The sequence below is a fragment of the Liolophura sinensis genome, chromosome 4 (genome assembly GCF_032854445.1).
Source record: "Liolophura sinensis isolate JHLJ2023 chromosome 4, CUHK_Ljap_v2, whole genome shotgun sequence".
In the NCBI taxonomy this organism is placed as follows: Eukaryota; Metazoa; Mollusca; class Polyplacophora; order Chitonida; family Chitonidae; genus Liolophura; species Liolophura sinensis.
Window position 1 is genome coordinate 13,467,816 of NC_088298.1, and position 72,089 is coordinate 13,539,904.

Genomic DNA, 72,089 nt, shown 5'->3' on the forward strand with positions numbered 1-72,089 from the left:
AAGTCAAAATTTCAAATCATTTTAACATTGTTATTTCTTACCTAACAGGGTCAAACTATTGTCTGACGACGTAAATTCTGGGTAAGTTATTGTAAAACAAATTTCAGCTAAAATAACGCAAAGGATGATACCAAGTTTAATGACTGAAATTTCGAATTAAGTCTAAGATCGCGTCGTAATCCCAGGGCCAGATGCTGGAACTCCACTTGTGACTTGATTTCATCTCTGAATCAGTATGGTTATTTTGTCATTAGTGACATTTTGACTTTCCTACTGTGTAACTAACTGATACTTAGAGTTATACTATGAACTAAAAGCAGGGTTGTCGTGTGAAACTTGATCTATGTTTTTTGGGGGGGTTTTTTGGTGAACTTTTAACGATATAAAAACTAGTGTAAAACACACACGCACCAGAAGTGATCGAAAGGCCCTTGGCCACAGCTTTACTTACTATGATGGAGATGATAGAAACCTGTCTTGTAATGCACAGTCTCCCAACAAAGTAATATTCAATACGGCATGGAATAAATATAGCGTGGATTATATGTACCCAAAAACTTCGAAAAATAGATCATAAAACTGTTTATATCATACCATATAAGCGAGAGTTTATATAAGATTTATTTATACCATTGCTCACCTGTCCGCACCTTACATGAATGAATGAATGCTTGGGGTTTAACGTCGTACTTAACTATTTTTCCAAACCTTACAAACATGTATGATATTTTCCTACCATCGCTTATAATGTGTACTGAGGGCCAAGCGCAGTCTAGTGGTTAAAAGTGCTTGGCTTTCTATTGTTAGGGCAAACCACGTGTAGATTCGAACCAGCCCATGGACAGAAAACTATGCGCAGTTCGTTGTAGGCCATGTGTGGTTCACCAGTATGATATGCATATTTGTAAGTGGGAAAGTTCGTCAGTAACTTGCCAAAGGCCGATGGGTTATAACGCGCGCACTCGGTTTCCTCCCGCCAGAAGATGATTGCTATTGTAATACTGAAAATGTGTTGGGTATTACATATGGGAATTGTGTCCTGAGTTTTGTGTCCTGTTTTAAACAAAAATTAAATAAATAAATAATTTTCCGATTTTAAATTTCATCCAATCAACAATCTTGCCCCTCGAGTCATCTCGTAAATTCATACATAGAAAGACACAAGATTTGTGTTTGGTTGTTTTTTTTTAAGGTATCAATTTCAGCAGTCAGCAATTTTTGAGCAAAATAATTGCGAAAGGGGCGTGTGACACGACTTTTCCACATAGCTTTGAGAATAGCTTTGAGAAGCTGTTTCAGAAGGGAGACCACCCAGTTCGATTGTAGTAAACAAGTGAAAATACGTCAAGTTGTCGTCAGTTTTTACAGATTTGGTTTTCAACTTTACCGCTGTTCTCATTCACCTTTGCTTGGCAACTTTCACACACTATCTTACGGGAATATATGCCTCGAGTATCTAGAACACTTTAAATCCGCTTTTATCCATACGCCGCACCTATCGCAATGAGCCGAATGAAACTACATCATGAATGCGATTTTCAAATAGCTGACAACACATAGCAGTAATGACTCAGAGCATTGTCTGCTGAGATTTTCCCAGTACTAGACAATCCGTTATTTTTTTTTAATACGACGCTTTCCGCAACAATGTATAGCTACCTTACAGATACATTCTAGTGGGAATAGGAGATGTTTTGAAGTTAATAAGTTTTGTAATATTTTAGTACAACAATTGCCGGTGTAGAAGCTTTCCTTGGTTTATAACAAACTATACGTTTTGTCAGATATAGGCTTTTAATCATTCTGATTTGTTTTTCATGTTTAAGTGAGGGGAGTGAGGAAAATGGATAATCATAGTGCGAATAAAAATGGTCAAATTTCACCTCTTAGCGGGTCTTTAGTATCCTTACACTCCTCTAAACAACAGAGCGATGTCTGGATTGCACGGCACAGTTAGAAAGACCAATCTTAATCCAATCCCAGGTAGACGTCTATCTGAATCCAATCCCGGATAGGCGTCTATGTTAATCCAATCCCGGATAGGCGTCTATCTTAATCAAATCCCAGACAGACGTCTATCTGAATCCAATCCCGGATACGCGTCCATCTTAATCCAATCCCGGATAAGCGTCTATCTTAAACCAATCCCAGACAGTCGTCTATCTTAAACCAATCCCAGACAGACGTCTATCTTAATCCAATCCCAGATAGACGTCTATCTTATTCCAATCCCAGATAGACGTCTATCTGAATCCAATCCCAGACAGACGTCTATCTGAATCCAATCCCGGATAGACGTCTATCTTGAACCAATCCCAGACAGTCGTCTATCTTAAACCAATCCCAGACAGACGTCTATCTTAATCCAATCCCAGATAGACGTCTATCTTATTCCAATCCCAGACAGACGTCTATCTGAATCCAATCCCAGATAGATGTCCATCTTAATCCCAGGTCGCATATACAGGAGGGATAATAAGTTTGAAGGCGATAAAGGAAATTTCAGATATTTGGAAATAAACACGGGTTTATCAAATTAATCAGACATGGTCTTATTTGTCGAGTGCGGCCAGTAGAATATACAAAGCCACCCAAAAAGCTGTACTGTTTACAGACTGTTAATAGACAAATTACAAAAAAAATCAAACTGATTTTTTATCGCTGACCCCCTTGTTGGTTAACCCTGTTTTATCACTCCTGCAATGTATCATTAACGTCAGTGGTTGATATTGTAATCTGACGTTTACCGTAGAACTTTAATCAGTGTAGCCTCACAGTATTGCATGGTACCCTCGCAGCACAATCTGGTTGCAATCGTACAGTATCGTGCGTCCCGCAGCATAGTGTGGTCCCCAACGCACAGTATCGCGCGTCTGGCAACCACAAAGCATGTATTTGTCACCAACAGCCCAGCGGACAACTAAACGTGCCGCACTGAAATGATATTCCCCAACGGGCAAATCAATTGACACACAGTACTGTATTTGTTTTAACCTTTCTGATCACCCTTGCTCTGTTGAAACTGCCCAGTCCCGTGATACACGCATTTGTGTGATAGTGTGGATTTAACATACGGCGCTAAACAGAGTACCCTTTCTTACTGGAAGACTGTACACTTTTTACATCCTAAATTTTGCGGGTGACCACGTGATCTAAGTGGTCACACTGCAGTTTATGTGGTCAGATTTGGAATTTGTCAACAGAAACCTCAAATATTCCCGTAGTTGTTGACAAGAGAGGAACGGAAGTCAGCGGCATTTGGCAATTTGAGGGAGTTATACATATAAACATAAACAAATATACACACACACATGAACACACACACACCATATATATATATATATATATATATCCCTATAAGTCGACCTCCTAACAGACCATTGTACCTCTCAGCAGCTGTGGGGCGGACGTTCTAACAGACATCCATGTACCTCTCAGCGGCTGTGAGGTGGGCGTCCTAACAGACATCCGTGTACCTCTCAGCAGCTTTGAGGTGAACGCCCTAACAGACATTTGTGTAACTCTCAGCCGCTGCGAGGTGGATTTTCTAGACTCCGTATAGCATTTCTCTATATATGTCATCATCCTATCTTGACATCGCACAGCCTTTCCTATGTGTCATTACCCTATCTAGACATCGCACAGCACATGTCTATGTGTCACCATCCTATCTAGACATCGCACAGCATATTTCTGTGTCATCATCCTATCTAGACATCTTACAGCATTTCTCTATATGTCATCATCCTATCTAGCTCTGTATGTGTCATCATCCTATCTAGACAGCGTAGAGCACTTCTCTTTATGTCATCAGCCTATCTAGACATCGAACAGCATTTCTCTATATGTCATCAGCCTATCTATACACCGTACAGCATCTATCTATATATCATCATCTTATCTAGACATCGTACTGCATTTCTCTGTGTCATCATCCTATCTAAACATCATAGAGCATTTCTCTATATGTCACCAGCCTATCTAGACATCGTACAGCATCTATCTATATCATCATCATCTTATCTAGACATCGTACCTCATTTCTCTGTGTCATCATCCTATCTAAACATCATAGAGCATTTCTCTGTATGTCATCAGCCTATCTAGACATGGTACAAGGCTTCTCTATGTGTCATCAGCCTATCTAGATATGGTACAACATTTCTCTATATGTCATCAGCCTGTCTAGACATCGCACAGGATTTCTCTATATGTTATGCACCAATCTAGGTATCGTGAGGCATTTTAATAGATGTCATGAACCAATAGCAGATATCCACATTGGCATTTCCGTATACGCCATCATCATTCATTCGTGGCTACTTAAGAAAAATCAAGATAGCTTATTTTCTCGCTTACGCATCCTAAAAGTTGCAATAATTAAAAACTAGACTATCCGTCGCACAAAGCGATCTCTGGACGAGTTTGGCTTTTAGGAATCACAAAATGTTCACAAACAATACACACATTTCCCAAAAGGCTACTAAGCATCACTTTCAACCGAACATTTAGCGATGTTTATCTGCCTTTCACACGCGCCCACTCTGATCAATTTGTGGGCGGAGGAATATGTTTTGTGAGCAAGACATTTATCTACTCCCACAACATGAATTATATTTTAGTGAATCTAATTGTAACACTAGTACACAACGGGAATCCGGTTTTATCCTTGCCTACACACATATTTATGTATTTACTTGATTGGTGTTGAACCCCGTACTCCAGAATCTTCAACTATTACAACACCGGAGAGGTTTATGGGTGGTGGAAACCGGAGTGCCCGGAGTGAAACACCGCCCTTTGCCAGGTACCTAACCTAAAGTAGCAGTCGAAGTAATTTTTAGTACAAAACTAAAGTCTTTATGAAGAAAAATACACAAACTTTGTGCGATGTTGCTATTGTATGCCCTTTTGTGCATCCAGCGATAAGTTTTAAACCTATAACATGTATACATATACATCTTCCTATATTTACCTATAAAGATAGCGTTGAGATATCAGAAAATCATTCAGTACACAAAGTTTCTGCCGATATTCCCTGAGCATGGGAAGGTATTAATAATTCTGCTGACGACGGCCTGAGGGGGGAGGAGTTGGGGGAGTCACCGGTAACGTCATACCGTCAACCGCAGCTTACTTGAAAGCCAAGACATCTGCTACATAATGTGCTGTTTCTAACTTTTATGCTCATTCATCCCAGTTGAATTATGAACCAAACCTTCCGTCAGCCAAAATATTGGCAAATATTTCCACCGCAACATCACATGAATTACCGTTCCTTCCAACGTTTCCAGGAGACATTCTGAGAACGGATCTGTTACCCATATCCTGGGTATTTCAACACTGTTTATTGTCAAATTACCCACAGCTGAGTTAATAGTGCACACATCCGTGCTTTACTGTCTTAGCTCGCCTATCCCCTGGGGCTAGAGCTATCTCTGACACATCACCCCGTGGGGTGCGGCTGCCACGTGGTCCGCTAATGCTCAGGTTTTGTCCCTCGGGCTATAGTGGCTGTTGTTTAAGGAATAACATAGACTATCTCTTCTCTCCGAAGGAAAACACAAAATCGCTTTTTCAAAAACAAAAAAAAGGAGAGAAAAGATGAATGACAAGTGTATATATAGCTGACACGTGATTTGATTGATTTATACATTGGTTCTAATGTTATAATCTTGTTCCCATCGTTAACTGATTTAGATGTTTATTAAATGTCTAGCTTAGCAGGCAGGAGAAAAACATATTTTTTCCCGTTTCTTTATGGAATTACATATCAAAAAACGAATGACAGATATAACTAAATGTAGTATTAAATGTGGATTCGTTTATTTATTCGGGAATACTTAGGGCACGGGCTTTTTGTCTTTGTTAGTTGGTTTAGTTATTTAGAATAGTAGACCAGTGAATAAACTGTATTGTTTTGTTGTTGTTGTTTTGGGAGTATTATTTCTTCTATTATTGGTTGACCTAACCCTTTTGGAAAAACTCTGCTCTTCTTTTAACTTCTCAGAACTAATTTCACCAGACATTCTTTTTCAGTGAGTCTCGATATACGTGATATTGTGTTCTGTTAACAACTCATTTTTATTGCAATCTTTACGTTGCTAATATTTATTTATTTGATTGGTGTTTTACGCCGTACTCAAGAATATGTCACTTATACGACGGCGGCCAGCATCATGGTGGGAGGAAACCGGGCAGGCCCCATCGGAAACCCACGACCATCCGCAGGTTGCTGCAGGTTGCCTTCCCACGTACGGCCGGTTATGTCGCTAATAATCCTTGATAATCTCACATTATTTCATCCCAGTGGAATGAATACTGGGATGAGTGACTTGCCTAATGCTACTTAGTCTCTATAGTTCTTCTCCTATAATAATCACATGTATGACATAAGAAAGTTGCAGAAAGATATGTTTAGAAGTTAGGCGATTGCCGCTGATATCTTTCTGGACATGCGTACACACTGACTCATCGAGGACAGTCAATTTGGACGTAGGTCGGCCAGAGTGCAGACTTTGTAAACTGCAGTCAAGTTTTAAAAAAACATACAAAGCCATCAGGCAGTCGTTAATCCCTATGATAGCCAAGGCCATTAAAACGTCACCGTGAATTATTTATCGTGCGGATAATCAACAATCAAAATCCGCTTTTTCAGGAGAATTACAGGAGGCAGATTAATAACTCGTCGCCTAAGTGCCCTTTTTAATTGAAATAAACCGAGAAAAACATGGTGTCGCTTAAATCAATCAGGAAAAGTTTCATATCAATTTATTTTTGCTTGTTTCGAAGGTTGTTGCATTTAAAGCCTTGTCACCCTAACATAAGCTACGAGCCAACATCAAAGAGAGAAGACAATACATTCAAGAACAGTGTTGCAAAAACAAGTCCTGAAATTATCTAAACTTTCACACATTTGTTTTTTTACACACATAAATTAGTTCAGTTACAATGCGGACTTTATTTATTTATCGTATATTACTATATACAGTGTTCACAGTAGAATCAAAATATTTTCAGTGCTTTTAATTATGTAAATATATATCTTATGAATAATCTGCCTGATGCAACATGTGATATTTGCAAAATTCTACCAGCTTAAAATCAGGTTGTTATGGATAGGTGGGTCTGGTTTACAAGGCAGTAGCCTATCCACAGCTTAAAGCCAGACTGATGTAGAAAGGTAGTTCTTCAGCTGGAGTCTGGGTAGCTGTAGGCAGGCAGTAGCCTATCCACAGCTTAAAGCCAGACTGATGTAGAAAGGTAGTTCTTCAGCTGGAGTCTGGGTAGCTGCAGGCAGGCAGTAGCCTATCCACAGCTTAAAGCCAGACTGATGTAGAAAGGTAGTTCTTCAGCTGGAGTTTGGGTAGCTGTAGGCAGGCAGTAGCCTATTCACAGCCCAAAAGCCAGACTGATGTAGGGAGGAGGCAGATGTTTAGCTGGGGCCTGGGTATAGCTATAGGTAGGCAGGGGCCTATTCACAGCCCAAAGGCCAGACTGATGTAGACAGGTAGTTGTTTACTGGTAGGCATTTGTCTATTCACGTCCTAAAACTAGGCTGAAGTAGACAGACATTTGTTTTAGTCCAGGATTACCACAGGTAGACAGTAACCTATATTCAGAAGTAAATCAGATAAGCCCAATGCCAATATTATCTACACCAGTTGAATAATGTTTGAATTCCAGTTGCGAAATTTAGACACCTGTTTGGCGTTAGACCGTAAACCATATGTTTAAGTATTTCAGAATATATATTTAGCATGAGTTACAGTAAAACATAATATAGTGTTGGGATCTACATTGTATGTTACGGTAACTTGGTCTATGTTCATTGAACTTTCAGAATTTAGCAGTTTATAAGCTAACAATGGGTTTGTTATACGATAACTCAGGAAAACGCAGTAACACACGATATAACTGTAGAATTTACATCACCTATTGCGGTATCTCACAGCACGTATATATCTATATTGCATTAACACAGTGTACTAATACACATGCAGGTTACGCAGACCTTTTGGGGAATATTACCCGAGTCAGTAAAGCCAAATATACACCTAATTTCTAATGTTTATAGACTTTGTTTGTAATAACTCTCTCTTTTTTTCTGTATAATGACAGCGATTAGTCCAGACTGGTGAATACAGTGGGAACAGCATCCCAGAACAGTTTCCCGTGAGTTGTGATCGACGTGCCCCCTCCCCCACATGATAGGCCGGGGCCTACACAACGACTCGCCAGCCGAACCGTGGGTTTGATACATCCTGGAGTTTTTATATCGCTGTGTATACCAGTGGGACGTTTTTGTTGCTTTTACGGACTATTTTTATTTTTTTTTTTTCATCCTTGTTCGAGTCTCTGGTGTAAAAGCGGAAGCGGTATTAAGGATTGGCTGACCGGGTACAAATTGTTACTGGAGTGCGGTTAAAAGTCACTCGTGCGCCTACTGACATGCCCTCAAGTAAAATAAGCAATTGAAAGTTGGACACACTGAGGCCAGATCGTGAATCTGCGAGCCAAACAGTTGGAGAGAAAAACGCACCGTCAGAAAACAGCCTTTTTGCTTCGGATCGCCCCACGATTTTATGCGCACTCCAAAATGATCGGCGGAATCGACACTGGATATCGGTAGTTTCCGCCAGAACATCCGCTATCTGTACAGACAAACGCGTGCTGTGAAAAGACTTGGTACAGCAAACATGACAGTGGATTTAAAAATGGCTTGGAAAATGGACTCAAGTGTGACTTCAGCGGATCAAAAGCAGCACGATGTCAAACGAATTTGTTGGCGATGCGGATTGGAACGAGATTCTTCAAACTGTCCTTCTTCAGCTCTTGTGCCACAACTACGACACCAAACATGCACAAAGATGATCCATCCGGCGCATTCAGCCTATTGGTGTTTTGGGGAACGTGGTACAATTCTCCATGGAAACACGTGCACTTCAAACAGTGTGACGAACTCTCGGCGAGCCAGAGATTCGTGCTACCCTAATCTTATGTGTACATTCATCAACGTATTAATTTTGTTGATGATGCCATCATTTTTACAGTAAGTATTATCTATAAATTTAGACACAGTTTAAGAGTTGGTCTGAGCTGACTAGACTTAACTAAATTACTTTAAATGTCGTTGGCGAGATGATTTCTCCAGATTGGAGTTTGGAAATACTCCATACAACCAGCGTGAAATGGGTGGGGTATTATAATTATCAGATCCTTTCTAAGAAAATATTTTCAAGTTTCTGTCGTATACCAGACAATTACACAATATATAGGAAAAATAATGAAATGAATAAATAATTAATTACAGTACTTCATTAATCATCCTTACTCTCCTTGAGCATGCCAAGGTGATTACTATTCTTTCCATATATCGTAAAGAGAATTAATATCAGAAAAGGTAACTAAATTTTACTTACTTAGTATCTTAATAATTTAGCCAATCAGGTTAGGCCTTTAATTATCGTATTTGAGGTGGTGGTGGTGGTGGGGGGGGGGGGGAGGTCTGCATAAACAAATTCAATTCTCTAACGTTATAACAGTTATATCTGATGAGCAAGATACGTACGGAGGTGTGGGGGAGGGGAGGCGGTGGGGGCTTTGCGGGGCAACTGTCGAAAGGGTGAGAGTTGTTTGATATACATGTATATGTTGATTGTTCATGAAACAAATAGTATAATCCTTGAACATGTAAATCAACAGTACGTGCGAATCATATTGTTTCAATAGAAAGGAAACAAAGACATACAAGATATTCGCGTGTCTAACATAGTCTAAACATAATAAAACCCCATCATCTAGTGCACTATCTATACAGACTATCGGTGCGTACAGATATTAATACCGATGAGGGGAAAAACTACATTTTTGAAGGTGAAAATTTAAAAATAAAAATAAAAATTCACAAAGAATAGAGTGGTTTGGTGTGTACTCGTACATACCTCATACTAGCCTAGAGAACACGACATACAATAGGAAGTTTAATACGCTAGAGTGCGAACAATCGGACGGCTGTAAGAGTTGTGGAACGTGAAGAGGCAGGACGGTAATAGCTTGTGACCACAAAACTGCACTTGATTCACAAGCGGAGCGTCCGACACACACTTGGCAGTGACATTCCTGTGGTAAACTGTAGTTAATTTACGTTAATATGTGTAATTGTCCTAACTCCTAACGGAGACTTTTCTAGAACCCTACATTTTGACATGCATGCACGGTAGTTTGTAAACAGGCAAACAAAATGTGTGATCAAAACGTTTTGATTCTAACCTTTACACGGACATAGGAACCTGTATATGTATACTACAGAGACTTGTATCTCAAAACTCGTGGCCATATTCAACGTGTAATAAACGGCATATACGTCTTATTTATTACAAAAAATGTGGAATCTTGCAATTAAAAGATATTGCTTTAATGTAAAATATATAGATAAAATAATATATTGAGTATAATTAGTGGTATATATTTGTTTACTTATTTTGTTGGCCTATTACGCGTGCGCAAGGATGTTTCATATATATGACAGAGATCAGGCTTGTAAATGGATAAAGTTTGACGGGGCCTTTGGGGAAAACTACCGCACGTAGCCAGGTTACCCTGACTTAAAGCCGCATGGGAACGGTAGATCCAAGGTCAATCGTGGACAGGGTCACACCTAATACCTTAAATACCTTAGAGGAAGTTGCAACTTCCTTGCTTGGCGTTCAGCATGAAGGGGATAGTGCAATGGCAGTATAATGGCTTGGGCGGAGCAGCTTACTTGCCTTCGGTAAGTCGTCTCAGTGAAATTGTTTAGGGCGACGTGAAATCCCAAGCACTAACTCACTAAACCAGTATTTTTATATTTTATCCTGAGGTATTATAATTTTAAATGAAGTGAAGCTATACTGGGACGTGATGTCCTGTCTAAACTAATAGTCTGTTTTAACAGAAGTCAATACCTTTTGGTATTCTCATTTTTTTTTTGATTGTTTATTGTTGTTTTTTTAATGTAACAAGCAGGCATAGTCTCCCTTAAGTCAGGTCTTTATGAAGTATTATAACAAAAAAAATGCTCATTCTGTACAAGCGGTAAGCACAAATCATGCATATATATATATGATTCACGATTTACTTCTTCTTAGCCCATGATGAAACAAACCTTTGACGACGGATGCACAAAGCCCATAGCTAACAAAACCCCAAAGCCGTATATCACAAGCAGACGTTGGGGGATTTTTTTGGTGGGGTTTCTTTGGTGGGGTTTTGTGTATGTATATGTGTGGGTTTTTTTGTTTTTTTTTTCCATTGTTCAATTTCTTTAATTTTTTCTTTTTCAAAACAAATCGGGATAATTTTCCCATGACGGTTTATATATATATATATATATATATATATATATATATATATATATATATAACGTGCACAACCGACTGAGCTAAATGCTGCATGCTGCAAATCTGTCCGACAGAACTTTAAAACTGTTACATAGCCTTAGGGGCATTGGGTCGTTGTATACCTAACAGACGTCTGGGGCTTTGTGTTATGGCCGGTAAACAATAAATAGGCTAAAGAGAGCGACACATAAATAACATGTATAAAGCTCTCTAATCACTGAGGCCGCATTTGTCGGCAGACGCGGGACTCCGTTAGGATCAAAGTGAACTTAAGAGTAACCCTTTTAAAAGGAAGTTTTGCGAAGGTTTCTCTTGCCGTTGATGTTTGGCGTTCCTGTGATGGGGCTATCTAAACCAGATGTCACTTCAGCCTTGATCATAATGACTGCTTGTTTGGTTAAGCAATTTATATTTTACGCCGTACTTAACAGTATTTCAACCATGTGACACTGGGGTAATTTAGCTCCTTTACAAAGGGCTACGAAAATTTGGTGGCCTAGGTCGTGAGATAACCAGTAACCAAAGTTTGACCTCAGACATGACTGACAAACAGACGACAGGACCCGAAATAATAGGTGGTAGGAAAACCTGAAGTGGAGAAGTTGAAGTTCAAATGGAACATAAAATTACAAATCAAGCGAAAAATTATTATCCTCTGGAAAATGATATTCAGAAATCACACATATATTGCTTCCTATAGCATCTTGTGATTACTTAACAGCCGACTGACCTAGACATATTGTTTTAAAATTAACTTTGGACCTAACATGTAACGTGTACTAGGACTGAGCTATTTGATTTATGTTGACATTTGACTAATATTCTAGCAACAGGGTTGGAACAGTGTGACTGGTAGCAATGTTATTTTTGTTGCTTTTTCCTGGAAATCCATATCAGCACAATCGCCTGCAAATTAAAATACTGCAAAATACTACCAAAAGTTTAATATATGTGACCAATATTAACATATGTGTGACCTTACTTGCAATTTGCATAATCTGGAACTTTGACCAATCCGTTTGCCCGATATTTTGCATTGTGTGACCAAAGGTGCGATGTAAACAATTTTAATCCTGACTTACAGATGTGACAATCGCGCCCATAAGTCTGATCTCTGAAGTGTGACACAAAGTTCTAAAGTTTCTACATCGCGAATTCTGACCTAAAGAGTGTTACACAAAAAATAAATACGCGAAGACAAAAACAAACATGCATAAGAAATACAACAGAAAATAATACATCAAATCTTCCAGACTAGCAGTGTGATAGGTGTGAAGTATCTGGCCATATACTGTATACTATATATATATATATATATATATATATATATATATATATATAGCCTTTTCTGTCGCAGTGTTATCCTCCGAGAGTTGATAGCAACTTGTTAATAATCCTTAGCTTTCATTCTTTTAACTTTCATTAAAAATCAAACGTAATGAAGAAAATTTTGCGTATATATATATATATATATATATATATATATATATATATATATATATATATGTATATGTATATATATTTACCTCAAAATAAGCTTCATAGGTAAGTTATTGAAAGTGCGCATTTAAAGGAGTTTGTGCATGAATGCCATAGTAGATAACTTGAACGTATCTTTCATCGTCAAACGAAGCAAGAAGGCATATAGAAGCGTAAAACTAAGCTCTTAGCACGGCCCTGAATCGACGTCAAAAGGTGAAAGACCAGTCAAAGATAACCCAGCCTGAAACAGCGTTGTTTACCGTTAAGGAATGTAGCCGTGGTGCCAAGTAGCCACTTCATGTTGCCACGTGCAGGAAGTGGAGCAATTATTATCAACAATGTTCCCTTTGTTGTCTTTTTGTACCAACATACGTTGAATGATAATAGTGCTAATAGTGGACATGTTTTCAAGTCGGATCAGGATAAAATGGCGACTAACGACAAGAAGCTTACTATTTGGCGATACAAAGGCAGCGGATGTAAACTGTTTACATCGCACGCCATGGGCAATTTCCCAATTCCGCTATGAATGGTTCACTTCCATAGACTAGGTATATAACATTATTTATATGCGTAGACACATGATGCTGAATATATTAGAGAACACACTTTTTACTTTGACCTGACTTTGGCTTTAATGCTATAACGAATACTAACAGAGACGTCCTCTTCCTTCACACTGATTTATTTGGTTTGTGGAAAAACTCATTTCCAGGGAAGGCAGAGTTACTTCCCAGCTGCCCAATACGATGTATTAGTGACCGTCTCTATCCCGTATTCTCTGTATGGTGCTTTGATTGTTGGTTATTCCTAAGTCTATGCACGACAGTACTACTTCGACTGCCTCAATGTAGACCACAAGCTATTGTGGAATAAGATTGTGATTTCAAAGGCAGTCAATGCCAGATAGGCTTCGACCTTATGTTAGGTAATTGTATGTTACCTGGTGGGTACCACTTAATGACAGACGTCTTGGGCGCAGCTCTGATAAGTGAAGAAATTCATCATGTAGATAAATTATACATTGGATACAAAAGTTGAATCGGCAGTTATATTTACGAAAGCTCCCCACCCTATCACCACTGACCAATCTGCACCTCCAAATCCGAAGTTTAGAACAGATATAAACGTATATATTCCATGATAGCAAGTATTTTTTGAATGTTAAGATCTCGTCTCCCGTACTGCATTGTCTTGGGAAAATTTTTGGTGACGAAAATAGGTGGCAATAGAGTTTTACATAAAAGTCTGAAACAACAGTTGTACCTTTTCAGCTACAATGCATGTAAGTACACACACATGCCATTAAACATACCGTGACGAAATACTGATGTACATTCACAGCGTATTCTAATTAATAGTTTGGCAATTATTATTTGACGCCATGATCATACCGAAATATTTGTCTGGGAACGGATGATTCCGCAAAGCAAAAGCCTAACTCATTCATTTATGGCCAGATTTGGTTAAACAGTCTACTGGTCTGTATTCGACTACATAATAGTTTAAGTGTAACTTATTTTGACTTGCCTTTAAATATTTTCCTCCTTGAAAAAAAATGTGAGGACATATTCAGTTATGCTCTCCATGACAAACCGTGTTCACAGGAAAATAGATCGTTGGTATTAATGACACGGTAAATATATGCAATGCCTATGCAGTGGGAAATAATGCTGGTCGCCGTCGTTTAAGTGAAATATTCTTGAGTATGGCGTAAAACAACAATCAAATAAATAAAATAAATATAATGGCATTGTCAATCAAAATAGTAAGTAAGTTGTTTCTGTATAGGAGACGTTCAGGCAGGGATGTGTGATATATCAACAACTGTATCTACCCTAAAATTCACCACACAGTGCATTTGTAGGAGCAATTAAAAGTCTTTAACTTTTGGTGGCGAAACGTGCATTTTCCCAGCAGGATATAAGCTACCTTCCGATGAATGATCCAGGCACATATCTGAGATGAGTAAAAACACTCTGAATCAGGACAAATTTAGCCCTGGCCGAAATTTGAGGTCAAATACAGTAAATGTTAAACAAAATCAAATCAAAAACACCCTGCTGAAGTGAAGAGGTACGAGAACGTATGACAGGATACCAGCACATATATAGACACAGTATAACAGCAAACAAAGACAAAATAACAGGCATGCATTTTTTTTCAAATAATGGCTTTTGTCAAAGTTTTTTTCAAAGATATGCCAGATAAAATTTTTGGTACATGTATTTTTTCCTTTCACTTGTATAATGTGTTATTAGTTTGAATACAAATTACAAGCGCCCAATGTTTTACCTGTGCCTTCTTTACACATATATCCGTTTTTCTTTAAATTAAATAATAGTGTGGGGTTCCTAATTCATAAAATTCTTTCCAACTTTAATATGTAACAACAAGGTCTACTGTTTGTTTACATAAACTGCTGTGAACTCTTATGGTGTACGATAAACATGACTTTATAGAACACAAGCTTCGTATTTGAATTCCTTAAGTCAAAAATGTCCATGCTCGACTACAGCGTAGTTCCATTTCATAACTGAAAGAGATTATATTTCATCGTAAATATATAAATTTGTGTCAAATGAAAGCCAAGTTTGTTGATCACAAGGGCATGTCAAGATTTAAGAAGTTTGCAAATGGGTGTGAAAGATCAATGTATAGTAGGCCAAGTACTTGGTACCATATTGAAACTATAATAGCGAAGACTCCCACTCGCTCATACGGTATATTGCGGAGGAAAAAGTTTGACAGCGAATGCATAGAGAAGATGGATATGGCGTAATTGTATAGCAGAGAGACTGAAAAGTGAATAGAGCAATTGTGAGATCAGAGAAAGAGAAAAACTCCTACCGAACTTTCAGCGTCCATATCAAGAGTAAATCCGGAATATACAGTTCACACTCCGCTACCATAGACCTACAGCCGTCCAAAAACACGGACTTACGTTATGGCTGATACCGCGCTAGAAACATTATTACTGAACAGTTAAGCTTTTATTTCTACTGCCGAGACCAAGATCAAAGGGAGTTGTCGCTCTGGAAACAGATGGTAGTTTCTGAGTGTGTTTTGGGGGGTTTCCTTTGAAATGGGTAGATCACACAGTCGGGATACAAGGCTAGCGTAATTTAGCTGAGAGGGAACTTCACAGAAACACAGCCATCGCCCTGACATATCAGCTCGCCGACGTTTTCATTGAAGTTCCTTTACGCCGCATTTGATCTGAGATATCTGGTTTTACTTTTTTTCTCTTTCCCTCTCTCCTTCCCTCCAGTGCCCTTGCCAATGACATTCTGAGATTGAACATCCCAACGGAACCCAATCTGGACCCGAATACCGTCTGCAAGACCTACCCGGATCTGACGTCACCACAGTACGACCTCTGCTTCGAATTTCCTGACGTCACAGCGTCGGCAATACAAGGCGTGCAGATCGCCATCCACGAGTGCCAATATCAGCTGCGCACCCATCGATGGAACTGCTCCAGTCTGGAGAAGAAAAATAAAAACCCCCATTCAAGCCCCATACTGAGAAAAGGTAAAATTTATTATGTAAATGGAAGTAAAAAATATCAGATGAAAGCGCTTTATCACTCTATAAACTGCCACATTTTAAACAGTTCCTTCATCCTGTTGACGGGAGGTTAGGCACGTCCTTCAAACCTCCTGGAAAACAATTCTCCGTTTACTTATGCGCATTATTATTTATGTATATTAAACTGTATCTAAATTAGGCACGTTCGCCTTTTCGTTGTACATGTGTGTTACAGATATTTCTAGACCATACAAATGTTCTCCAGTCTTAAGCGAGATTTATTTCAAATATACACCCAAACCTCAGTTTATTTTATCGTGTAAATATAGATGAATTAGCCCTCGCCATTTGTTCATATATTGCTAAATGTGTAAAATGATCAATACTGTAACAGTAAATTTCAAATTTGCAAGATCCTTTAATGTACAGCCTTTTAAAATTAAGTTTATGAAATAATTTCTTGCATACAAAAAAATTGTAACCAAAGATATCCGTTTCGTGCAGAGAAGAAAAAATAGATCACACCCAATTTCCATGTAGCTTGCATTTTATTGCATGCTAAAAGTCTTCTTTCCGCGAATAGCACCATATGATCTAATCATGATATACTATGTGACGTCAGGAACTTTTTCACCTGCAACTTAGAAAAACAGAGATCAACAATATTAGAAAAAAATCACAACGTCTATCTCATTGTTAAAGCTTATTTTAAGTCTGCAGCAGACAATGATTTGAAGGATCGTGCGGTCAGAATTTGAAGTTATTTTGGCATTTCAAGTGACTGGCTACAGGGCTGTATGTAATGAAACAGGCATGCATGTATGATGGCGGTGTGAAATATTCGTGTCGTGTTCGTGTCGTGTTCGTGTTCGTGATAAGGCCTAAGCCTGATGGCCAGTCCTGCTTTGAATCTATCTGAATCCTGTGACACGTGACCAGGATATCGACCGACGTCAGAGTTGTCTGGCCAGGTTTGTCTAATATTTGATGGGAAGCAGTGGTTTCCCCCGCACTTTATCATGTTTCCTATACACCCACAGATTTCCTATATATACCCACAGGTTTCTTCCATCCATATGAACGACCGGGAAATAATTTTGATACAAGTTTCATAACCAGCCAAGTCTTATGACTTCATTCTTCAGTTTATGGCTTCTTTTAAGTCAAAATAAAGGAAATCATTACTCTAATTTATTATTGATAAGATTAAGACGAAAATGTGACTGAGCAGCTTTATAATACCTTATACCACCTGATTGATTAGTTATGTCGTCAATCGCTACCACTTACGATAAAATGTACTTGGTATCATTGTCTGTTAAGCATGTCAAAATTTTTGAGTATTGCAATTAACATCACTGGAATTCATTCGTTTTTTTAAACCAAATACTGGTTAAGTCATGGTGTTTGGGGGTGTTCATGTCAGTTGCTACTATCTGATTTTTTTTTTTTGATTGTTGTTTTACGCCGTACTCAAGAATATTTCACTTATACGACGGCGGCCAGGAGGCCGGATTTCGTCGGTTGTCAACTACCATACTGTCGTGTCTAGTTGCTCTGTACGTGGGAAGGTCTTCCAGCAAACTGCGGATGGTCGTGGGTGTCCGCCGAGTTCTGCCCGGTTTCCTCCCACCATAATGTTGCCGCTGAAATATTCTTGGGTACGGGGTAAAACACCAATCAAATAAAATAAATAGTTGCTCTGCCTTTACTCTCTATGGTGTAGTCTGTATTGCCAGCTGAACATATGAATAGCTTTAAGTTCTTATAAGTGTGATTCCAGCAAATCTCTCATTGTTAGAACTTTGGTACATTTATCACCACCTGATAACATCTAAACCGCTAAAACTTTTCACATTTATTCAATCTAACACTGCTACTTATAAATATTCTACTTATAGAAACACTTATGTAGTTGACCTTCTCACAAAAGCTTTTCCTTCTCAGAAAAATATCTTTCTTTCCCCCCCCCCCCCCCCACACTTTTTTGTCAGGAGTGACCCTTTGAAAAAAAAACAAACACCTGGGCTTTCCCCGAATATTCTTGTAAAAAAGTCAGGAAAAACACCAATTCTTTGTTGCAGAATTTTGATACTTCTTTCACCGGTCCCGTTTGTTAAATGTGTTGCCAAAGTACCTTAGGTTGTTTAAACTTTCTGGAATTGTAGTCGGCTAAAGACAAATGGAAAACTCTTGTTAAGGATTAAATAAGTAGTGCGTTAGAATGCTTTGATGTTTGGCACTTACAGCACAGCACCGCCGAATACTCTTCAACAGCTTAGCCTCTCCAACAGGTCTAGCGAAAGCTTAGAGGAGCGTTATTTGTGTGGTGCGCAAATTAAGCCAGTTAGCTCGTGTTAACAAATTGGGTTGCTGATGATTTTTCTCTGTGCCCCTTTCTACACGAGGAGGAAAAAAATTGAAGGAGGTTAAAGAAAGAAGGGTAAAAAAATTTAATAGTAAATGTACGAGTGGAAATATGCTACACGCAGTGGGAACTCTCCGCGCATCGTCAAGTGCCACCAGATGTCTACGTAAACAAACGCTGCAATTGGCTGAAAAGTTGCTCTGTTGAGGCGAACCATGTGATCGAGAGCCAGAGGCCATACTTTTGTTGATACTTTTCCCGTGTTTGTTCCCTGACCGGATTATTTGTTTTCCGTCGGGTCCGCGCTGGTCTAGCTCTCTACATTGTTACATGATCTATAGCCCTTGACCAGTGCGGTCGAGAATTTGAAACCCTCTCCAACCCAACAGGGTTACGTTTGACGACAGGAGTACATTTATAACGAGGACTTGGCCATGTGCGATGGCTTCCCCCAGTCATAGCCTTCCTTCCTCTACCTGAGTTCCTCTATCTCCATCTGGTTATCATTACAATGATAACTTATGAATTTTAGCTAAAATGTAGATCGCGTTCGATTAAAAGAAAAACAAAACTTAATACCTCAAATGAAGTTGGTAGTACAAAAAAATAATAAACTACATCAACTATCATATCCTTAAATACTATAATTAAACTATCTGTATATATTTTTCATATACAAGCAAGAGGAAACAATTTTTTGTTTTCCTTATTTTGTTTCGACTGGTAAAACTTACCACTTAAGACTTGCGACTTAAGATTTACGACTAAAGACCTGTTAGTTATATGATGTGCGCGTTTTTCATATGTATTGGGACTTAAGCCTCTGTGTAGATTTTCCTTAGACCTAAGTGCCTAAGTTAGGTCCAGGCGCAAAGATGGCATACCCAGTGAAATAGACGCAGGTCTAGGCGCAAAGATGGCATATCCAATGAAATAGACGCAGGTCTAGGCGCAAAGATGGCATATCCAATGAAATAGACTCAGGTCCAGGTACAAAGATGGCATATCCAGTGAAATAGATACTCTACTTTTTTCTCTCATCGGAGATTTCTTTTGTTCTAGAACGTGCTAAAACAAAGTTTATATATATATGAATTTGTGGTCTAAGGATCATCTGAAGCTCATATGCTTCGGTTTAAAGGGTTGAAAGCTCCAGCAATTTGTTTTGAGATGACCACCAAAACAGCGCGAATTTAGCGATGCCTGCACCTGATAATTCTACCGAAATCTTAGTCGCAGCACTCACATTTGGTTTTCTGGGGCATTTACAGATTCTGTTGGACATGTCTCCTTTTATTTTCGTAACAATGTTTAGACGAACAGCAAAGATTAGTTATGAATATATTTAATTTTTCTTTTGAGACTTTTAATAAGCTTCTCGATTAAACAGCTTCTCGTTCGATATCATTTACCTTTTTGACACGAGCTCTTTGGAAGAAAACGCTTTCAGAAAATTTAAATCGAGATATAAATTCCCCCAAAAACTTTACTTCGAAGTGTCACCGCTGCTATTTTCATTTTGACTGCTTGTTTTCTTGTACGACATGCATTCTTTAAAATAGAAATTGCTGTTGTTGTTGTTGTTGTTTTTTTTTTCTTTGTCTATTTTTGTATTTCTATTTTCCTTTTGCCTTGCGTTAGTTAGGGCTTAGTATTACTCAAAGAATACTGGTATGGGGCAATTATAATGAGTAGAACGAAAAGCTCTTCCCCTAATGGTGAGCCCGTTGCTTTGGCCCGCGCAGCCTCAGCTAAGTTCTGTTCTGTGTTTTCATTTAATTATATCACCACAGTGTTGCTAGATGGAATGAACTCCAGAAATTCGAACCACGGCAGATTTTATATGTGGCAAGAAACCAAATCTAATCTTCTAACCAAAATATCAATTCTTCGTCAGTCTCACCCGCTTCCATGTCTCTTGGGTAATTAGCAGACATTTTAAGTGAGGAACACCACCCGTTGCCAGATAATAATACAAACAGACAGCAGGCCCAACGCGAAAATTGGAAAACATGGCTGCTTCTTCAAACAGAGAATAATTCTAGTTGTACCCACAGGGCTGACGTGACACGACATATGTGAAAGTACCACAGCTCTTTCTGGCAATCTCAAACCATACGATGCGTTTCCATCCGGGTTCTTTCATCTTCCCTATTTTACGTGTTTTCCAAAGCCCACAGGTCACGTGACTCACTGCTGGGTCACGAGAGTACGACAACTAAGACGCTTTCAATGTTTACAACATGTTGACTTCCACAGGCCTACAAAGGACGCAGCAATATTATGTATTACATAGTTCGTTTGGCGGTAATGTTATTCCAGACCAGCTTTACACACCTTAATAGCGAATGACGAAGAGAGTTAACCAGAGTAAGGCAAAACGACGTAGACTTTTACATCGTTTATTACACCAGACGTAGCCTGCGATTTAGTACACACTCTTTACGTAATACAATACCTGATGGCTATGCCAGTTGGACTGTGGTGGCCAAAATGAATATGGAACTTTGGTGATGGGTTTTCTTGAAATTCAGTTGTGTGAAATTATTTCTTCGAAATATGGAACTGAGTGGAATACAATGATGTAGAAAGCTGAGAAGGCTTATTTGTTTTTTTATTCTATCATTTCTCCACATCAGAAAAATCTTACTTGGTTCTTTTTAACTGTTTTACCCATGTTCGTCTCTTTTAGTTTATTTTGAATGTTCCCATCATGGCGAAAACCACTCACTGACTCCTGGTATAGACATGTTCTGGCCACAATATGGCTGAAATATAAATAAGCTATTATCATTCATTCATTCATTCATCCAACTTAGATCCCTGACACCGACTCACATTGTCATCACAAAATACCTGACACCTCTCCCACACGTCACCAACTCGCAGTGTCATCACACGATACATGACACCTCACCAGCACGTCACCAACTCGCAGTGTCATCACACCATACATGACACCTCACCAACACGTCACCAACTCGCAGTGTCATCACACCATACATGACACCTCACCAACACGTCACCAACTCGCAGTGTCATCACACCATACATGACACCTCACCAACTCGCACTGCCCTCACAACATATATGACACTTGACATATGTGTCCATGTAACAGATTCATCCCAACGTTATGAGACAAGCAGAGAACCCGTGCACAGGCAACAAGTTTAAAAAGTCTCGGGTTGGAACTTTTGTTTTCCACATTCGTGCGACCACGTCAGTCATACTGGCAGTCATATGGGTTATTTATGGACTTGGGCAGCTAGAGGTAAGTGAAGTGGTTGTTCAGTCCGCCATCTCTGTCCCACCATTGCGACAACATTGTTGGTCTCTGACTGTAGATTGTGCAGCCATGAATATGCCCTGTCAAAATATTCCTCAACCAACAATCAGTGTAATCAGGCTACCATTTGACAACAGCCACGTGATTAAGCGATTGGACGATGCCATTCAGAACAAGATATTAATTACACACTGATTGCATTTTTGAAACTGACACGCCTGGAATTAGGGTTTATATGGGTGAAATGAAATAAACGTGCCAACTACATGTATTACAATTCTAATGCTGGCGTCGGAAAATTCTATTTTTGTTCCACACATATGGAGAACTTTTCAGGTTACTCTGAAGTGAGCAACAAAATATTCCGCGTTCAGAAGCAAGAAACACTGGTGTGCGCTTTGCATTACGGACAGGCCATATATTTCCCATGGGTTCTGGTTTGCGAACTCACGCGAGAGTTCAACGGTAACCAGATAGTACTGTCAAAGTTACGTAATAATGGGCGTGTGGACAAAAGTCTTCAAATTCGGAGTACGTGGGTTAAGGGGCGTTCTCTATTCCATCTCCCGTCACTTTGATATTACTGCGTTAATGACTCGATCCATTCCCCCCACATGTGTGGTCGGCTTAGAAATGTGGTCTGAGGGTAGAGGGATTAAGCTGTGCTTTCTGCGCCTTAACATGTGAGTGCTTACGCACTGAGCTTTGTCGTATATGAAGACCAATTGTTCCTGGATTTATCAAACTTTCTTTTTATAAATGGATGTGCGTTTTATAAAACATATATCTGTTTCTGCAAGTTTTTGTCATTTCTTTGGTCTCCATGTCGGTTAGTTCTTCTTTTATTTTAAGCCATTGTCTTCTTGGGGCACTCCGAACCAGTTCCTCCACCCACAAATCTGTCCGCCGCCCTGCAAGTAAAAAGGTCTTGAATACGGCGTTAAATACCAATCAAACAGACAAAAGTCTGTTAGTTCACTGCTCCACAAAACCAGGTGCTACAGGTTTTGTACAGATATGTATTTAAACGTTTTCCACTCTAATTACTATTCATAAAGGACATCCTAGTTATGTAATTATTCGACCTAATCAACACCACAGGCATTTTCGGAAAAATGACGAATGGCTACACCCCCGAGTCACCGTTATGTCTGTCAAGACATCATTAAGGTACTCTGATATGCTATACACAAAAATGTCCAAAATTGTTGTGAAAACACACCGTTTTTTTCTGTAATGCTGCTCTACTGCATATTTTTATTAGATACACAAAGAGTATGACATACTACATGAAAGAGCAAAATTAAGAGGACATACCTTTGAACTGCTTTGTTAAAAGCGGGAAGGAGTTAAATGTTACAAAAGGCTACAGCATTGAAAGTAAAACCAGAGCAGCTATGCCACTGTAACAAATGCAAGTAGTTTTGAACGATGAAACACGGCCTCTTGTCAATTTACCTCAGTTAGCGTGTTATTCTAACTGTTCATGTAAATACATAAATAGTAACATATTACACGTCCCTAACATCATGGTTTTAACAAAATAATGCAAAAATAAAATGAAGTGATATTAACTGCAATTAAGGTGACGACAGTGGTGTAAAAATGCTGTGTTTGCTACACATTTAACATATAATAGCATTAAATCAATGTGGACACTTTAGTTGACAAATATAAATTGGGTTATTTGTGTCTAATTTTGGATAAACCGGACCTAGGTTTAGTATAGTTACCCATGATTATTACCCCAGCAAGGTTATGTGGCAATCAAAGAACTGCTGTGAGATCCATGTTGGTATTACGCCTGGAAATGATTTACAACCAACGAGCTTGAAATCTGATCTGGATGGCATGCCTTGGATATTGACTGTCTTTCCTGTATAACTGTAAACTGATGATTGAATCTCTCTTACTGTTGCTTTATGTTGTTTTGAAAATGAGTCTTGCGATTACTGGCTTAGAACGCCACTTCATAATTTACATCTCTTGTATGAATGCCTTGCTTGACGTTTAGATTTTACGAGTTTGCTCATCTCACCAGATCGTCAGTCTCATTGTTAAACTCATTTTTCATTCAGAATCTTACAGGTCAATCTTTCTGTCTCCATCATAGTTTGTTGTTGATTTTGGATGATCTCATTATGGCATCGAAAGCCTTTCACTGTATCATGGTATGGCTGAGATATTTCTGGCGTGGCAGTAAACCATGAGCGGTAAGTCATTCTTTCTTTCTCTTCTTGCACAGGGTACCGGGAGACAGCCTTTGCCTACGCTATCTCCGCCGCTGGTGTCACGCACCAGGTGTCTAAGGCTTGCAGTCTGGGCAAGCTCCAATCCTGCGGCTGTGACGTCACTGTGTACGGACGGGCCAAAAACTGGGAGTGGGGAGGCTGCAGCCATAATTTAGAATTCGGAGAAACTTTTGCTAAAAAGTTCCTGGATTTAAAAGAAAAAGCTCACGACATCCACGCTAAAATAAATCTGCATAATAACAAAGTTGGCCGAATGGTGAGTATTGTTGTTTTGATGGTCAAGAAATGATAGATAGTATATATGTCTGTACATGGATTCGAAGTCTGACGATTTTGATGTGTTGGGTTACGATCCAACAATCTGCTGTGCTATTTTTTACCGGTAACATTAACATAGTGCTACTGGAGATGTTGCCTTTTTGTAATAACATTTACTTTGGAGAGTTCTGCCAGGTGGATCAGAATAAAAACAGAAATCCTCTTAAATATGGAATTTAATGTAAGAATTTGATTTTTCAGACATAACATTGTATTACAACACCAACAACGACACTGTTTGGAAGGCGCGGTTCTAGTGCCTTAAATTGTACATTTCAGGCATACGAAAAGCATGTACGTATTGTCCTATATATGACATCACGATGAATAAATGGACTTTCTTATCATGAAAATGCTCTAAGTATGAAAAAATACAATATGAAAATAGAACAATATAAAATACTTACAACGTACACAGTAAAACCAGAGCAACGACAACAGAGTGGTAGTTGGCAAATGGCCAACGAAACCGGTGAAATACAACCTCTTATCAATTTCCTTCAGCTCGAGTTATTATTCTGTTCATGTAAATGCTTAAATAATTGCAAGTCACACACCCCCTAACATCATGGTTTTAACAGAATTACGTGTAAAAATGTGTTGTCACTTGCGTTTTATTAGACGAATTACTCAGAATACTGTGTTGTCATCATTCAACAAAGAAATTCCGTTGAAGCGACAAACTCAAGACCCCAGTTAGACACTGATGTGAACTGATGGAAAGAATTTTCGCCCTCCCTTTAAGTTTTGTTTTGACTGCTTACAGGGTGGTATATATTATGACCATGAGTGCGTCCCTTAACAACTCACTAGAGGATAGTAACAATTTCTCTAGGAGCGAGAGTAGAAGCGAACAAACAGCCGTGAGCGGCAGATAACGGTGCGAAAACACACGGAATTCCTGGTCCACGTGTGAGAAGTCTCGCCATTGCCACTGTCGCGGAAGAAAATGGCTGAGGCATCGTGGGCATCGCGATCCAAATCTGTTGTTAAAAGGGCTTGTTTACACTGAAGATAGCCCGCCTTTGTCAGTCCCCGCTGTGGTCTTTGAGGCATGTGGGGGAGATAATATCTTCAGATACAAATTCACCACACGGAGGTATACCAGCACCCCAGCAGCTCGTGAGCAGATAGTATCTGGCCTCGTGGTGGGAATACATTGATACAAGCGATACCGTCGCGTGCTCTTCGTAGCCCGCGTTCCCAAAATAAACAGACACAGTATGGCGTGCGCCAAGGATCCATACCCGCCTATACCCTATTTAAATAACCCTGCCGAACGTAAATATATTCGCGTGGTAAGACAATATTATTGCGAGAATATGATCTGTATTCCTACGGATTGCGGAACGAATGTCTTCCCTCTCTGCAGAAATCAGTTAGTTCCTGATCTATCCACCATTACTGTCAGCAAGCTATTCTGTGCAGTATCACACTGTCATGCGTTGTACACATGCGTACACACGTTTTCGGCTTTTATTTTGACATGTATTTTTGGGTCCTTGGGTCATTTTTTCCATGCTAATTTTCATTTGTGTGTTCTGCTCTTCCAGCAGGTAAAGATATGATTTCCTTACAAGAAGTATCTGTTTTTCCCTTATTTATTTTAAGTGTATGCACATACCACATACACGTATAACACTGGCCGTAAATGTTCAATATCACTGAGGTCTTCTTTGCTTTTCACTTAAATTGTCCACCAAATGACTAGGCAGTCCAAATTGTGTGCCTACTTAGATGTAGTTCCATATCAACTTGTGTTTGTGCTTTTCACTTAAATTTTCCATTATATTACTAGGCAGCCAAAATTGTGTACTTACTAATTTGCAGTCCCATATCAACTTGTGTTGGTGCTTTTCACTTAAATTTTCCATCATATTGTTAGTCAGCCAAAATTGTGTACTTACTGATTTGCAGTATTATCGTTAATAGGGATTACACTTTCTGAATATAGCACAGATTCTAGTGCTGAAATTTGGCTGAAACCACTGCGGGTTTCGAACCAGCGACCTCAGAGTCAGGCACCTAACCGCCAGCGTTACATGTCAACCGTCTAGACCACTCGACCAACAGACTCTGAGGTCGCTGGTTCGAAACCCGCAGTGGTTTCAGCCAAATTTCAGCACTAGAATCTGCGCTATATTCAGAAAGTGTAATCCCTATTAACGATAATACTGTTACTTAATCCACTTACTGATTTGCAGTTCCATATCAACTTGTGTTGGTGCTTTTCACTTAAATTTTCCATCATATGGCTAGGCAGTCCAAATTGTGTACTTACTGATTTGTAGTTCCATATCAACCTGTATTAAAACTTGTTATGGGAATGAATCTCAGATGTCCACCAGCGGTGTGAGGTGCACATGTCCTTGTGTATGTTACTGTCCACCAACGGTGTGAGGTGCACATGTTCTTGTCTATGTGAATGTCCACCGGCGGTGTGAGGTGCACATGTCCTCGTGTATGTGAATGTCCACCGGCGGTGTGAGGTGCACATGCCCTTGCGTATGTGGCTGTCCACCAACGGTGTGAGGTGTACATGTCCTTGTCTATGTGAATGTCCACCATCGGTGTGAGGTTTACCTGTCCTTGTCTATGTGAATGTCCACCAGCGATGTGAGGTGTACGTGTCCATGTGTATGTGAATGTCCATCAGTGGTGTAAGGTGTACATGTCCTTGTGTATGTGACTGTCCACCAGTGGTGTGAGGTGTACATGTCCTTGTCTATGTGAATGTCCACCATCGGTGTGAGGTGTACATGTCCTTATCTATGTGAATGTCCTTCAGTGGTGTGAGGCGCACATGTCCCTGTGTATGTGAATGTCCAGCAGCTGTTTGAGGTGTACATGTCCCTGTGTATGTGAATGTCCACCAGCGGTGTGAGGTGCACATGTCCTTGTGTATGTGAATGTCCACCGGTGGTGTGAGGCGCACATGTCCACGTCTATGTGAATGTCCACCGGCGGTGTGAGGTGCACATGTCCTTGTGTATGTGAATGTCCAACAGCCGTGTGAGGTGTACATGTCCCTGTGTATGTGAATGTCCACCAGCGGTGTGAGGTCCACAGCATGCAGTATAGGATACTATAGCCTTGAGAGTAAAACCAGAGCAGTCACAGCAGTGAAAAATGGTCACACGTATTGCCGGTGAAATAGGGCCAATTGACCTCAGTTAGGGTTAAATTGTAACTGTTCGTTTAAATGGATAGATACCAGTAACTCGCATGCCCACTAAGACCATGGCTTAAGCAAAATTAGGTAAGAAATACAGTGGTCTAGAAATAGTATGTTTTTGAACTTCTATAAATTAAAACAGAAACAAGTATGACATCTGCAAATTCTGATCCATTTCTTAGAGAGTTTGCTCCTTTTGTTTTTCTCTTTTTTTACGCTCCTGGCTTTTCGCATGACAATTTTGTTTCTTTTCTCTACCAGCTTTGAGTACTGAGTCAACCTGTTATTTTGTTACTCCGTCAAGGTATACTACCAGATTCGTACTAGCTTTTCTGTTAATAGCCTGCGATACTTTTCCTCATCTATCTCTCACTACTGATTTCCCAGCATCTCCAGTTTCCTTTAGTTTCAGAGGGTCATTAAATGTACATTTTCTCGCGACATAAACAGGATGCCCAGTAGACATCAATAGGCGCCGAATGATTACGTCATACTTTAAAATATAGCGGGAAGCATACGGTAGGTTTTGACGTAAGAGAACTAAATGCTGTATCGGCTCCAGGTACTGCGCAGTTCAGTCGCTTTGTGACAATTACATTGGTGCAGTGTGATAAATGAATATAAACATTTGTCTGACAGCGAGTCCCAATACGTTGCCTGAATCCTGTGTTGATAAACACTTAGATTTGGTAAACGAATGGTAGGCTTTTGATCAGGATAGGATCAAGACTGTTCTGCGTTGAAGTTTGTCTAGGCGACTGAGGCGTATTAAGTATGGATGCTGAAAGTGTCTTACTCAACACCAATTTACACAGTGAAAGCATGTGAAAATACTCGGCCACATATGTATTAAAAATTGTGACTTCTAGAATTGCGTCTGACTGCGGCTTTCGCTCATTCCTAAAACGGATTGCAAAAGTGACTGTTTCGACTGGCGCTGGAGAAAGCCCACTGATCATTCGGGTGTAAGTCTGGTGAAATTGGATGGGTGTCGTGTCTGGTGTCGCAAATGGTGTTATTTCTGGTGTCATGTCTGATGTTGTCTGATATAACTATGATATGAAGCCAGTTTTTATCCACATGATGCCTCAGTGAAGCAGCATTGCACACATAACGGTATTACCATCGGAAACAGTTACCGTCATTGGATTACTTGAGTGTGGTATTATACGACAATCAGTTCATTATTTACACGACCGTCGATCTTTGATAAACAGTGGAGGAAGAGAAAATTCTCTTCTTAACAATTCACTGAATTATAATCCGCCATGGAGTGGTAATGATGCTATTAGTTTGGCTGAATTTCGTCATACCCATATTTTATGGTGCAGCAGTGATGTAACTCTTGCTTGTTTGCACTTTTTAAGCCGCTTTGATCAGTATTTCTGAAGAAAAACAATTAAAAGATATGTAAATAAACAATTATAATAAAAAAGATTCTCTTTTCAGGCGGTATTCTTGATGTTCTTTTCAGGCGGTCATAGAAAATGTGCGAACAAAGTGTAAGTGCCACGGAATGTCGGGAAGTTGTGAGCTGAAGACGTGCTGGAAGGCCGCTCCCGATTTCAGGGAAATTGGAGAATTGCTAAAGAAAAAGTTTAACATGGCCTTCCGGGTGAGTTCAGCCAAGACTAAACTGAATTTTAGGTGTTGTACATTTATTGAACAGTGATCATAGTTCCGGGCTTTTATTCAGGAAATTGTATTTCCATTACATGCCATCCAGTCATTGTGGATTTTGCATCTCTTTAAGTACGTGTACGTCTTAAGTCGTCCGATCTTGCTAGGACCAACAGTGATGCGACATTAGACATGAATAACTGTACACTGTCTATAGCCATACAGGCAGCATTTCAGACACTTAGAGAAATAGGGAGGTATGGAAAGTTGTAAACATAATCTCTGAAACCGGTAATACTTTGCCTTACAGACCTTTAACAAAGGGGAGACCACTCTAATTGTCTTTCTCGCGTTAAAATACACTGGAGAAATGATGAAATAACATTGGATAAACGAATGAACAATGAAACGCCAGCAGCACATTTATTCATCTTAGCAATCATAAACAAATATTGCCCCGTTGATCTCGGAAAATCAGGCAAATTTCAACAATGACACGTCAAATTTGAAGAACACGTGACCTTGTCGCGGGAGAGGATTTCTTTATTGGACTGCTGTTTTACTCTATACTCAAGAATATTTCACTTATACGATGGTCGCCAGCATTATTGTGGGAGCAAACTGCGCAGAGCCCGTAGAAAACCCACGACCATCCGCAGGCTGCCCACAGATCTTTCCACGTACCATTCTCATAACGCCTGACCTGGACTTGAACTCACAGCGACCGCATTGGTGAGAGGCCCCTTGGCCAGAAGAGTCTTTAACCTTGTTACCGTGGTCATCCCCTTCGCCCAGTGGTATAACTATCTCTCTATAATCAGATCTAGTATAGTCTTCCTTAGACTGACTTCGCTTATTGGATCCGAAGGTAAATGCTGAATGCAGCCCCGAGGGTTGATTGTTTTAGATCTGTCCGGGATGTCCTGCCATAGTGTTCAGAGGAATAAACAGAGACCTGTCTGCTCAAAAGATAATCTGTTATAACAGTATATGTAAGGTTCTCACTTTTCATATGCGACAAACGATGGTTTGGCTAGGTCTGAAAAGTTTCCAGATGACAGAGGGCTCACCTTTCACATACTTATCTTTATTTTAATATTGGGTTATCAAATTTATTCATACATTGGTTACCTTAGAAATAGTTGCGCATAGTTTTCATGAATATTTCAATCATTCAGTGACAGACTTTAAGAAAATGGTCAGGTGAACTTATAACTGCTTTCCTTTCACATTGCAGAAAGTTGACGTATCAAACGAAGCCAGCGTCGATAGTTTTATCCCAGACCCCGAAGTCGACCCGACAGCATTCCCTACAAATCTGCTGTACTACGAGAAGTCTCCGAACTTTTGTCAGAACAACCCGGAATACGATTCTCCCGGCACTGTGGGGAGACTGTGCAACAAATCAAGTGACGGCATTGACAACTGTGAGACGCTGTGCTGTGGGAGAGGTTATAACACGCTGCGCGTGCGCAGAACCGAACGGTGCAACTGCAAATTTCATTGGTGCTGTTACGTCGTGTGTCAAACATGCACCTACAACGAATGGGTCACAGTATGCAAATAAGGAAGACTGGTACATGTGTCCTCTGTGCCTATACATTGACATGAACACACGTACATGTATATGGATTGTGAACCGAAGAATTGAATGCTGACTGAAAGTGTGAAACTGGATTACAAGTGGAACACTCAAACTCATCAACAAGAATTTGAGTCAGTCTAAATGCTTGGCATTATGAATCATAATGATATTACGTGTAGTTGGTGATGAAAGCAAAAAGCTTGCTGACCTTGTAAAACGTCTATATAGTATGAAACCTCACGGACGATGCAAAATGACGTCACGAAGACTTATGATGGTGTTATGACGTGTGGTACTTTTCAAATTGAAGCATTTCATTGCTGACATAAATACAGTCGTCTTCTGAAGTTTATATAATGGTGTACGAACAATTTACTGATGTAACTATTACTTAGAAAATTTTAAATGTTTTAAATCAATTTCCCAGTATTGGGTTTTAGACTGAATGTTGTTCAAATGGTCGACAGTAATTGTAGCTCGCAAAGAGTGAAACCCTGAAGTTAAACATTCTTGCGATTTCAACTGGTTGAATTTTGGAGTGGTCAGTCCATCGTGGGAAAGTCAATAAATCCTTTACCCAAGGTTGACTGAAAATTGTTTTATTCTTTCGGTCCGTAAATCTTTGGACATTTAGATGATAGTTGTATGCCTTTAGTAATCTTCACATTCAAGAATTTAAGCTAATATTATTAATTATGTGGAACGATGCAGGCATAACTCTTTGATGGTTTGTAACAAAAAGGAAATAGGCTGTTAGGAGATTTATAAAGAATAAATTGTTATATAAACTTTGGTTACTTTGGCTTCCGGTGACTACATAGCAATTCTGAACGACCCAAGTTTGGTGACGATGATACTAACGCATATTTCCTCCGATTTCAAGTTTTTGTTTCTTTTATATGGTTATTAAATATTACTCTGCTCTAGATTGTCTATTTTTGCCTCAGAGCATAATTGAGTACTTTTGTTTTTTTGTTTTTTTTTGTTTTTGTTTTTTTTTTTCAAATCTTTGGGCTAAATGATAATATATTGTCAGGCTAATATATACATAAACCAATGGTACGTCTTTATCATGAGATGAGTGAAGAGAAGTAACCCGACATAAGTCAGAGAAAATCATTCTACTGAATATATTTGGTAGTGTTGCCTTCTGTATCATAACGATCACAAATTTGAAAACCACCAGATTTATTCATTTAAATGAATTGTTTCCAAATTAGGTACACCAGTGTGCTGAATTCGATTAGAATTTGTAATGAAGAGATGACTTCATTAATTGATGCGGAAGACACTGCACTCACAAAAGTTTTAGATCAGCTCTATTCTTTGGAAAGCTCAGATGTACATGGACTTGAGTTGACAAAATGGTGTCTCCATCTGTTTACCTTGACAAGAATCGTATAATTTCTATGAAGTCTTGCGTGTTGGCTTTATTGCCACTATACACCCTGTGTTTGACATCTGGTTTAAATGCTTTTTTGACCACTAGAAGGCAGAAGATGTAAACACAGGAACAGTAATAGCAAGGAAAAATTGGAAAACTTATCCTAACAGAATTTTTTCTGTATTCATAGCCGTTTTTTTTGGTGTCAAAATATGCTTCTATCTTATACGTGTCCAAATACTCTAGGGAGGCCATTGTCGTTTTGTTATTCGATTCCAAATCGAAACATTGTATCCATGCATGTTAAAAAGCTGGATATATTTCTACATCAAAACTGTGTAAGTCTATCTAAAGAAAGTCAGCATAACAGCTTGTCATACAGTCTAATAAAAATGTGTTAGGGCCTGTTTGGAAATTGTAATATACTGTAGATTTACCTTTTTGCAAACAAAAAGAAGTAACCTTACCCTGTAAGTTACGCTTGGAACGTGGTCTGTCGCGTTAGAACTCGAAATGCAACAATAAATTGATTAGAACAAAACTGATTTTTGTGTTATTTTTTCCATCATTCGTCCATGACTGCATTGGGACCGCTTCGGTGGCCTAATGGTTAGAGCGTCCGCCTCGAAGTCGGGTGATCCCAGGATCAAACCCAGATTGAGTCATGCCAAACACTTTAAAATGGCACTTGCTGCTGAATAGCTTGTGTATAATCCTTACTTGGACAGTAATATACCGAAGGGTCCAGCATATGGCGTTTACACATCTCGCCTTGTATCATTTGTTAGATCCTTTGTGTTGTGTTACGCTTTCAATATACGTCACACGTTATTACCCCCCCCCCCCAAAAAAAAAAATCTAGTGTGTCAAGTTTATTCCACCAAACGCTCTATGTTTGCTGAGTTTTACAGTGAGTATAATTCTCTTGTAAGTAAATATGGATAGTGTCCATAGACTCTGGCACTCTGTTTAACATTTGAGTCTTATAATTTTCATGAGTATTTCAAGACACGAAAAAGGCACTGAAACAATGTATCTATCAGCTGAAATGCGATTAAAAACCCGTTCTGGGAAACAAAATGAATTTTGTGTTTTCGGTTTCACTAAGAATGGCGTGTTGCGTGGCCTTGTAAGATTTTGGATTAGTAGTTGATTTATAGTTTCCAACAGCTATAAGGCTAAGCTGTGAATCTTTAGATTTTTTCCCAGGCTCTTCCGAAATAACCTTCGTTATATTATTTGTTGTATTTATGGGGTAAGTAAGAAAATTACCATGAGACAAGATTCCCGTCAGTGTGATTTTAACGCACCAGTTGGTTTGCTCCTCCGGGCATGAGATAATTCGATGGCAGCCTAATGTCAGCTGCCAAGATATGACACTTGACAGTTTTGAGCGTCCCTCGGGAGTAAGCACGTATCTGTGTGACCATCAGGAATTATCTGTGAGAGATCACATTAATTAACTCTTTCAGAGTGAGGGGCCCGTTTTGTAAAGCCCAGAGCGTTACGTGACCATGAAGGTGTGTGTCACAACTGCGTTACGTGGTCATGAAAGTGTTTAATGTCTGCGTTACGTCGCCATGAAGGTGTGTGTCATGTCTGTGTTACGTCGCCATGAAGGTGTGTGTTCTGTCTGAGTTACGTCGCCATGAAGGTATGCGTAATGTCTGTGCTACGTTGCCATGAATGTCCATGTACTGTCTGTGTTACGTCGCAATGAATGTATGTAATGTTTGTGCTACGTCGCCATGAAAGTACATGTACTGTCTGTGTTACGTTGCAATGAATGTATGTAATGTCTGTGTTACGCCTCCATGAAGCTGCGTGTTACTGCTGCGTAAAGACACATTTATATTTGTCGAATCGATTCGTCAGATTTGACTATTGCATTCTTGATTTCCGCGTGCAACATCTGCTTTACGTCGCGATATACGTGTGTCGCATATCTGCTGTGTACGCTAAGTGCTCTTTGCGAAACAGTACATCGAATATAATAAAAGCAGAATAGACTCTACCTACATGGTGTAGTCTCATTTCGCCTACTTCTTTTGTTTGAAATTAGAAATTGGAGGTAGGCGAAATGATAATCTCCAAGGTGTGAAGATAACCATTTAATGGGATTAAAACTCCAGGGTGTAGTCAGATTAAACCTCAGGGACCGTGTGGAAGGATTAAAGTACCGTTATAAGTGTGTGAATAATTGCAAGTATAAGAAACAAAAGAATGACCCAAAGATGGACGCATAGATCATCTGCTGTAAACATTTATGTTACATATCAGTGTTAGGAATGTAATACATAAGAGTGGTAAATAGATAAGTGATAAATGATGACAGTTAATCCTGAAGCAGTTTGTGCCCACTCGCCTTCCAACTTAACATCTGACCGTGACTCGGGAACTGATGGAATCATTTTCCACCTTTGACGATACAGCGCAGACCGTGCAGAGTAGTATGTCGGGAGCAGGAGAGCGTCTTCCGGTGATTCAATATGCAACTTTGCCAGTTCGTCGTCATAGATCGTTGGCATTGGCGTAAGTTCTCTGGCTCTTTTAAGGATAGTTTTCTTCACGTCTTGAACGTTTCTGCTGAAAGAACTCGCCGTGTGTTCGTGGGGTTTCTCTCCAACGTGAGAGAGTATACGATTTTTTGTCGAAACCGTAGCTTTGCAATTCGCAGCTTTACATTTTCATGATTCCCAATCAGATTTTTTTCTGTTCAGTCGATATTCGTAATTATTCCACACAAGAGTTACCCCACCTCTCGTAGTTGGTATGAATTCAAGTTGTGCTTGCACTGCTGCCATGATGTTACTTAATGATTGTCTCGACGTCTGCGATCGTATTTATTGTGATAAGTGAGTAAAGTTCTGCCAGTGTCACTCTGATGCAAACGGTATTCACCATCAAGACTTCAGTGAGCATTGCGCTTCTACTAAGTTCACTCAGCCGATGAGTGAGAGACGCTCAGTAGGAACCCATTAGGGGGCGTGCCCCCAACCATCTACAGGATGCCTGTCCGAAAAATAAATCTGAAGTAGGCGAAATGAGACTCATAAAGGTGTGAAAGTAGGCGAAATGAGACTAAACCACTTACATTTGCATCACAGCCTCCTGTTTTTGAGTGGTCAGTGACCTGAGTGTCCATTTAAAGAGAGGCTCCAATTGCTTCCTGGCATTGTGGATTTCTCTCATTGCTCGTTTGTGACCTATACAAAGCAAAGGAGAATTTAAAAAGACCTTGGTATAATTAGTTGGTGTTTTACGCCGTACTGAAGTGTGCTGCGCTAGCACGCTAATCACCCGACCACGGAGACTCGTTTGACCTTGATTTTTCCGACCGCCAACAAAGTGCAGAAGATTTCGTTAAAATGAAGACTAAAAAAAAGTCCTAAGGCAAAAACACTCATTCAAATGTAAGGATGTAGGTATGTAATCGGACCTTGTGACTGAGTGGAGTGGCACGCCTGGTGTCGGCATACAGTGACTGAGTAGGTGTCTTTGGCATGGTGTTCCAGTGAGACAGCACCACAAATTAGACGGCATTCTTGTCAAGACACAAGACACCAACGTGGTGTGAGTGTTTTCTTTATTTTGCGATTTTTTTATGTGTGTGAAGTGAACCAGTGAATTCATTCTTACGGTCAATAAAGATGTCAACCGTTAACAGCCTCTTAGCGATTAATGCAAGGGTTGTTCTGAGTAATATATCATGTCATATGTCATCCAGAACAATGTTCCATGTACCCCTGGGCACATGTGACTAAACTGCTCAGGGTGGCAGCTTGACTGATTTTGTTTTTCTAATCAGGACTACTTTATGTTTTCCTGCTGACGAAATCTGAATAAATGAATGAATTTTGAAAACACCCATGTATTTGTCTTGCAATTATTGCCCATTTTTTTCTCGATTTCTACCGTAGGCCTGTATACAAATATCTTTAATGACGTCAGGACGTAAAACTGTCTGCTGTCGTCTATATAGGCAATATATACTTGAGTCTAAAAACACAAGGAAATAAAGAATGCCTGACTTCAGGCGGCTAACCTTTAACCAGTATGATCAGGAGTTCAAAACCTGCTCCTCGTGGTTCGGCTGTACATGAGGATGTTGCCATCAATCTGTGCAGGTACGGGGTTTACCCTCTGGCTCTGCTCGACTGTCATCACTACTTGCCCACCGGCGTAAAAGTGAAATATTATTTGTGAAAACAAATATAAAACATAAAACATAAAACAAATGAAATAAATAAATATAAATTTTTCACAAGTAATTTCAGGTATGTGGTCTCACGTGTTAACTGGGCAAAATAGGTCCTTACCTTTTCATTTTAACTGTGGTTGGGGCTGTCTTCCATATTATACCTGTCGTAGACATTGAAATGCTGGCGGTTTACTCCGGTTTTGATCCACTCAGAACAGCTGTCGCCACTGTATCACGGTATGTGCTGTCTGTACAAAAGGTTCAGCATTTCATCCGTGTCACAACTGTCATGTGCTGCCTGCACAAAAGGCCCAGCATTTCATCCGTATCACAATTGTCATGTGCTGTCTGTACGAAGTCCAGTATGTCAGCCGTATCGCAACTGGCAGATGCAGTATTTCAGCCCCATCACAACTAACAAGCGCTGTCTGCATGAAATATTCAGTATGTCAGCCGTATCACAACCGACTTGAAAGGTCGAGTGTGTCAGCCATATCACAACTAACAAGCGCTGTCTGCATGGAATGTCCAGTATGTCAACCGTATCACAACTGGCATGAAAGGTCGAGTGCGTCAGCCATATCACAACTAACAAGAGCTGTCTGCATGAAATATCCAGTATGTCAGCCGTATCACAACCGGCTTGAAAGGTCGAGTGTGTCAGTCGTATCACAACTAACAAGCGCTGTCTGCATGGAATGTCCAGTATGTCAACCGTATCACAACTGGCATGAAAGGTCGAGTGCGTCAGCCATATCACAACTAACAAGAGCTGTCTGCATGAAATATCCAGTATGTCAGCCGTATCACAACCGACTTGAAAGGTCGAGTGCGTCAGCCGTATCACAACTAACAAGCGCTGTCTGCATGAAATGTCCAGTATGTCAGCCGTATCACAACCAGCATGAAAGGTCGAGTGCATCAGCCGTATCACAACTAACAAGCGCTGCCTGCATGGAATGTCCAGTATGTCAGCCATATCACAACTGGCATGAAAGGTCGAGTGCGTCAGCCATATCACAACTAACAAGAGCTGTCTGCATGAAATATCCAGTATGTCAGCCGTATCACAACCGACTTGAAAGGTCGAGTGTGTCAGTCGTATCACAACTAACAAGCGCTGTCTGCATGAAATGTCTAGTATGTCAGCCGTATCACAACTGGCATGAAAGGTCGAGTGCGTCAGCCATATCACAACTAACAAGAGCTGTCTGCATGAAATATCCAGTATGTCAGCTGTATCACAACCGACTTGAAAGGTCGAGTGCGTCAGCCGTATCACAACTAACAAGCGCTGTCTGCATGAAATGTCCAGTACATCAGCCGTATCACAACCAGCATGAAAGGTCGAGTGCGTCAGCCGTATCACAACTAACAAGCGCTGTCTGCATGGAATGTCCAGTATGTCAACCGTATCACAACCGGCTTGAAAGGTCGAGAGCGTCAGCCGTATCACAACTAACAAGCGCTGTCTGCATGAAATGTCCAGTATGGCAGCCGTATCACAACCAGCATGAAAGGTCGAGTGCGTCAGCCGTATCACAACTAACAAGCGCTGCCTGCATGGAATGTCCAGTATGTCAGCCGTATCACAACTGGCATGAAAGGTCGAGTGCGTCAGCCATATCACAACTAACAAGAGCTGTCTGCATGAAATATCCAGTATGTCAGCCGTATCACAACCGACTCGAAAGGTCGAGTGTGTCAGCCGTATCACAACTAACAAGCGCTGTCTGCATGGAATGTCCAGTATGTCAACCGTATCACAACTGGCATGAAAGGTTGAGTGCGTCAGCCATATCACAACTAACAAGAGCTGTCTGCATGAAATATCCAGTATGTCAGCCGTATCACAACCGGCATGAAAAGTCGAGTGCGTCAGCCTTATCACAACTAACAAGCGCTGTCTGCATGAAATGTCTAGTATGTCAGCCGTATCACAACTGGCATGAAAGGTCGAGTGCGTCAGCCATATCACAACTAACAAGAGCTGTCTGCATGAAATATCCAGTATGTCAGCCGTATCACAACCGACATGAAAGGTCGAGTGCGTCAGCCGTATCACAACTAACAAGCGCTGTCTGCATGAAATATCCAGTATGTCAACCGTATCACAACCGGCATGAAAGGTCGAGTGCGTCAGCCTTATCACAACTAACAAGCGCTGCCTGCATGGAATGTCCAGTATGTCAGCTGTATCACAACCGACTTGAAAGGTCGAGTGTGTCAGCCGTATCACAACCAACAAGCGCTGTCTGCATGAAATGTCCAGTATGTCAACCGTATCACAACCGGCTTGAAAGGTCGAGTGCGTCAGCCGTATTACAACTATTTGACAGTGGATAATTGTTGTCGGCGTGGAAGGTCCAACATTTCATGTGTATCGCAACTAACGTGCTGTCTCTACAAAAGGTCCAGTACATCAGCCGTATCACAACTGGCATGTGTTGTCTGATGACACTTAGCATTCAGTCTTATTCAGGCACACTTTTGCCTGCTCAACAGACCTACTATTCAGTCATACCACAACTGGGCGTGAAATTCATGTAAAGCGAAATGACGGGCCAGATTTGTTATCATGTATGACATGTTTAATTGTGTCTGTGTGTCAGTAAAGCCCTTGTGAGAAAAACATCACGCTGAGCGATGGGATTTCACATTACATGAATTTTATCCCCACAAAAGGCATATTATTCCAGCCGTATAGAAACTGGTATGTCAAAGAACCTGCTCTTATGGCACGCCATTTTGGCTACCCCGTGAACCAGAGTATACAGCACAAATGTTCAGCTTGAGCTCGTTAATAATAATAATAATAATAATATATATATATATATATATATATATATATATATATATATATATATATAAACACAAGAGAGTAAGACTGGAGCAGCGACGAAAGTGTGATGGTTGGTAAGTGGTCACACGGAACTGGTGAAATATACGGCCTCTTGTTCATTTCCCTCAGATGCAGTGATGTTGAGGTGCGTTTTCCTGAGCAATGGCGACTCGGGTCCAAGCTGAATTGGCCACTGCTCTCTGGTAAAACATGTGTACTACGTCATCGGTTTGTCCACAAATTGTCATCACAAAGGTAGGAATGAACAGCAGAATACACAGTTTCGCTCCGAGTTGCTTTAGACAGGTAGCGTTTGAACCCACTACAATGTATTAGAAATCACAGGTCTAGGATCACTCCAACGCTTTGTTGTTATCACTTTCAATAAAAAGGAATATGAAAACACCAGCATAAGCTTACTAGCTACTGTTTCCCTCAATCGATACAGCCAGAAGTAATCTCATTTAGGAGGAATCACAGTTTTGCGTTTGGAACGTAGTCTAAAGCCATGTGGTGCTGTTGATCATTCAGTAAGCGTGCTTTGATTTCGTGGCCATTGGTTAAGCCAAATCTAGCTCTTTTCGGTGTGCTGCAGTTCAAGTTCCAAAGAGTGACCTACCTGACGTATAACGTATACTTTCACCACAGCAGTCACGATGGCCCAAAGCTACCTGTCTAACCGTCCACGGTCACACACGTACCACCGATATAGCTGGACTAACCATTATTTTGCTGAAGTGATGCAAAACACGCACACAAAATCCAAGATGTACAAGAAACGATTTATTTTATCCCCAGTAAGGAAAGTCCTCAAAACAACCAATAAGGACTATACTAACAAGAGAAAAGTTCATATGGGAGAAAGACTTGGTATCGTTTAACAATTATCTCCCCTTAGTTTCACACGTTGGGGTTATTTCCCTTGAATGAATGCTGTGATCGCCTGAGGAGGCCTACTTTTTAGAAGTATTAGAAGTATTATAAACATTAAATCCTGGTCACACTTGAATGATGTTGATCAAGGCTGAGTTTACACACCGTAGTTTTTCGTTCATGACAAAAACCATAGAAATTTCTAGGCTTCAAAGATGCCATCTGAGATAATAAAAACTAACCTCTTGTAACACGCTTCATGAAAATTCTAACACATCTCTATTTACTAACTGTAGTTTTAATTCAACTCATCCAACGGTTGATCTACCGTGTTGATGAATCACAGTGTTGAAGAAATGGAAAACCCTTCGTCAGCAGACACAATCAAGCTAGCCGTGACCAGAAACAAATATGGAGGCAAAGAAAAAGAAACTTTCAGTATTTAAAAACACACACACACAAACACACCCAAAGGTCGCTGGTATAGGGTATCATGTACATGTATATGTCTTCTGCGATTATATTATGAATAAAATTTATATTTTAATAAATTAAAAAAAAAAAATCTTATTTACAACATAGCTCTGTATAAAACCAGCAGTACAGGTGTTTTGTATGCTTGGAATGAGAACTGCACATGACTGAATAAACACTATTCAATGTGATATTGAATAAAAAACAATGTGCATGTCCATTTATTTTATTACTGTATCTCCCTCTCCATGAGACTGGACAACACAACACTCCACATCTGAGATAACCCACTGGGGTCATGATTGATATTAAGAGGCCAACTGAACCATCAGGGACTGGGTTTGAACCTCATCCTTTAGTGAACATTTAGGCCTAGTGAATACCGCTTCTGAAAACTCCATCCTTCATAGTAAAACATTTTGAATAATAACAAAAAGTATACAGAGGTTAATTAATTGCATACACATACACAGGAATGTTACAGAATGTAACTATGTTAGTAAAGTAACAATATATACACATTGTGTGTACAAGTAATAATATATACCCACTGTGTGTACATGTAACAGTGTCATTCAAGTTTATACACGGGAACAGCTACTATATAGCAACACAAAAATAAATATTACACCCAACACATTCATATTCAAGAACAAAAATATTTACTACAGGAGAAAAAATGAATCATAATATACATATACAACTAGCTGTAAAATATACAGCATTGTCTTGGACCCATTAAACAGCCCATCATACGTTCTCCTTCTCTTTACCTTTCCTGTATGGTCTCATTTGCATGATTGCTCTCAATCTTAGGAAATTAGTGAAAATTTCAACAAATGGTCTTTGCAGTAGGCCAATCACCATGTCAACAGGTCTACACATGTTGTGCTGCCTCACTGGAATGCCATACCTGGGACATAAAGAAAGGATTCCCACCTTACATGTAACTCAACTGCTGGATGCAGACTTGTGTTCTGACATCACAACAGCATGAAATGAAGAATATGAGACAGGTAGGTACACACATCATACATGCACATGTATTATATGAGTACAGATAGGAAACCGTATACGGACAGGATACAATGACATCTACTAGTTATAACATATTTCCAGTTGTGGTAATTATGTTCCTATCAAAGAATCTCCATATATCCTATTCACTCCCAGTAACTTGTCCAATACTTAGGGACTATTCGAGTACAGTACGGTAACGGCTGCAGCACTATAGGACAAGTTCACTAGAGTACAATAATAGTTCCAGCACTATAGAACTACTCCACCACAGTACAGTATTAGTTCTAGCATTATAGGACTATTTCAGTAAAGTATAGTAACAGTTCTAGCACTATAGGACTACTTCACTACAGTGTGGTAATGGTTCTAGCACTATAGGACTATGTCAGTATAGTATAAGTACAAAGCTTATAACTAGCTGCATAAATACTGAATATGTAGGTTTAAGCATATGAATTTAAGTAGTTCCTAATTATGCAAATGAGTTACATGTAACTTAATCTTTCTCTTTGTTTGAAACTGACTACACTTGCAAAAGTTGTTCTGCTTTCGCAAATGAAAGGTAGTTGATTTGAAAAAAAAAACAACATTGTGTTAAACTGTGTTTATTTATTTATTTGATTTCTGTTTTATGCCATACTCCACAATATAACTCTCTTAAATAGAATCCACAACAATTAGTTACATACATGCTACATACAAATGTTGCTGTCCTCCCCAAACTCATTTACTACTATAAAAAATACTGGAAAAATGATGCAAAGGGAAATAACTCTACAGACTTGACGAAATCAGAACTGAAAACTGCCATGTTATAAAATGCATGCAATGCATATGTATGAGGTTGATATATCATGTATTATAACCATGTTTAACCAAGGTCCTGAAATAATGCATATGTATGTCATTATTCAACATACAACATTCATATTGACATTTATATTGAGCAAGGATGTTACATAATCAGCATGTGGGGGTGTGAGGTGGGGGTGTGGGGGTGTGAGGTGTGGGGTGTGGGGTGTGAGGTGTGGGGGTGTGAGGTGTGAGGTGTGGGGTGTGAAGGTATGGAGAGTCGGTGGTGGTGTGTGTGGGCGGGCGGGGGGTTACATAATGGTGCCTGAAGTAAGAGAATAGTTTCTGATGGTTCCATTTACCCGTGAAGGCTGGGACAGCCCGAGGTCCTTTAACAGGTACATCATTCAGAGGCTGGAATACATGTAGATTTTTTTGCTGTTTTTAGTTGAAGTAAGCTTCTCTATGGGTGGATGCGTTGTTGCTGTTGGAGATAGTGGTATCCTTGAGGGTGACAGGTATTTTTTAAATGTGTATGTCATTTTATTTGTTACCTCTAAAAACAAGTTTACACACTGGGAAACTGGTTTGATCATTTTGAAGTGGGAATATTTGTTCATCTGTGATCTTGCCTTGCTTGTGTAATGTTTATAATTCTATGTCTATGTAATAAAAGAGTGGTGTTTAATTATTTTAACTCAACATCAGTTTGCACATGTATTATGCAAAAGAACATACAGAGAAATCCTGAGATCACTTAAGCTGACCCTTTAGTCTGGACACATAGGCATAATCGTATTATGAAAAACGCCTTTATACATGCCTAGTTCACAGCCAACACAGTCCCATTAAACTGATAAAGCTTTGGTGAAATATGTTCTAATTCACGACAAGTCATTGGTTCAGAAAAATAAACACAATTCTAGTAACTGGTTTTTAATTATAAATCAAAATGTCTTAACGAAACTGACCCTTGTTTTCTCAGCAAATGAGATTTGCAACACATGGCTGAGTTGTTTTCTTACGTAAGTTACAAGCGTAATCTGTTTTCTTACATCCTCATCTGTACTACTTCAGTGGATGTCCTGGTAGTATTCCATATTGCAGTCTGTTTAATTTGTAAATTGTTGTTGTTGTACATTCAGGACATCTCCAAGCCGGCCTCTTCTTCCAACAAACAGAGAAATTTGGGGATTCTGTGGCCTTCTCCCATCTACAACAGGAAGGCAAAGAAACATGTAGAATGATACATCTGACTGTATTAATATGGTAAAATACATTATATCATCGCACCATTTGACTAGAAACCTCTGGCCGTAAGTGGGAAGGTCTGTCAGCAACCTGCAGATGGTCGTGGGTTTCGACCCACATAACGCTGGCAGCCGTCGTATAAGTGAAATATTCTTGAGTACGGCGTAAAACACCTATCAAATTATCAAATAAATAAATAAATTATATAAATAAACTGACCAGAAACAGTTCCCAATGTACAGACGCACCACTTAAACAGCATTATCATGCAGCCATTCAAATACCATACTCCTAGCGTGTGCGCTGCCCTCTGCACTCGCTTTACATCACTGCCACCATCAGACAAGATGGAGCCTGTGCATCTCAAATAGGATTGTTTAAGCTTAGCTTCACCACTGATGTCCTCGGGTGGATCTATATTTAGCAAGCTTTAATCAAATTGTTTCAGATGTCCTATACATAAAGATAACGTATGTATATTAACATGAAAAGAGACAAAGTTTGAGATAAATTGTTTTGTGTGTTCTAACATAAAGTATGTGTGTCAAGTATGAAGAGAGACAAAGTTTGAGATAAATTGTTTTGTGTGTTCTAACATAAAGTATGTGTGTCAGATATGAAGAGAGACAAAGTTTAAGTGTTTTGTGTGTTCTGATATCACTCCCTGCCTCATCACCGTGACCTTGGCATTGTTCAATATTTCCATACAAAATCTGCTACTAATGGCAGTGAGGTACAGTGGATGTAGAGAGCGGGGCAAGCGCTATAGGGAGCATGGCCAAATACGTGAGCGTAGCCATACCTGTGGCTACATTCACAAAACTTTACATCTTGGTCTTATCTTCAAACTAAAAAGAAAGTGCATACACCAGATTTGAACAGTATAACTTTTTAATTTCCCCAGATATCTTGCTCACCTGTGTACTCCAAATCAGACCCAAATACCTACCCAACCAAAGTAAGGGGCAAATGAAGTCATATCTTCACAAGAAAGGACAATCACATCTTCAACTTACATGTACGCCCATATTAAGTGATGCAATGTCAGGTCTGGTAGAGAATGGACTACTTACAGTCGACATAAACGATAAGATGTCATAAAATATACACACCTGTTTTGCCATTTCCACCAAATCCACAAGTTTCTTAATGCCCACCCATAATCTGAAAAACAAGGTATTCAGTAGTCAGACATGAGCATTGCTTCCAGTGTATCACCTTATTACACAAATTATACCATAATTCGTCCATCCTTTCGATCAGCATTTATGGTCGGAAGGGTCAAGGAAATGTTGACAAAACAGGGTAAGGGGCTGTTGGGGAATCTGATCAGAGAAGTTGAATAGTACACCACCAGTGGTGATTGGTTCCACAGTCACACACACAGCAGGAATATAGGCTCCTTCTCTCAGGTGATCTCCCAGTCCACATTTTGCTCACTACACACAATGATGAACACAGAAAGTGTTCTGCTACCCTATTACACACCTTAATTTATTATGTAAGCAATTTTTGTCTCATTCCATGGCATATATAATTGGTAATTCCTTATCTCACTTATGTACCCTACCCACAACTAGTCACAAACATGACATTTTACATGTGAAGCTGTTGTTTTGATCTGCACACATATGTTTGACAAAGCCTCAATTTCATGTCATTTCAAAAGCATCTGGTACTTTGTACATCTACTATGCTGTAGAAACAGCTTTCAAAACATCTTCATTGTCCAACTGTGTCTTGCACTATTCCACAGCTTGGAATTCTCAAGTAAGGTTGTGATATATCTTAAGTAATCTTATTTTCACTGAGCTTTTCTGAAGACTCATTACAAAAAACGTCGAGCCAATTGTTGTAAAATGTGCGCAAATGTTCCAGCGTATGGACTGACAATGTATGTAAAGGATTTAAGTATTGTATTTGCAGCGGACTTTGCTGATACAATACCTAAACACTGATGCAATGTGATTATCTGGTACACAAGTCGCTAAAGATGGCATAGGTCTCTGTGTATCAGTAACATGCAAACCATCTTTAGACTAGATTTTCGGGTTATGTTCAATGCCACCAGGCTGTGTAAGTTCATGAAAACATGAGTCCAATGCAAAAGCATGAAAACAAAACACAAATGATTTCTTTCAGAAAAGAATATAATGCCAATGTCAATGGCTGGGTGAAGGCGTTATGCAGAAGGCCATGCTGAGTTACTGGAGGATTTCTGCTTGTGTCTGACAACAGGTAAAAGGGCAAAAGGTCACCCACCAGACTACTTTCAATCCAGCCAAGCATGTGCATCGCAGTATGGTTGCCATGTTTGTTTAGTCATCTTCTCAAAGTGAGGAAACAATAACCCATCCATTGTTGTACTGTTTTAACTTTTCATCATTTGATGTAAAAGCGGCATTCAGCTGATGCTTTATCGAAAGGGTCAGCAAATTATGGTAGCATCACTACAAACTGCTAGCATGACTGAATGATCAAACAGTATTTCAGCCAAATCATGGTGAGAAAATGTAAGAACAAGAAGAGTTATGGCAGCTGAACCAGCCTGATCTGGATTCAATGCGGTGTCATTGGTCGATGACCTTTTGTCTACAGGGGTTTTTACTTAGGATGATCTAGCCCATGACAGTCAAATTTGCTTCAAAGTTTATACTAGTTAACATAGTATATACTGAAATCATTGTTTCTCCACGGACTCACCTCTTCCCCGCAGTTTTCTTCTGAATTCTGTCCAGCTCGGCTGCTGTGAATGCCTCCAGGCCCTCCAGAGCCGCGATCAGCTGCTCATCCGTACTGATGTTTGATACGTGAACAACGGAGCTGAAATTACTGATCATCCCCATTTCCTGTAGAATCTCTTTCTGACTGGTTGTGCCAATCACCAGGAGTTTTCTCCCCTGGAAAAGGAACCCATAGGTAAAATATGTGATGTCCAAACAAACAGTTTGACAAGGTAAACGTATGTTCTACTTGTATGAAATTTATTTATTTGTATGGTGAATTCAAGAAAAAACCTATTTGTATTAATGTTTGTTGGTGAAGGACACCATACAAAGCAAGTATGTGAAATAACCATTAATAATTTGACTGGATTTTCAAAGATTTCAATTCAATTCAATACTGGGGGGCCTCGGTGGCTCAGTTGGTTAGCGCGCTAGCGCAGCGTAGTGACCCAGAAGCCTCTCACCAATGTGGTCGCTGTGAGTTCAAGTCCAGCTCATACTGGCTTCCTCTCCGGCCGTACGTGGGAAGGTCTGCCAGCAACCTGCGGATGGCCGTGGGTTTTCCCTGGGCTCTGCCCGGTGTCCACCCACCATAATACTGGCCGCCGTTGTATAAGTGAAATATTCTTGAGCACGGCGTAAAACACAAATCAAATAAATAAAGAAATAAATGCAATACTCACCAATGGTGGTGGTTTCTTCAGCAGAACAAGTAAACATTGCAGCACAAGGTTAGAAAACCTGGGGCCAATTGGAACATAATCTGTGAGGAAGAAAGAACGTTCACTGGTCATTCTGATAATGAAACAAGAGTTATTTGGGCTTGGAGGAAAGTTGACGGAGTTCCATGGACTGGCAGACATATGTCGGATAAAAACCGTTAAACACTAACGGTTAAACGACAACATAGTTTAATTTATATTTTGAGAATTTTTCAGGTTTTATAACATCAGATTCTACAGTGGTCTGTACTGAGGCAGATGGTATAAGTGATGTCACAACCACATTTTTGGCTTGAAATAACTCTGTTCAAGTTACATTCATCGAGAGCGGTTAAACATCTATATATCTATGTACATGTACATTCTGAACAATGACGTCGAACAGCCTGTTTGTATTCAGTGACAAAAAACTTGATGTGACATGACTGGTCCCAATATGGTCAAAAATTCCACAGTAGAATCAAAAGTTTTTCAAATGCAGTTTCAAATCTAAAATAAAATAAAACAAACTATTTTTATGAACAATGTTTGATGTATGACATATAGTTCACTTTAATGTTAATGTTTTCTTTGCCTTTAAGAATGAAATTTCCCTGACAGATTTTTGACATATATCTACAGACTGTATTTATTTCAGGCTGTGATGTTCACACAGCTGGGTGTACAAATGCTGTGTGTGACAACAATTCTTGTCTGGAAACTTTTTACCCGGGGTGATAAATTTCACCAAATTGGAAGAAATTTAATTAAAATCAAGTAAAAAATGATGAAATCTCTTACCTAGCAATCTCTCAATGTCATCAACGATGACACAACTGAGTGGGGACTTGTAGGCATCATCAAATATCTGGGAGAGGCAAAAATATAATTTTAAATGATGCTGCAAGGAACAAATGGAAGTGAAACACTTGAAAATTCTTATTAACTGCCTATTCAAAAAGTCTTCAAACTGTGAGTGCCTTTCTTAGGCATAAACTAGTAAATCTGTACAACTTCTATAACATCAACGCAATCTGCTGCATTGACACTTTCTGCAGCTGGATACCAGTCTACCATCTAATTGGTCTGGAGCTTTAAATAGCTGTCTGAGCCAGGGAGGACCCAAGCCATCAAGGCACACAAATACACTGTTTCCAGTTACAGACATGACAGACAGACAGACAGACAGACAGACAGATAGACATGACAGACATGACAGACAGACAGATATGACAGACAGACATTTTGAAAAGTGAACTTCATTAAATGCCCAGATGTTGGACATACAGACAGACAGACATGACAGACATGACAGACAGACAGACAGACATTTTGAAAAGACATTAAATTCCAAGCTGTTGGAAAATATAATTCAGACAACATTTTTCCATAAATTACATTGTACAGATACGCATGTTGCCATACACAGCCGGGTCTGTAAATAACTTATTAAGAAATGGCTGACAAATTTTTACCCATGCTATCCAACTACTGTTTTGAATACTCCCTATGTTATTTATGTTGTAAAGTTTATAAGGCACCACATAGTTTGTATCTGACAAGATGGGATTTGATGCCTGACAATCTCCAGCCAGGCGGTTTATTTGCAGGTTTACACAGCGTATCATTTATGTACCAATCCTTTGTCCCTTGAAACTGTCCTTATACATCTTGATTTGTCAACAAAACAAAGGTGGCTTACCTTCTTTATGGCCTGACATTTTGCTGGCTCTGTGAAAGCTATCATGTTCTCTGGGGTACACATTTTCACAAAAGGGAACTCTGAATTCTCAGCAATCCTGGCAGCCAGGGCTGTCTTACCACTACACGGGGGACCTGGACGATTTCAAAAGAAAAGTACCAGTAAATCGTAAGTAAACCTTCAGGTACATACAACACCCTGGTGGAAAAATCACAGAGATCATTTTAGTCAAGTTGTCCTCAAGGTGCATGTCATACTCATCACTCCAAAAACTCTCATTCTCATCTTTGTGGAACCGATGTTTTTACTGTTTATTGATTTCATCATAGAGAAGCAACAGAAGATAATGGCGTACCTAATTGTTAAAGAGAAACTGACAACAGTGACAAAATTGTGCTGATGTCATCTACATGAAGTTGAGACTTCCAAATATCTACTGACATGTATCCAACTTATCCGAGTGAAGAATCCAAAGTTGATTTATCCGGGGTTTGCCTTCCATCTTCAACTCACTAAAGTCACTATATTCATAAGACTGACTTTATTGAGTGGGTTACCTCCCCTTGTTTTCTAGACAACTGGACATGTTTAGTGAACTTCGAAATGTCCGACACAGTATTATGTAATTATGCAGCCTAACACGTAACTTCAGTCCTGCCACACACATCGTTGGGAATTAAAATACTTCATACCACACAGAACAGAAACAAAGAACCAATAGAAGATTGTATTCACGTTTTTACTAAACTTATAATTTGTTTTCAATCCATCATATCTGCTTCGGAAGCTGTAGATCCAGGATCAATCCTGGATCGAGTTACATCTAAGACTTTAAAACAGGAAGTTGTAACTTCCTTGCTTCACAATCAGCATGAAAGGAATAGTGCAACAACTGGTTGACCTGTATCAGTATAACGGCTTGGGTGGGGCGGCTTACTTGTGTTTGGTAAGTCGTCTCAGTGAAGCAGCACTAGATTAAAGAACGTTGGAATCTGTCCTGCGACAAGGATGCACACTACATACACCCTAAGGATTCCTTCGTCTTCATATGACTAAGAAATTATTGAGTATGACGTTAAACCCCAAGCACTCACTCACTCACTCAATCTATCATATTGCATACATGTGCCATACATGTGCAATCCATGAGCAAACGTTACATTATGGGAATCTTTATGATGCCTCATTTGCATGTTATCTTATTGTGCGGACAGTGATGGATTTCCCCTTATAATTCTGTTGTCATTTTTCAGAAAATATAGGCTTATGAGGGTTAGTTAGGAGTCAGATACAGCATATTTTTGTATTTAACTGAACTAACTCAAAAAACATTCGGTGACATGTCCCTTTGACAATGAAGTATCATGCCAAAGACACCAGGAATGACACCCATGCAGTAACATTACACTGACATCAGGCCAACCTGTTTGTATTTCCTTGCTCTATCCATTCAGTGTTGAGTATCAAGTGAGGCAGCAACATGTATCATTTTCAAAATCTTTGAGATGACCTAACCCGGATTTGATCCAAAGTCCCTGACTTCACATTTTTTTCTTCATTTTCCTTAAAACCATATTCTTCGTTTCATAGTACATGTACCTTTTTTATAAAACCTTTCAGGGCACACTAATTTTGATGGTGTGCTCCTGTGTTTTTCATGTATCCTTTAAGGGCACACTAATTTTGATGGTGTGCTCCTGTGTTTTTCATGTATCCTTTAAGGGCACACTAATTCTGATGGTGTGCTCTGTGTTTTTCATGTATCCTTTAAGGGCACACTTATAGTGATGGTGTGCTCCTGTGTTTTTCTATCCTCTCCTTACTACACAGATGAAGGTGATGACAAGTTCTTACCCTCTAGTAGTACCGTGACGAGTGGAGTGCGGTCACTGGTTTTTGCCTGGGCTGCTAAAAGCTCTCCATCCTCTAGCACTCTCTGGACAGGCATACCCCAGTTGAGGATCCCATTAGCCACGTATGATAAGAACTCCTCATTGCTGGTCCCAAAAGCCTGAGGACAGCAGTAGCAAGATGATTGATTAATAATAATGACTTGCTGAATAGATTCATTTATTCATTTGATTTTATTTTTTCATTCATTTATTTATTTTTGTTTTATGTATCTACCCCAAACTCAAGAATTTTTCACTTAACTATGGCCATGAAGAAAACAGGACTGCTCTGGCTCAACCAACAATCATTGGCCAGTCCTAGGTCTAACATATGTAAAATTATATCCACACCATATGCTGGAAGGCAACACTATGAAATACAATGCAAACAGCCATGAAATGTTTGTCCCCAAGTTTGGTCAAAGAAGTTATTGTAGAAATTATTATGTGCTATATTTCAGAGATTACATATTGAATTTCAGTAATCATATTCTGAAGATGTAACCAAAAACTCACCGGTTTGATGTCATTTTCAAGAGCATTGAGGAAATCCTGTTTTGTGACTAAAAGTTTAGAGGGAGCATCAGGGTCAACTTCAACTTTAGCTGATGCCTGTAAAGTAAAAACAGCAAGGCTTTAAAACTGGCCTAAATACTCACATGTACACAAAATACAAAATGTCTTCCGATCTACACATGTATGTATACAAACAATCAAAATCCCTATTGACTTTTTGTTTTTGCAACATCTTAACAAATCAATCTTTTCCAATCTCCTTCCATTACACTCCCTCATTACATTCTCTCCTTCCATTACACTCCCTCATTACATTCTCTCCTTCCATTACACTCCCTCATTACATTCTCTCCTTCCATTACACTTCCTCATCACATTCTCTCCTTCCATGGCCCTCCCTCCTTCCATTACACTTCCTCATTACATTCTCTCCTTCCATTACACTCCCTCATTACATTCTCTCCTTCCATTTCACTTCCTCATCACATTCTCTCCTTCCATGGTCCTCCCTCCTTCCATTACACTTCCTCATTACATTCTCTCCTTCCATTACACTTCCTCATTACATTATCTCCATCCATGATCCTCCGTCCTTCAATCACACTTCCTCATTACATTCTCTCCTTCCATTACACTTCCTCATTACATTCTCTCCTTCCATTACACTCCCTCATTACATTCTCTCCTTCCATTACACTTCCTCATCACATTCTCTCCTTCCATGGCCCTCCCTCCTTCCATTACACTTCGTCATTACATTCTCTCCTTCCATTACACTTCCTCATTACATTCTCTCCATCCATGATCCTCCGTCCTTCAATCACACTTCCTCATTACATTCTCTCCTTCCATTACACTTCCTCATTACATTCTCTCCTTCCATTACACTCCCTCATTACATTCTCTCCTTCCATTACACTTCCTCATCACATTCTCTCCTTCCATGGCCCTCCCTCCTTCCATTACACTTCCTCATTACATTCTCTCCTTCCATTACACTTCCTCATTACATTCTCTCCATCCATGATCCTCCGTCCTTCAATCACACTTCCTCATTACATTCTCTCCTTCCATTACACTTCCTCATTACATTCTCTCCTTCCATTACACTTCCTCATTACATTCTCTCCATCCATGATCCTCCGTCCTTCAATCACACTTCCTCATTACATTCTCTCCTTCCATTACATTCCCTCATTACATTCTCTCCTTCCATTACACTTCCTCATCACATTCTCTCCTTCCATGGCCCTCCCTCCTTCCATTACACTTCCTCATTACATTCTCTCCTTCCATTACACTTCCTCATTACATTCTCTCCATCCATGATCCTCCGTCCTTCAATCACACTTCCTCATTACATTCTCTCCTTCCATTACACTTCCTCATTACAATCCCTCCTTCCCTCAACACATATTTACCTTAATTAATCTATTCATGGCTGTGGAGGTGGCTGCACGAACCAAACCCTCGATTTCTGCACCACTGAAGTTCTTTGTCACTGCTGCCAATTCAGCTATATTGACATCAGGCGCAAGTTTTTTGTTCTCTCTCATAGTAGCCGTGTGAATGTTCAGAATCTGTACTCTGCCATCTTCATCAGGTAAACCTGCAACGAGTTAGTGAAAAATCAAGTAAACCTGCAACAAGTTAGTGATAAATCAAGTAAACCTGCAACAAGTTAGTGATGAATCAAGTAAATCTGAAACCAGTCTGTGAGAAATCAGGTAACGTGACACATCACCCAATCTTAGTACTAACACAGAACTCCCACCTATGAAGCCGATGCCGTAACCCTTCAGTAACTGACAGCAGAAGTGTATTTTGAGAAAAACTCATTACTAAGTGTACCAATTGCACTGTTATATGCTTCATTTTACACCAAATCTGGAGATTTATTTATTTATTTGTTTATTGGATTGGTGTTTTACCCCTTACTTAGGAATATTTCACTTGTACGAAGGTGGCCAGCATTATGGTAGGATGAAACCGAGCAGAGCCCTGGCGAAACATCACTGCTATCCGCAGGTTGCCACCAGACCTTCCCACGTACGGCTGGAGAGAAACCAAATCTGGAGAGATTACTCCAGTCAACTTACTGATCTCCATCTGTACTTCCAATCTTCCTGGCCTGAGAAGAGCCTCATCTATCATATCCTTCCTATTGGTCATTCCTGTCATTATCAAAAATAAAGCAAACAATTTCACTCTCATGTTTTGAATGGAAAACTTCGTTTGAGTAAAATTTTTGGCTAACTTGTGAGTTAACTTTTCTCATCAGAAAAACTGAAGTTTTGACACAAAAGAATCATTAAAAGACATCTGTGTGCTCCCGAATGTGCATGTTTACATACCAAACTGCAGAAAATTTTCACACACCCTGCTATGTATTCAGAACTTATGGTTGGTATGTCTCACGAAAATACTGGTTCTAATTTCCACAGAGTTGTTCCCCTTTATCTGCATCTGCACTCACCTATCAGCAGTATGTTATTGAGCTGTTCCACACCATCGATTTTAGCCAGCAGTTGATTGACAACTGTGTCATGGACACCGGTGTTTCCTGCCTGAAATCAATGACAAAAAAACTAACCATCTCATTCTGATCCTTCCAAACAAAGAGCTACTTACATAATCTTTCTTAAATTCCATGATACATAATATCAGTGTAGTCACAAACACAGAGAAGCTGCTTAATACCGCGATATGCACATAAAACTTTACATCTTTCCTAGTATGTCACAATTCCAATTATTTCAAAATATTATCAGTATATTCATAGAAATATTAATTTTATAACAATATTCAGGTTTAAAAATGTACTTACCACAGAGCCTCTGGATTTGCAAATGGCATCTATCTCATCAAATATGATAATGTGAAGTCCACTACCTGAGCCAAGCTGCGGAGAAAAACAAAATATATTAATGTGGAAGTATTAGACAAATGTGAAGAAAACACATGTATAGATAGAGAAAAGAAGACAAAAGTATCCATCAGTGTTTCTGAATTCAAAATATATTGTTTTCTTCAGTTTTAAAAGCATGGATACCACCCCACCCCCTTCCCCAACCCCAAAATACCCAACATCCAAACACAGCCATACTGAGAGTTGTACATATTCAGGGTTCCCACTATTTCAAAAAAACAAAATTCCCTGATATTTCCCTGACTTTTCCCTGATCAATCCAGGATACAATCTTCTCTCTAATTATCGATAAATAAGGATTTCTTTTATGTTACAATGTACTTATGACTACCCTTCATGACATGACCACAGATTCCAGTGTTAAAAATTGACGGAATCCCTATTGGAGTGGGACGTAATTAGTGAGGATTAGGTCCCAGAATTAGGAATCCAATCACCCTGAATAAATCTTCTGATGATTGGGACCACCGTGTCACCACTTCCACCATGTGATATCATAAATACTGAAAATAACACTTCACTTTCAAAAGAATGATTATTCTTATAAAAAAAATAATAAGTAGCTCTAAGTTGTAGAGAATACAAAGAAACAAAAGAAAGCTATGTTACTATATTCATTGTATGTATTCAGTATTTTTGGTGTGCTCACAGGCAGATAATGGCCTCCCTTCTCCCCTTATAGCCATCCTCTCCTCACCAAATGCCTGCGTGAACATAATCTGAGAAGTATCTGCTTTCAGCAAGAACATTATGTGAAAAATATCTGCTTTATTTTGACACAGTATACAACTGAAAGTGTCTGGAAACCTCAATACTTAATTGTACATGAACTTTGATAAATTCAACATACATGTAAACGTGAGAAAAGAATCAAACTTTAGCTGTTGGGAGCACATGTGTGTATTTACATTGATTGGTTGTCCACATACACAATGTCACTTCACATGCACAAATCTTCACATTACACCTGATGTAGAGAAGCAGATAGGTTGCTAACAAAGTCCTTCTGTTGCTGAATGTCTCTCTCCAATTCCTTGGCTTTGTGTCTCAGAGCATTTGACTTTGCTAGGAGAGAGAAGTTGGTCTTCTGTTCTGTTCAAGGCTTGTTTGTCAGCATCACAGATTAGTGTTTCATGGGTTTGCTCCAACATCTTGAGTTTCTTTTTAGCATCATGCATCTTGCTTTCATCTGCTTGTCTCTTTTGCAGTTTGCGCTGCTTCTCATGCTCGTCCTTCTCTGCCTGCAGGTGAGCTATGTATCTGGAATTGCACGTGACTGCAAGACTGCAGTAACCCAGGAGTAACCTCAAAGTCGGAAACTTGAGTTTCCGCAAGGGCAAGGGTGTCATAAATCATTCTCTGCGCCACAACTGTCTGGGTCTTCATATTTGGAGCCCGGAGGTCACTGTTAATAGAAAAACCTCGTTCTACAGCAGCTTGACCATGAGACAGTGTAAGAAGGAGTTTCATCAATTCCCACAGCTCCTTTAGTTCTGGCTTGTGGGGGAGGTCAATGACTGAAATGAAGAAGTCGTCAACTCGATCAGTGTGAACTGCAAAGTTTTCACATTCCAACTTGTGGTGTCTCTGGAGTAACCCAAGGAGTTCTTTGTACTGACGTAGGATCTCGTCACATTCACGATCTTGTCGCCATTTGTTGTCCATAAGTTTGGTTAGCATTTTTTGAACTTCTCTTCAGCAGACTGCCAGTGAGCAACCATCAGCCTAGGATCAAGAGCCTGGAGTGAACGCATGAAGGAATACTTCAGTGGGCATCTCTCCAAGATCTTGTGTGTCATAGCAAGGTACAGTTTCTGGCAAGCCACAAGAAATTCCTTCTTGGCTAGGGGAGAAGCAGCATTAGATTTTAATGCTTCATCAAGATGCCTTTTTGCTGCAAAGCCTGGATCTACTTTGTCAGGGTTTAACTGGTCATCAACATGAACAGATGCCAGTTTGTAGGATGTAGTGGCCTCTGTTAGAACTGATGGCTTGATGAACCTGCCCATGAGACTTCTCAAGATATCACACAGATCTTCTGTAATAAATGGTACCATTCGTTTGTCCGTCTGGTATTTCTTCAGGAATGGCTGAACAAGGTTGCCTGTGGAGATGAAAACTTCTAGCTTTGCCAGGATGAGTGGATCACTAACCACAGATTCCTGGAGATTAACAAAGGATGCAACTGTTGGTATTTGCCGCTTGGGCTTCTTGAGGGTTTCCTTCACATACGTCACCAGGTTAGGCCATATCTTTACAGCTCTCTCAGCGACACAAACATCTTCCACCCACCTTGTGCTGCAGAACTGGAGCCCAAATAGCTCGGTCTTCGCAGTCTGCTCGCCTACCGGGAGAATCGGCAAAAAGGTACCAAATGGCGCGGAAAAGTTTTTCCAAATTCCAGTCAGTTTTCTGGATGCCTGTAGTGAATGCCCCATGGATTACATGTAAACTACAACTGCCAAGCTGAAGGATCCCAGGGAGATATGGATCTTCTTTCTTCCTCTCATCCAATAAGTCATTTAGAAACATGAAGTTCACGTTTGGCCCATCCATGGATACTTGTAACAGCTTACTTGGATTTAGGTTTGATGTGGCTTGTTTGAATGCAGACAGAAGATCTTTTGCTGTTGCATGCTCCAAAAACTGACTGTCTAGGTACTGAGAGACAACTTTACCATTATAGAAATAGCGGACTATGATATCCATCTGTCTCATCCTAATCACAGAGTTAAGTGATTCATCAAAGCTGACAACATAGCCTACGGCTGCTCTCACATTATTTAGTAGCTTGTCCATAAAGTATGGAGCAATACCAAAGCAAATAAGGTATACCAGTTTTGTTGGCCCACATCTGAAGTTCTTAGCTATGCTATTGTCAGGTAACATTGCCTTAAACACATCCCCAATGTCTGCATTACTGTTGTAGGAGAAGCGAGACATAATTGTTTTCAGAGCCCATATGATCTCGGCTTTCTTGACATCCCTAGAACTGATGTAAGAGGTTATCAGATTCCTTCCAGGAGTCTCACCATCCATTGTTGCTAAGTCATCATCCCTCGCTTCGCTTGGTTCAGATGACGTTGACGGTACTGTATCAGAGGGATTGTCGCCTGCGCAGAACAGTTTTATAGACGGCTGGGATGTTGCTCCAGATTTCAGGGAAAGAATTTGAACATGTTTTTTCCCCTTCATGTGAGATATGAGTGCTGTCTGCCCCATGTTGCTTAAATCAATTGTCTTCTTGCAGACTTCACAGAAGGCCTTGCTACTATCTTGAGGAACTTCCTTTATCCAGTTTTTATACTCTTCCTTTTGCAATCAATCCTGACGGAATTTGCACGACATGATGATTGACAGACTAGGGTTTTAGTTCGTCAGTATATCTACAGTATGTTAGGACAGGATCAGGCCAAAGCAAGGAGAGAGCGCATACCAACACCACAGGATCCATAGCAAAAAGCAAAAGTTACAACAGGATAACAACACATATGTAGCAAGCAGCAAACAAACTAATAGATAACGAATGAAATTCTAAATAAGTTCATCCTCTTGTTGTTATTTCATCTTTGATTAAAACACATAAATGGAAGTTTATACTTTGGAATGGTCAGGATCGTATCTCAATCGGTGTTATACGCAAGCATGGTGGTTTCAGCAGGTTTTATAATGATCTACTGGGCATTTCACTAATAACTGATCATATTTTAAAGACCAAATATCAGAAAGTAGAAAATAAATTTACAACCTATATAAAAAATTTGCATCCACTCTTCTCAGCAATCTTGGTTTGACACAGAACCAATCAAAATGAATGGGGTCATTAGATATGCAAAACATGTAACTCTTCTGTTTTCAAACATATTGTGAGGACTCCTGAAATAAATGTGGATACCTATTTTAGTCAAAATGAAATAAGTTGGGAAATTGCATGTACTGTTTGAAAACAGAAGTGTGAAATCAAGGTGGACAGACATACATATGTAGCAAGAATGATGGGTGCATGGACAGACCTACATGTACTTGTAAATTAATATCCCTGGCCGTGCTTTCACAGAAGCATGGGATATAATTAACATAATCAACCTACATGTAAGTCATTCTCCATGCATATTGGCATTAACGCTTTGTGACATGTAGTTTTTTTAACTTACAATCTCCTTACGCAATGATGTAGGCCTAGGCTACATCATATATGCAGCAGGAGACAGCAGCTGCAGCTCTGGAGGCAAGGGGCGCTACTCCCTTTTGGACTTGTTAGAAGGTGTTAGAAGGTGTTGATAGGTTATAATATACCGAAAGTTCATGCAACACAGCCATCAAGCAAGAAAGAAATAAATGTAGAGAAAATCAAGTTTCCACACTAAAAAGCCACCATAACCAAGCATACAATACGGGACTGTGTGTGTGTATAATGGGGACTTCAGCATTACGCAACCTCGACACCTTCAGCAAACAAAATTCCCTGATTTTATTCATTTTTTTTAAATCCCTGATTTTTCCCTGACTGGAAAAACTGAAATATTTTTTCCAGGTTTTCCCTGATTTCCAGGTAGAGTGGGAACCCTGATATTAATCAATGATTCTATACTTTGCAAATTAATCTGTTCTTCAAAATCGCAACAGCTTTTATAAACAGGGTTTTAAAATTTGTGAACATTGTTTCCTCAACAAGTAAAATTTAATGACAGTTCACTGAATATGTATTATAAATATATAACCCATGAATACCTGGAAGAAGTCATTTTTACAAACATTGTATCAAAAATAGTAAATCATGTGGATGTGTCTCATATCCTAGAGGCGCACTCAAGGGGAGTAACTCTTAGCACTTCACACCAAGGGGAGATAACTCACTCGCTTTTCTTCCTCTTCAGCCTCCGCAAACAGTTGTCTGATGTTTGCCTCGGATTCGCCCACATATTTGTTCAAAATCTGTGGACCATTTATAATCTTTGGTTCTCTGGCGTTCAACATCTTTCCAATTTGTCTGTCAAAAAAAAAAAAAACAATGAAGAAAACCCCAATTAAATGCTGAATTACAATCTAACTTTGGTCCCTCAGGTTTATAGCAAATTTTATTTCACAGATTTGTACTTATCTCAACTTCAGGTACTTTAGGACAAGCTTGGTCAGAAGTTACCCTCAACAACTGCTCTTAGATAAACTCATGGAGGTCCAGACAATTTCTTGATGATTCAAAATTCAAATAAGCCTGATATTTTTGTAGCTTAAAAACTGCTGTACCCCGATTGTCATATTAATGGTAAGCCAGAACAGTTTACTTTACACCTGAAGTCACAGTTAGCTAAATGATGACAAATTATATATCAAAATAAACCAATTCAGTTCCAAAGAGAAAGACTGGTCAAGCTTTACACTGCAAAACATTACTGCCTTTGGGTTTTTTTTGTACATACACTTTTCTTGTCTAAAACCTTGCCCTTAATTTATACTTCAACAATACTTGTGGCCTACACATGGTGCGAGATTATTTAATGTCACGATTTGTGAAGAGGAGAATCTCTGTGTCTATAATATCCACAGATTCCTTCATACCTGGCCATGAGTGTTTTTCCTGTTCCAGGTGGGCCATACAGTAAAATACCACGCACATGTTTCATACCTGCAGACAAAGATCACAAGGCACGATAAACATCATATGTACAGATCTCATCACTTAAATATATCACCTTATGCTGTTCACAATTATTCTAAATGCCCTAAATTCATCCAAAAATGTGCATTTTTATTGCTAAATAAAGGCAATACCTTTGGCACTCAAACTTACAATTTTCCAGTAGACTATCACCCTTCCTTCCAAATAAACATCAAATCATCTTTCTACAGAACTTTCAAAATCATGTAAAATAGGTAAATTACGCATTGACGAAATGTTAGATAACATACAATAGTCACTTATCCGCTTTGTTCTCTCTCATTTTAAGTGTATGAGAGATGTGGGTTTATTTATGGAGGGATAAATTACAGCTTTGTGATGATAGATATTTGTTGAACAAAAACTGTATAAAACTCAACGAAACCATCACATATTGCTTAGTGAGATTCACTGCTTAGCAAGATTCACTATTTGACATAGAATGGTGATCAGCAAATATGGTTGGAGGAAGCCAGACGGAGCAAAATCCACAACCAATGAGATTTGCAGAAGCTGTGTTATAGACAAGGTTACAAGCTTGATTTTAAACAAACAATCTGATTGGCCAATGAAAATCATATTTAATCCCACCTACCCAGCTGTTCTATGACTTCTGCAGGAAAGACTCTTGAGGCAAATGCTCGTCTGAAGATGGCAGAGAACTCTTTATCCAAGCCCCCGATGCCCATCTGGTTAAAGTCCCAGTCAGGATTGATGATAGAGGTGCGGGCTGTAGCTCTGGTGAAGACAAAGGAAGCCACTCACCTCATGTGGGTCAATACATGTAAATAACACCTACCCTTGTTTCTTACTCAAACTCTGAACTCTGATGACAGCTTTGTGACTGAGGACCTTAGTGATAGTGTTAGGTCTAATGATGTCATAAGCATTTCTTCCAGCTTAAGACAAGTGGCCATTATTCCTGCTGAACAGCTCCTTATTGGGCATCTCGGAGGGTAGCTTAAATTGTAGAATCTGACAGTCTCCATGCTTACAGTTAGCGTTTGATTCAACTGACAGAAGGGAGGAATTTTATCCTCTTAACCCTGACAACCAGCTGTATCAGTCACTCTGTCCATCTGTCACACAGATTTTTGCAATCTTATCTTTCATTCCCTTAAAAGTGAGATGACACAGATATATTCCCTTAAAAGCGAGATAACACTGATATATTCCCTTAAAAGCTAGATGACACAGATATATTCCCTTAAAAGCTAGATGACACAGATATATTCCCTTAAAAGCTAGATGGCACAGACATATATATTCCCTTAAAAGCTAGAGGACACAGATATACTCCCTTAAAAGCTAGATGACACAGATATATTCCCTTAAAAGCTAGATGACACAGACATATATTCCCTTAAAAGCTAGAGGACACAGATATATTCCCTTAAAAGCGAGATGACCCAGATATTTTGCACAATGGAGTAGTAATTATGAATTTGTGCTTATTTTTTGAATATTATGGTAAATCATGAAATCTTCCCATGCAAGAAATTCATGTTAGCACAAAACTGTTACAGAAGCTCTAAAAGTTCCCCACATCTTCATGCAACCCCAGCCAGCTACTTGCCAGACAGGGAGGTGTCTGTTAATTACTGTAGAACAGTAAAAATATGATTCCTGTTTACAGTGTTGCTACAGCACACCTCTTAGCAACACCCGATAAAACTAATATTTAGTTGTAATATGTAGCCTTTTCTCTCACCCTTTGGACTTTCCTGTGAGGTTTAGGGGAGAGTTTTCAGCTTTCTCAAACACAATGGCAGAATTCCCTGTCAGCAAACCTATTTGAACCTAGAAATAAAAAAAACAATCGTTCATTAGTATGCGCTATAAATGGCCTTGTGAATCATTAAATCAAAAAGCACTTTTCGTAATGATTTCATAATTTATTAGGTTATTAATGTTTTTACTTAAAACTTTCACATTCACATGTGCTAGTCTCAATGTCAATATACATTTGTCAGTGGTGCTGGTATACTACACCAACCTGCGGTATGGTCATGGGTTTCCCCCGGGCTCTGCCTGGATTCCTCCCACCATAATGCTGGCCGCCGTCGTATAAGTGAATATTCTTGAGTATGGCGTACAACACCAAGCAAATAAATAAACAAATAAATACTATACCACAGACACAAGAACCAGTCAAACTTCTGGGCAGGACACTGACAGTGTCATAAGGGTCTTTCCTTACCTTTCTAGTCTTTGCACTTGTCCCTCCTTTCGTATTTGTGAAGTCAATGGCTATGGGCAAAAAGTTAAATTAAATAAACTAAAAAATTACCATTACCAAACTACACTGTTAAAAACAAAGTCGTTATTACGATAAAACCCACAATTTTCGTAACACTTGTTTTCTCTGTTAAAGCAGTTTAATACAGTTCTAAGTCGTGTGTCTGACCAAGATAACTTTAATCATTTTTAATCATTTGATACAGTAAATGGCGTACCATTTTGTCTCCAAACCTGCATTTTTAGAGATAAATGAATGTCATAATTAAAATACTACTTTTGGTATTGGAACACAAATTCTTCCACAATATCTCAGAATCAAGTAAAATGAGTAAATTAATATTGGCAAAATTTTAGGTCATTTACAGCAAATAATTTGTGATAACCTCTGAGTGCTAGAAGATTCAATATCTGAAGGTTTTCTTCACTGAAATGTCTGAAACAATGCCTGCAATAAGAGTTTGGTGAATAATTTGGGGGACACATCTGTAACCGTGTTGTATTGAATCATGTATTATAATGAAAGGTGTTGTATAGAGGGAGGGGCATACCTTCAATTTCCTTCACAGTCAAAAGAAGCATTTTCTTGTCCTGAAAGCTGAACGCTAATGGCTGTCCCACAGTAAACGCCATGTTCGGGAAGCTCATGATGAACTCTGATGCCATCTTGTCAGAGTCATATGGTTCTGTAGTTGTGCTGAAAACAGAAACAAAACAGACTTCAAAATCAGCACAGTTGTTATATACATGTACCTGTGTGACAATAAACCTAAGGCTTAAGTCTTGTCAAAATATTCTTGAGTATGGGGTAAAACACCAATCAAATAAATAAATAAATAAAAAAATAAATCTTGTCAGAAGATTACCCTTAGAATGACCTAAAATTTCTTCCATCACCATGCAGCTCATTTTTTCCAGATTCTGAGAGTTCTACAGATTTTTGGAAGTTGTTTTGGGGTATATTTGGGAAGTAAGATGGTATCATACTAAGGAAATGTAAGCTTCAGCACCAAAAATAATATTTTATCACATACATAAGCCTCTATATGTGCACATTCCTGGGCAAACAGTAGATCATTTACAGTACATGTTGTAAAGCTTAACGGTACTTTTCATGTCAGTCATATAGATGTAATGTGCATACGGCGGAAATGAATATTTTGATGATTTATTTATTTATTTATTTGATTGGTGTTTTATGCTATACTCAAGAATATTTCACTTATACGACGGCAGCCAGCACTATAGTGAGTGGAAAACAGGCAGAGCCCCACGACCATCCGCAGACATAGTTTGATAAAACTGTACCATCAATCACCAATGAACAATACACAATAAACCATTAGTAATTTGTCAGGCAATTCTGACACAGAGAATGGGTGCCTTACTTCAGACAAAGGTAATAATTAAGACTACATTTTCAGAATGTTTACCTTGATGACAGCAATGTGCTATTTAACATCATTTATTTCTTCATTACTACAGAGTTGCACATTCAGTCTAAGATTACATATCTTTCCACACTTCCTCAATTTTAACATTTATTATGGGATCTAAAATGTGGTCAGATCAAGAAGCTTCATTTCATCGGTGACAGGTTTTTTTCTTTCTTGAAAATCCCCCTGTGAGAAATAATGCCCTAAATACTGATTTGATTTCCAGCTGACCTTTTCTTCTGTAGGAAATCAGCCTCCAGCACGATAGAACCTATACACTGAGTCCTGCGGTCAAATTGGTATGGCTGTACATCGATTGGTTGAGCTAAAGTCACTGTCGTCCATTTTCTCTGAAAAATGGTTTCCAAAGAAAGCATATAACAAAGACATGAGATTCGGCAGATGGAACCAGAAAGACATTTTTATGCAAAGGTACTTTTCCCGTAAAGTTAGTTCCCTTGAAAGTGTTGCATGTCTGGTGTTTAATTTTGCTAACTCATGTTTCATTATACTCAAGTATAATGATTATCAGGTTTCTTTATGATTGTCTAAACTGACCAACTCAGAATTCATAAACTGCATCAGTTTGGACAGAGATGTACATGTATTTTAAGCTGAAAACTGTTACTTTATTCCCACATCACCACTGACGGGGAATTCACCTGCTTGTATAAAACTGGGCTCCTCGCATCATATAAACCCAACAGCGAGAGTCTTACATGACCACCTGAGCTGTCTGCCACAGACCTAGCACCCACCTGTATAAAACTGGACTCTCTGTACCAACTAAAGCCAACTGCTACAATCTTTAAGGAAAAGACCTCTAAAAATTGAAGTACGTTTCACTAAATATACCACTTAAAACTATACATAAATATACTTTCATTTATTTTTTGGATTTTTGTGAAGAGAGAAAAGGGCGTTCAAACATTTGAATTCTAAGGTGGGCTTTATGGACCATACTATCAGAGTTTAGAAACTCTGACATCACATGACGTTTTTTCAACTCTAATGACAACACTGACTGTTGGAATCACACTTCTTACCCATGAGTAAAAGATTACTGATAAAATATTCCTCAAAATTTCTTTCTTCAGGACTAAAAGGTAATGTGATGTCAGACTTCCTAGATACCATCAGTGTGGCTCATAAAGTCCACCATAGTATTCAAATACTTGAATTCCTTTCAACACTTTCAAAAAATAAATGAAAGTATTTTAAAACATAGTTTTCAGTTGTTCGTATGATGAACCTTACTTCACATTTGGGGTTCCTTTTACTTCAATACCTGTACCACGTGTACCGTCTCTCACACACACAGCATTTACCCACCTGTGTAAAATTGCACTCACTTGGATTAGGCTGAAGCCTACTGAGCCTGGTTTTACCCCAATATCATCTCTCAAGGTGAAAACATAGCGATGACCAGGTGAGGTGGACATCAAAGCATGTCTACAAATGAAGATAATTCAGCAGTTTATCCAGAGTTTGCAGAAAAAAAATCAAGTACAGTAAAAATCAGACTACTGCAAGTATGTACAAGTAAAAGTTTATTCTCTTTTTTCTTTTGTGGACACAATTAAAGGTAGAAACTTACGGCATTTTCTCGGGATCTATATCTGCACGACTGATAATGGCACAATTTGTAAGAGACATTTCATCCGAAGGGCATTTTGTTGCCTTCAATGTAATCTGGAAAAAAGAAAGAAGATCATATAAATTATCATTAATGTATATTCGATCAATGTTTTACGCCATGCTCAAGAGTAATTCACTTATATGAAGGCGATCAGAATTATGGTGAGAGAAAAGCTGGCAGAGCCTGGAGGAAACGCACGACCACCTGAGGGGCAGAGCCTGGAGGAAACCCACGACCACCTGTGGGCAGAGCCTGGTGGAAATGCATGACCATCTGAGGGGCAGAGCCTGGAGGAAACCCACGACCACCCGTGGGGCAGAGCCTGGAGGAAACCCACGACCACCAGTGGGGCAGAGCCTGGAGGAAACCCATGACCACCCGTGGGGCAGAGCCTGGAGGAAACCCATGACCACCTGCGGGCAGAGTCTGGGGGAAATGCACGACCACCTGCTGGCACAGTCAGGAGGAAACCCACGACCACCCGTGGGCAGAGCCTAGGGGAAATGCACGACCACCTGTGGGGCAGAGCCTGGAGGATACGCACAACCACTTGCAGGCAGAGCCTGGAGGAAACCCACGACCACCTGCGGACAGAGCCTGGAGGAAACCCACGACCACCTGCAGTTTGCTTGAAGATCTTCTCACGTACATAGCCAAATAGGAAGACAGCAGGAGCTGGGATCACAGCGACCACCCTGGTGAGAGAAGATATGTTAAGAAGCCACATAGAGCAGCCATACATACACAGTTTTCACCTGAATGATTAAATATATTTGGTGGCCTCTTTGTTCAATGAAAAGTAGAAAGGCACACAACACAACTTTGAAATCTTATACATGTTTTTTTGCTTAAAGCCTTAAGAATATTTTACTGAGACACACATTGTACACACACCTGACTCTTCGATCGTCATCACATGACTGAAAAATTGTCTAGTATGACATTCAACCCCAAGAAGTTTTGCTGAGAGACTTATTCAATCATTAGGTTTATACGTGAAAGATAAAAAAAAAATTCACTGCACAAACAATTTATTGTGACATACACATAAATGTTCAGGTACATGTTAAAACAAAACCATGTCCCATGTTCCAGTAGCCTCCTTCATAAACACAACTAACTTACGAAGGGGTAAAGGAAACTCCTTAACTTTGTTACTGACAACAGAGGCTATTTATAGCCTTTGAGTAATTCCCTAGACCATGGTCTTTTCGCCAACAAAAATGGGGACTTCAGTACTTAAGGACTATGGAAGGATAAATGAGTGAGACGGAAGGATAAATGAGTGACATAGAAGGATAAATGAGTGATACAGAAGGACAAATGAGTGATATACGGAAGGAGAAATGAGTGAGACGAAAGAATAAAAGATACATGCAAGGACATGACACATGTATGCAGTTCAGGCAAGGATAAATGGTAATGATGACATCACCATGGAGACACTCATCAACTTAATATTCCAAAAGGTAAAAATCAGGATTTAGGCTGGCTTATCTATATGTATACATAAGTATTAAATAGTTACATAATCATAAATACAACAATGCATAATGATCGGAAACAGGCAGGTCAATCATTACCTGCTGTTTTCAAAATGGGAAAAAATCAAAACTGATTTTCTGTGTAAATGGTGTTGTTTTTAGCAAAAAATTTCAAAATGAAAATGGACTTTACGCATGTAAATGTGCTTGCAAAGACTACCCTCAGAGTACATTTTAGCAGGTGTTTCATCACATCTGCAGGTCATTCTTCAATTAAACTGCAAACTTTATACAGCTAAAGAAAAATAGATGACCATCCAAGATTTTCTAATCCTAGCTTTGGCATTCCTCCTGCAAACATTCAAGGCAGTTGTGTGATGTTATCTTCTGGAATCTCGGTACTATGATTACATGGTGAAATTTCCTCAGCACAAGAATCCATTACACTAATGAGCTCAAGAGGCCTTTAGGATGATTAGCCAATGAATCCATTCTCCACATTTGTGTTTGTTTTTGCACAGACACGTATGCTGTATACAGATCTACATTTATGGGATTTGAGGCACAAGTTACCAGCCTAAACCACAAGACTCTCACACTCTCCATAAACAACAAGAGTTATCACTGACATGGATATCTCATATGAATACTGCACAGGGAGAAAATGGCCAATAGCTGTATTCAGTGGCCTCTGAATACAAATACTAGTGTTTTACGCTGTACTTAAGAATATTTCACTTATATGACGGTGGCCAGCATTATGGCGGGAGCAAACCGGGCAGAGCCCAGCGGAAACCCACGACCATCTGCAAATTGCTGCCAGACCTTCCTGCTTACGCCTCCGAATACAAATTAACAGAAACTTTATGCACAACTCAATTCAACTCCTTGCCACGATATGGCTGAAAAATTGCCGATGTGGTATAATCATTCATTCATTCAATTCCACTCAAGTCATACATTTTAAAAATCGGATGTTTGACTGGCGTATGATGACCCAGTGAGAAAAAAATATCGTTGGTCAGCTGGGATTTTTCTATTTCTTTTACCTCATTTTGGCTAATGAAAAAGACAGGGAGCTTACAGAAACTAATATTGAGACAAAAAAAAAAAAAAATGTTCTATCAAAAGCAAGCATTGGTGTACAGCTAATGAACATATTTTTAATGATGGCCTGAACTGGTGGTACAGAGATGCTCCCAGTCTTCAATGACCACACCACATACAGAACCACCGCACAGGTAGTCATGGCTGAAGATAATGGACAACTAAATGTACATTTTCTTTCAATATCATTAGCAACCGGCACATTTTATAAGCACTGCTACCATTTTGATGACGGGTCACATGACTAACAATGGGTTGCAGCTCTTTCCAGCTGGAGACTGTGGGTAATACGTCATGAAATGTAAAATTATGACGGTGACTCAACAAGAAACTACGACTGAGTACGGTACCCATCGGACAGCTTCCAGTCAAATTTCATAACATCTCTTACAGTACACCAGTGATCATGGCCTAGAGTTGGCACAGGTTTTGTGCTCCCATGTACATGTTGGCTAAGCTTAACAAGGGCTGTTTTTGCATTAGCCTGGGCTCAAATGATCTGGTAGAGCTCTGGAGTGTTACATTAATCTGATAACAACAATGCTCCGAGGCCGGTAAATTATTGATATGTTTTAGAAGCTTGACGGGCAAGCAGATCTTTACACAAATTGCATGTAGGTCTACTGCATGCAGAATATTTACAGCAGCCCATGTTTAATCAGACTTTCTGACAAAAGCATTGTACATGTGCAAGTACTTGGCATGGAGACTGAATGTACTTTAGACCTGGTGTTGATTGTCACGTGTTTGAATCTAGCTCTCGGTGGTTTGGCAGCTACAGGCCAGGTGGTTAATCAGGTATATCTATATGGTAAAATCAGCAGATTTCAACCAGGGAGCTATCCAGTTTCCTACATCCATTAATCCTGATATATTTTTGAGTATGGAGTTAAATCAAATAAATAACAAATACAGTATACGGTGCATTTCCAACACTGGCGTTTGCTCCAGGGCTTTGCTCTAGACAGGAATCAGGCAACTAGATTCTCCTCTTGACTTTGCTAAACCAAAACTAGGGGAATCTGTTTGGACTCCTGTAATATAAGCCACATTCAACTTCATATCTTTTTTACAACAGAAAACAAATTGTTTTAGATCATTAAAGTAAGGTCTGGCAGCAACCTGCGGATGGTCGTGGGTTTCCCTTGGGCTCTGCCCAGTTTCCACCCACCATAATGCTGGCCACTGTCATATCAGTGAAATATTCTTGAGTACGGCGTAAAACACCAATCAAATAAATAAATAAATTAAAGTATATAACATGGAATCTCCAAAATCTATTTGTGGATGCCTGCAAAGCAATCTACGGGAATTCATTTCGATTCAGGTGAAATATGATGAAAATGAAGTCCTGTCTTCTAGGGATTAAAAAATCCATCAGAATAGAGCATCCAGATAACAGCATCATGACTGTCCATAACTGCACACATGTACATGTATCTTCAGAACAGGGCATGCAGATAACAGCATTATCACCTGACCACAAATTGACTACCTCCAAAGCCATCGTCATCAATCAAACTAAAACAGGATACATAAAACACTTCTGCACACTCAATCATGCACCGACTCTCAACGGAAATCAATGTCCAACTGTAGAAACAATGCATCACAAAAGAATCCATTTTCCAGTTGCTACACCCAGCCTGGCAGGGTTTGGTCACTTCCACTAGAGCTGGAGCACGTCTCCATGTTCAACTCAGACATTTATCAATATTCCATAATCAATGCTAGATACAGACTGAAGAATAACCGCAGACATTTATCGATGTTCAATAACAATAAGGCCCCTCAGAATATATGTTGCAAAACTATGCAGAGACGATAGACTGGACTATCCTCAGTCACATCCTGAATAAAACAGTTGTAGCAGAACAGGAGCACTTTCAATACATGTACATTACTGAGGTATCCGCCTGATTCGAGGCTGACACTCAAGCCATTAGGCCACTCATGCCGTCCAATAGTACAGAGTAAAAATGGCTTCTAATGATACAGAAAAAGAAACTCTAAATTGAACATTAAGGATTTAAGGGAAATGAATGATTCATGGAATAAAGATGGCAGTTATATCCAAAAAAAAAAAAATGTTTGAGGCATTTTATACATGTAACCGATCTACATGAGTTTCATATACTTTTCGTCAATGTTATGTAATTCAGGAGTAATGATGGAAAACCTACATTAACCAGTATGGTACGTGCAATTACTGTAAGATAGTAAATATGTCCCTCCTGACCCCCCCCCCCCACCCCCCACCCCCCACCAAACTAATTTATTAACTTCTGTGATGTCAGCTTGAAACATACATAAAAAGATACCACAAAACCAACATTATGTTTTTTATAAAAAAAATCAAGAAAAGCCCCAAAAAAAAGCAGAACAAGGCATTCAGAGAATACCGCTAGCTTGCCTGATGGAGCAGTTTGTAAAACTGCATAATGTTCAAGTCACGTGATACATTCAAATATGGACCTCTAAACCAAAAAAACGCAAAACGGCTGAAATTGTCATACACAGATATTATCATCTAATTATATAGTGCTAAGATCTTGTCATTAAATCGACAAGAAAGACCAAAATTACTGCTACAACGATCGCAAAGCAGTCACTTTATATGAGTTGCAAATCATTGCGGTGCTAAAAGACACTGTGAGGAGATAGTGCACAACTTTACCACAGAGGTCTTTGATATGCAAATTGCAAACTGCATTTGGCATATCCATGTGCAATGGTGGGCAATTTGCAACCCTGTGAACAGCTGAGCAAAATGATGAGCTATGAGGTAAAAGACTTGATCTTTGACATGCAAAGATTGGCTAGATCTGTGTACTATGGGTGGCCACTCCAACCCTATGATTAGCTAAAAACTTTAACCAAACTGGACACCGACACCGCCACTGACAGCATCTGGTCCCCCGCTCAGAATAATGCTCCTTACTTCGTAAGGCAAGCTATAGAAAGGGTCACTATTGAGGCATGTTTTACATGTCTAACAAATGCTCTATTTTAAGCATATTTTCTACCAATGCTCAGAAATATTCAGAAATGGCATACTCGAAATGTGGCATCAGCTTAGCAACAATGTTCTATTTACATGTATTTATTTGATTGGTGTTTTACGCTGTACTCAAGAATATTTCACTTATACGACGGTGGCCATGATTATGGTGACAGAAAACCAACGAGCCCGGGGGAAACCCACAACTGTCTGCAGGTTGGCAACAATGTTGTTTTGACAGCTGTCATTATTGACAGCACAGCAGTCTACCCTAATTTCCAGATTAACTGCAATTATGCTGCTGCCTCAAGAAAACTTCAATAGATTACAGCCAATTTTAAGCGTTTACAATCATGACATCACTTAGCAGATATTTTCCCTAAACACCTACTTCGTTTTTTTCTGACAGAGTGGATTCCTAAAGGTCGGTTGACATCTTTGGTCAATTCCATGCGACAGGTGTTACATTCAAATTGTTGTTTTCTTCATTCAGTTCTCAAATAAAGAGTTAAAACTTTAAGGACAATTCCATTCTTAACACAGTAAGAAATGGCCATCCTATGGGATATATCAAGAGAGCAAAAGTTATTACAAGACATCAACCAATCATAATAGAGGCTAGTTTGCCTAGTGTGATGGGTGCTACATACAAAAATCATTGATAACGCATCATTCTGATGTCTTTAATGATCCCTGTGATTTGTGGTAAGACTGACCCTTAGTTTTAATCTTGAAGATTACTTGAGTGGATACTGTTTATGCGACAATACAAGCTTAGAGAGACATAGATCTAGTATTAGCCCTGGCGAATCAAAACCATCAGAATGATGGGTGCTACAGATCTTGTGATGGATGCTACATGCTTGAAACTTTGCCATCTAAATTTACCTGAAAAGTGAAAGAAGACAACCAGGCAGCACATTCACGGATGAAATAAACTTGTTTCAATGATGTAACTTATTTTCCAAAAAATAGCTTTTCTGAGTGATTATGCTGGTTGCCTGAACTCCTGTATCATTACAGTCTGTCACTGTGTCTTTCCCAATCTGCGTCTGAATGTTTCCAACAAAACATACATATAGTTTTCATAATCGCCTAGTTGTCCCTATAACTAATGAATTGCTAGGTGTTTACATCTAAGTTGGTGTGAACTTTTCTGTCCTTGACTCCAAATAAACACAGTTTAACTTACTGAAATCTCGCGAAATTCAAGTGTTTAGC

The 72,089-nt window shown here is 39.4% G+C and overlaps 2 protein-coding genes across 2 annotated transcripts in view; one reads left to right on the forward strand and one right to left on the reverse strand.

The window, feature by feature from the left end:
* Positions 1 to 8,207: 8,207 nt before the first annotated feature.
* Positions 8,208 to 31,957, forward strand: LOC135464756 (protein Wnt-10b-like). The gene is made up of 5 exons (XM_064742297.1): positions 8,208 to 9,052; positions 16,135 to 16,397; positions 24,297 to 24,559; positions 29,271 to 29,411; positions 30,654 to 31,957. The coding sequence occupies exons 1-5, from the start codon at positions 8,700 to 8,702 to the stop codon at positions 30,981 to 30,983; spliced, it is 1,350 nt and encodes a 449-aa protein (XP_064598367.1). The 5' UTR covers positions 8,208 to 8,699; the 3' UTR covers positions 30,984 to 31,957.
* A 10,877-nt stretch (positions 31,958 to 42,834) lies between these two features.
* Positions 42,835 to 72,089, reverse strand: part of LOC135464655 (vesicle-fusing ATPase-like) — a 31,845-nt gene continuing 2,590 nt past the window's right edge. The window contains exons 2-22 of the mRNA XM_064742138.1: positions 65,235 to 65,329; positions 64,990 to 65,089; positions 63,869 to 63,987; positions 62,753 to 62,898; positions 62,164 to 62,213; positions 61,675 to 61,763; positions 60,559 to 60,701; positions 59,864 to 59,930; positions 59,162 to 59,294; positions 54,203 to 54,277; positions 53,852 to 53,942; positions 53,475 to 53,549; positions 52,797 to 52,984; positions 51,376 to 51,471; positions 50,822 to 50,978; positions 48,968 to 49,101; positions 48,067 to 48,133; positions 47,248 to 47,327; positions 46,542 to 46,738; positions 44,951 to 45,002; positions 42,835 to 43,800 (exon numbers count right to left, since the gene is read on the reverse strand). Of these exons, the coding sequence (XP_064598208.1) occupies positions 43,729 to 43,800; positions 44,951 to 45,002; positions 46,542 to 46,738; positions 47,248 to 47,327; positions 48,067 to 48,133; positions 48,968 to 49,101; positions 50,822 to 50,978; positions 51,376 to 51,471; positions 52,797 to 52,984; positions 53,475 to 53,549; positions 53,852 to 53,942; positions 54,203 to 54,277; positions 59,162 to 59,294; positions 59,864 to 59,930; positions 60,559 to 60,701; positions 61,675 to 61,763; positions 62,164 to 62,213; positions 62,753 to 62,898; positions 63,869 to 63,987; positions 64,990 to 65,089; positions 65,235 to 65,329 (2,226 nt within the window). The 3' untranslated portion in view covers positions 42,835 to 43,728. The remainder of the gene's footprint in view (positions 43,801 to 44,950; positions 45,003 to 46,541; positions 46,739 to 47,247; positions 47,328 to 48,066; positions 48,134 to 48,967; positions 49,102 to 50,821; positions 50,979 to 51,375; positions 51,472 to 52,796; positions 52,985 to 53,474; positions 53,550 to 53,851; positions 53,943 to 54,202; positions 54,278 to 59,161; positions 59,295 to 59,863; positions 59,931 to 60,558; positions 60,702 to 61,674; positions 61,764 to 62,163; positions 62,214 to 62,752; positions 62,899 to 63,868; positions 63,988 to 64,989; positions 65,090 to 65,234; positions 65,330 to 72,089) is intronic.

What these genes read in the sequence shown, in the direction of transcription:
- LOC135464756 (XM_064742297.1), top strand. Translation starts at nt 8,700, where the DNA reads ATGACAGTGGATTTAAAAATGGCTTGGAAAATGGACTCAAGTGTGACT. An exon ending in ATGATGCCATCATTTTTACA is followed by an intron (nt 9,053 to 16,134) that starts GTAAGTATTATC and finishes CCTTCCCTCCAG; the next exon opens with TGCCCTTGCCAATGACATTC. An exon ending in AAGCCCCATACTGAGAAAAG is followed by an intron (nt 16,398 to 24,296) that starts GTAAAATTTATT and finishes CTTCTTGCACAG; the next exon opens with GGTACCGGGAGACAGCCTTT.